The sequence below is a fragment of the Crassostrea angulata genome, chromosome 1 (genome assembly GCF_025612915.1).
Source record: "Crassostrea angulata isolate pt1a10 chromosome 1, ASM2561291v2, whole genome shotgun sequence".
NCBI classification, from domain to species: Eukaryota; Metazoa; Mollusca; class Bivalvia; order Ostreida; family Ostreidae; genus Magallana; species Magallana angulata.
This window is the reverse complement of record NC_069111.1, coordinates 42,240,687-42,312,775: the sequence shown is the minus strand read 5'-3', so window position 1 is coordinate 42,312,775 and position 72,089 is coordinate 42,240,687. Positions and strand designations below refer to the sequence as shown.

At 30.9% G+C, this 72,089-nt stretch overlaps 3 protein-coding genes across 7 annotated transcripts in view; all 3 read right to left on the bottom strand.

The window, feature by feature from the left end:
• The window catches only part of LOC128176557 (uncharacterized), a 12,284-nt gene extending 3,601 nt beyond the window's left edge, over positions 1-8,683 (bottom strand). Inside the window, exons 1-13 of the mRNA XM_052843007.1 lie at positions 8,620-8,683; positions 5,615-5,644; positions 5,175-5,267; positions 4,934-4,981; positions 4,271-4,292; positions 4,071-4,120; positions 2,966-3,034; positions 2,722-2,769; positions 2,289-2,335; positions 2,034-2,100; positions 1,607-1,651; positions 502-549; positions 6-68 (exon numbers count right to left, since the gene is read on the bottom strand). Of these exons, the coding sequence (XP_052698967.1) occupies positions 6-68; positions 502-549; positions 1,607-1,651; positions 2,034-2,100; positions 2,289-2,335; positions 2,722-2,769; positions 2,966-3,034; positions 4,071-4,120; positions 4,271-4,292; positions 4,934-4,981; positions 5,175-5,267; positions 5,615-5,644; positions 8,620-8,622 (633 nt within the window). The 5' untranslated portion in view covers positions 8,623-8,683. The remainder of the gene's footprint in view (positions 1-5; positions 69-501; positions 550-1,606; positions 1,652-2,033; positions 2,101-2,288; positions 2,336-2,721; positions 2,770-2,965; positions 3,035-4,070; positions 4,121-4,270; positions 4,293-4,933; positions 4,982-5,174; positions 5,268-5,614; positions 5,645-8,619) is intronic.
• A 7,305-nt stretch (positions 8,684-15,988) lies between these two features.
• LOC128176472 (uncharacterized) lies at positions 15,989-38,943 on the bottom strand. Its single transcript, XM_052842893.1, has 14 exons — positions 36,547-38,943; positions 29,543-29,673; positions 25,181-25,255; positions 24,410-24,484; positions 24,181-24,234; positions 24,028-24,054; positions 23,747-23,809; positions 23,317-23,364; positions 23,028-23,096; positions 22,421-22,468; positions 21,747-21,800; positions 21,505-21,640; positions 19,121-19,351; positions 15,989-18,971 (listed from the first exon to the last, which is right to left on the bottom strand). The coding sequence occupies exons 2-14, from the start codon at positions 29,591-29,593 to the stop codon at positions 18,730-18,732; spliced, it is 1,173 nt and encodes a 390-aa protein (XP_052698853.1). The 5' UTR covers positions 29,594-29,673; positions 36,547-38,943; the 3' UTR covers positions 15,989-18,729.
• A 7,005-nt stretch (positions 38,944-45,948) lies between these two features.
• LOC128176227 (uncharacterized) lies at positions 45,949-63,576 on the bottom strand. 5 transcript variants are annotated; one of them, XM_052842442.1, is made up of 16 exons: positions 63,485-63,572; positions 59,731-59,766; positions 58,344-58,418; positions 58,108-58,161; positions 57,955-57,981; positions 57,677-57,739; positions 53,356-53,439; positions 52,693-52,719; positions 52,487-52,531; positions 52,159-52,206; positions 51,045-51,113; positions 50,889-50,942; positions 49,788-49,871; positions 49,539-49,686; positions 46,956-47,078; positions 45,949-46,784 (listed from the first exon to the last, which is right to left on the bottom strand). In XM_052842442.1, exons 1-16 carry the CDS (start codon positions 63,518-63,520, stop codon positions 46,522-46,524), a joined length of 1,236 nt encoding a protein of 411 aa, XP_052698402.1. In that variant the 5' UTR covers positions 63,521-63,572; the 3' UTR covers positions 45,949-46,521. The 5 variants fall into 5 exon arrangements, with proteins under 5 accessions (XP_052698402.1, XP_052698487.1, XP_052698557.1 ...); XM_052842527.1 differs by having other exon boundaries at positions 49,539-49,668; positions 63,485-63,569; XM_052842597.1 differs by lacking the exons at positions 52,159-52,206; positions 52,487-52,531 and having other exon boundaries at positions 63,485-63,576.
• Between the last annotated feature and the right edge of the window lie 8,513 nt (positions 63,577-72,089).

Here is a 72,089-nt window from a genome sequence, read left to right as displayed (position 1 = left end):
ATTACCGGTGTGGTGTTGGAGCCTCCAGATTGATTGGACAAACGCAAACCTCCTATTCCAGATACATTCTGATAATATACAAACAAATTGAATATTAGCATGCATGAGAATATGACCTATCACAAGTCAAGTTTCCAATATTTTTGTAGCTTCAATATTTCCTCTTTTTAATTAATTAAAAGGTTAAACTGTTTTGTCAATACAACCAAACTGATAGGATGTTTTGTAAATACTATGCTTTACATGCGCTGCATTTGACCACGTCAAAATATTTGACAATGTTTTTTTTTAATCTAATTTTAAAATTTTGCAATAATTTTTGACGTGCGTTTGTTTGTTAGGTACATAACACAATAAATTATAAATCTACAATAAGACTCAACTTTTTAGATTACTGTAATATCCATAACCATTGGATAATGACGTGTTGTAATTTAGATTTTCAAACGCAGTGTGTCTTGGCTTATAACTTTAATAAACAAAAATTTGTGTAAAACCTACCGGGGCATTGTCATATTGGGCATATCGATCTCTTCGTTGGTATCGTGACTGCAAAATTAAGAAAAACCAGACTTCAATAATTTGTTACCTCTCATTATATTAGCATCTGATAGAGCTGAAACATTTCATAAGCTTTTTGCTTAATGTGCAATTTTTAATTGATTTTAATCAACTCTCCTGTGCAGTTACTCTGGCAAACCGGAAGTGAAACAGTGTTTGAACCTTAGCACAAATCATCACCGCTGACAAGACTGAGATCATGAAAATAGTAGATAAATCCAGTGTAATGTATGCTGAAACATTTTTTTTAAAAAGGAATTTATAAATACCTTGAAAATAGTCAGATTTTAAATAGTACGAACAATTTAGATAATTTTGTAGTCGTATGAATTCCTTGCCACAGTTAAATATACTCTCGTTCAACCAGAAGCTCGGCCATCTCCTTTAATCTCCGACAAGCATAGAGTCTCTCTTTGTTGTCGGAGATTAAGGGAGACAGCCGAGCGTTTGGTTGAACGAGAGAAGAGTTCAATATTAGTTGTATCCAGACATGTGTACAATTTTTAGAAACATTTCAATTACTGATACATAATTTGATGGAATTAATACTTTAAATATTACACAGCGTGATTCATATGGGGTTTTCTTGAAATTCTTGTCGGAAAAGTTCGAGAACTCATATTATCAAAATGTGCATATTCAAATACAGATTAGAAACTACTTGCCATGTAAAATAACATATCGTTGTTTTCAAAGTTAATAATAATCGATAAAATCAACTCCCTGCAGTACTTCAGTACTTTCCGTTTATAACCATACAATTTTATATAAACGATGTTACCGATAGTTATAATTTACACCCTTTTTCCACAATGTTAAGATTTTCATAATTTGTAATATTTATATTCCTCGCGTTCGTTAACAAACTTATATAGTTCTATCATAGAGCATGTAAACGAGTTGCTTTATTACATGCACTCCTTTGAATCCATGACTCCACCAGTCTCTCTAACACGTTTCTGCTGTTGTTCAACGGCGAAACTGATGGCATATAACAGTTATAATAGCTACTTTAAGGGAAAGGATAAAATACTTGTAAACCTACCCGTGAATTGTCATAGTATTCACATTGTCTTCTATTGTAGTGTAGCTGCAAAATTAAGAAAAATCAAAATATATTTTTTTTACATCTATTAATAATAACATTTCTATTAGCTTGTAAAAGCTACAACATCTTGCAAATACCTGGTTAATGGGCAAACCGTCGTAGTACAGCTGCTGTTGAAATAATTTGCTATGCATTGATAAATTGTTATCAAATGCAATGAATCTTGCGGATAGGTACTTAAAATTATTATTTTAATCAGAAAAACTGCCATTTAGAACAATCTTATGAAAGAGGTTACAAATAGTTTTTATAATTTTAAAAATATTTCTTATTTACTACAATAAAGTAGATGCTGTATTTTGTTTATTTTGTGTTCTAGATATTTTATTGTCTTCGGACCTTTTTGTTTAATTTGTTTACTTACCCCGACTCTATCAGTTTCTCTAACATTTTGCGGTTGCAGATTTAAGGGCGATATTGGTACATGTATTTAAAATCAGTTTATACAAATATTATGATACTTTGACAATGCAATTTGCAAATAGTACGTACGCATGAGTACATGAATATATGAATAATTAGATTTCAATCAAATCTAAAATTATTAAGCTATTACTTCTTAGAGTTAAAGTTCTTTAATTGCAAATTGGTGTTTTTTTTAGTAAACATCAAACATACCAAGCGAGTTCCTCGAGGACAGTATGATAATTGTTGTATTCCCGTTGCCTTTTTAAATAAAAAAAATGATAATACTAATGAATCAAAACAGATAATAACACAATGCATAAAAAAATATTGGTATCAGTAGAACATTTTTGTAATTTGTTAGATAATTATTCCTTGTCTATCAATTAATTACGTAACGTTTGAAGAAATTCCATGCAACATTTGTTTTTATTATTACCTTATTTTCTTCTTATATTTGTACTCCACGTATTGCCTGGTTAAATTCTGTTTGCCAACTGTTTAAACTTTATTTATGGGCAAACGTTGATCCTTTTTATATTATTTTACATGCTGTTTATAATGTGTATATATGATAAAGTTTATCGTCGTTTTGATTTAACTGATTTAACTCGTTGATGAATTAAATCAAAATAAAAAGGGTTTACCTGTCCGTCTCTGTTTTGTACACCTTGAACTTCACCGTATGAAGAACCCTACCACAAGAAAAGGCAATTAAAATAAAATATTGAATTATTGTAAATTATGAATTATATAACGGTAACTTTGTTAGGAGAAAGTACGGAAACGTATAACTGCCTCTTGTTGTTGTATTAGAACAGAATATTTTCTGCTAATAATATGGTTAAATGTACTTATTCCGAAGTTTGGGAATCTAATTAACACATTTACCGATTGCTTGGTGATGTTGGAGCCTCGAGAATGATTGGAGAATCGAAAATGTTCTGTTCCATGTACATTCTGCTCATATAATAAAAAGAAGAGCATTTGTAATATGGCTTTTATGAAAATGTTACATGTCATTTTCTTTTCAAAGAATTCTGCAGCCTCATTATTTTTATAACGTTTGTTTTGATTTTTAAAAAAATCTGAAGTTGCTCTGTCAAATTAACCAAAATGTGTATGATGTCGTTTAATTCTATAGTTTACATAAGATGCGTATTAACACTTTAAAATTATTGATATATACTATTTAATTTCAATCTCATTGTGAAAAAACGACAGGAAATGTATTTTCTTTCTTGTTTATCTATCTTGAAAAGTATAATAAATATTTTGCAAAACTATTTCTCGCATTGGCTTTAAATGTTGAGATTTCTCCCGTATTCGTCACCATTTGATATGAACGCATTTAAATCATGATTCACGATGGAACTTTAAAAAACAATTTACCACCACGTGTAAGATTTATACATGCATTGTTGTACTTTAAACTATGTCTTCTTCCTTAGCATTGTAAAAAATTAAGAAATATAAACTTTTATCTTTCTATAAACATTTCTTTATAATAACACTTATTCAGTGTCAGTTTTCCCATTTATTTTCAAGGTATAAATTGTGATATTTGAATATTAGATTTCGTAAACATTTCATTAGATTCATAAAACATTTTATTGTATTAGATTTATAAAAGATGTAAATTTGTAATTTAAGATTGAGTTGTGGTATTTGTATTATTGCTAATTTTTTTTTTTTAGATCTTGTGTTATAGTCTTATATGCAAAATTTTTTATTATACACTTTTTGGTAAAACACCAAATAAACAAAGCGACATGATTAGGGAATGTAACAATATCATTATAGATAACTAGTAATGTACTCCAGATGCATTAATATAATAAAACAGCAACTATTAATCAAAACAAAAGATAAGATTATGTTGGTAATACATAAGTGATAATTTAGATGATTTGTGACAGAAATTTTTGTCTTAATTGTCTTGTTCCTTTTGTCCTCATCTGAATAAATTTCCACGTAACATTTATACTATTGTTACCTCATTCTCTTCAATGTCGTCATCATAATCTATTGGAAATTCATTGAACTCTAAACAAACAGACAAAATTGGAAGTTAAAGTATTTTACCCAGAAATGCTTATATAAGTTAGAATTAAAGTTTACTTAAACACATTTAATACGAGATGTAATATTTTATCATATTGAAACTACATATATATGTATATACATAAGTCATACCTACTATATCCTGCAGGCGTCCCTAAAAATAAATATAATGTAAATTCAGTTTGGCATTACATCCTTTTTCTTGTGAAAATATAAGGCAAATGAAATGGATTGATACTGCAAAAGGAGAGACACATTTTAGGGGCATGGTCATGATTTTGGCCGAATTCTATTTTTCGTTTTTATTTTTTACAATGCTTTAGGAATGCATTTCTAATGATCATATGAAACTTGAGATTCAGTTTTAGAGTTATAAACAAGATACAGGCTCGCAATTCTTTGTCAAGCAAACAAGGCTCGTGTCCTGTCTTTGTTTACATAGGTTCAATATAGCAGTAATTTTTTAAGCTGATTTGTCTATCTTTTTATTCATTTAAAGCATAAATAAACAGTTCCTAACTTTTAACATATTCATTTGAGGTCTAAAACAGGAATTTTAACTTCAACATTTAAAATGTAAACAAAACCTCTATTTGCAAAGCAATGTATTGTTAGCTCTGTCACTCGCTTATAATTCAACGAATGACACTTAAATTATGGTTGACAATGTAAACTGCCTCACTGAGGCATTGTAAACATGAAAGTCAGAAAAATAATTTTAACAAAAATCGTGACCATGCGTTCTTGATAATTGAACAATTGATTGATTTCGTTCAAATGACGTTGAAGATTTACCTGACCGTCTCTGTTTTGCACATGCTGAACGTCATCGTATGAAGAACCCTTCCGGAATATAAAAAAAACAACAACTAAGTAAAGATTAATTACGAATGATATATAACATTATTCCTTGGAACTTGTTATAATCATTTTTAAGAACAATCGTGCAAAAATATGTGAATAACACTATCAGTGCAATGTTTAAATGTTTATAAAACTTGAAATTGTTATAATTGCAGTTTTGAATAATAATTACCGATTTTATTGTTCTGTTGGATGTTTCCGACCTTTCAGAATTAGTGGAATTCCCAGAAAATCTCAGGTGCGTGTCTTGAACGATTTGCTTGTTCTATTGGTAATTATTTTGAAACAATTGTAATATATAATTTTGATGGATATCCTATGGTCGGAACAATTTATTTCATGCAAAATTATGACTTTTGGGGGGAAATTTCCTGTTTATGTGAACAATCTTTTAGATTCCATTTATTGATAGTTTTACTCATATATACCATTATCAACAGTTTTTAAATAACAATATGTAATGATATGTATCGAAAGATTTTGGCATTTTTTAGAAATGTGAATCATTTCGAAAAATATGATTTAAATATAGATTGAATTATAATTGATATTATATTGAAAAAGAGCCGAGATTGAAATATAATTGAAAACTTAAATCCTGTGAAAACTTACTCTAATATTCCTTTCCATATAAGATCGTGGCTGAAAAAGATAACAAATATATCACAATAGTACACCAATGTACTGGTGTCCAAATATAATGAAGAAATCAAATTATTTTTTCCATAAACTACAAAATAGTCTAACACGTCCGGTAAATTTGGGATGTTCATTTAAGTATTGAATCATTATTTTTTGAAAGATATAGTCTCATAACTACAGCGGCGTGTGCATACAAATTGAGTAACGTGCGTAAAAGCCGTTAGCGGGTAATGAAAATTTGTATGCACACACTGCTGCAGTTATGAGACTATATTTTTCCAAAAATACTAGTAATGATTCAATGCTTATATTTACATTCTTTTAACCTCTTTCCTTGTCTGCAAATATGATTTATACGTTTGTATTTACATTTGCAAATATGTATTCTTATAGAACCTATAGAATAGCAAAAACGTTCAATTCTGTGTGAACTTTTTCATGACGTCACAATGATCATATGATTGGTACGTGATCAAATCTACTGAGAAACCCTTCGGGCTTCACGGGATTTGATCACGTGACCAACCAACTTCATAATAATGTGAACTTTTTAAATAGCTGTTTATTTTTTTAAAATGTTATTTTACTTTAAGAGTTAAGTTCATATAAATGGAAGAGTCACTGTAACTATGATATTCGCATGTGACGTTGCATTTTACAGCGTTCAATGTTTGTTAAGTCAAATTAAAACCCGACATTTTAACCTTTCAGTACACTGCGCGTGTTACAGTGTTATAACTGCAGTAGTTTTCCACACACACTTTACATGCAAAAAATACATGGAATGTAAATATTTATTTTTATTTTATAATATAATGACTTTTTATTAGTTTCATCATTGGAATAATTAAATGCTCATTGTAAAATTCAAGTAATATTTAATTTGTTTAATTTTAAGATAAACAAAAACTGCGATTGTTAGTTTAGCTTGGGCTTGTTCTCGTTCGGGCATGTCAAATGTGCCATTTTATATCCAATTTCTATTAAACTTTATTCAAAATATAGTTTGGGTAATTAATCGATAGATAAAAGAAGGCGGCTACCGTCCTGATACTTAAAGTAAATAGCTGACAATTTTCCAAGAGAATTTTCATGGAGAAAAACTGTAGTTTCTACCGGTACAATTAGGATGGATGGATTTAATGAGCCAAAAACTTTGGAGCTCAAGGACCATAGATAGAAAATGTCAATCAGCGAAATGCCTATATTCTAAAAAATTAACTGCATTAAGTACTTTTCTCAGCATTATGACAATTAAGATCGACGGCAAGTTTATAACACGTTTAACATTTTTAAAGCCTAGGGTATAATATTGTAATGCGATGTCTTTTTTAATATGCAAGAAATCAAACCATTTTAAATGATAAGAAACTATTCTCTTTTTATCTTATTCACGAAGATACTAGTATTTTTCGTGCTGCGCTGCTAAAATTTCGGACTAAAAACTGTGTTTACATGTTAATATATTTTATTGACATGTCAACCATTTCAAAATTGCGATTTTTATTGAAGTATTTGCTTTCGAAACGTTGTCCAAAATTTTGGTTATTCCATATGTTATATATAAAATGAACCAGTGTCTTTTTAAAAACACGTCAAATGTTTATAAAAACAGCTGTCTCGTAATAGAAATTGACAAATTCAATATTGCCTTCCTGGTTTAAATTTAAAATCAGATCTGAATTAAAAAATCCTTTTAATAGAGATTAATTTTGTCATGTTTATCATTTAAATAGTGAAACCAACTTCAGGTCTATTTTCATTAAAATTCACAAATAAAGGCTTCCCTTTGTCTAACAATTTCTTGAATTTAATTGGCAAACAGAAGACTTCCTTTGTCAAATATTAGTAAATTGAAAGTTAATCAACATTAGAAAAGACATTTTTATGTTTGTAGCAGCTGAATGAAGCCAGTCATAGCAATACTTATCATGCATCGGATCTAGATAGGGTCGATAGGGATTCAAATTTAGTAAATTTATTTAAGATAGGTCTTCGAGCTCCCGCATGAGTATGTTTTTCAACTAAAGACACACCCTTTCCCCGTTTAACTAAAATCAAAGAGTCTGCTTTTCGAGTGGGAAAGTGTCAGTTCCCAGAAATAGCTTGTCCTCAATGTAATATACGTGTATATTTCAACATTGTATTGTCTACGTATTGCTCGAATATGCTATGCGCAACTTGCATATTAACTATATGTAAACTTTAACAAAAGTGTATTTTTATTGCCTGCTAGGTATCGTTTTCTCTCTAAAGAAACAAAAGAAATGCCTTATCATCGCAAATACTTCTGATTAGTTCATTCAATACTATAAATACATGTTTACTTGATTTTTAACCACTTTATCAGAAAGGTTATATCATTGTTAAAGATCCATAGTAGATTTTTCCACATGAAATCTTATTGTAAACAGCAGAAATCCTACTATAAAGGAAATCATATCATTTAACACCAGTACTAAAAGTACTATTCAATAAAATTTTCTTAAAAGACGTTAAAACAATGCAGGAAAACTAAAATATCTAAATCATATAAGTTCAAAAGTGTTTCTAAAGCACTAAGATATTTCATTTTTCGGACCAGATCAGGAATGTTTAGACGTAATACAGATTAATTCTTCAAAAGACCTTGAAATAAGGACTTACGATATCATTTAATAACTTTGAGAAGTTTGCTGGAATTATGTAATCACAACCTTTAAAATGTTCATATATTTGATTTTTTTTCTAAATAAAGTGGTACTTCAACTGCAAGTAAACTGAAGGAAGATAAATCAAAACAAATTATATACTAATATCAATATTAATATAAAAATGAAACGCTAAGCTACTTTAGTGTATTTAATTAATACTTTTTTTCATATCTGAACACATCCTATTATCCTTTTAAATATTGAACTCGCTCTAACTGTCTAACTCCCATTTTCTCCACCTTTCAAACACAACAAATCAAAAGCAGAACGTTACACTCTTACCATGTTTAAAGGTTCCCATGAAATGGGACCGTTTCCTCTGCGAATACATTTAAATATCTGTTGGGGAGGCTTATTGTTGGTCGGTTGTTTTATGTTGGATATTTTAGGATATTCTTTGAATTTGATACTAGACTTTGACCCGTGCGTGCATTGTATATGATATCGGACATTTACGAAATAGATGCATAGACACACCGTATTGTTGCCATTTACATAATAAAGCTTTAAGCATACAATAATGCTATTATTTTCACCACACTCTGCTTAGTTAGAATAATCTAACTGTGTCTCGGGATAGGCCTATACCACAGTTAAAATGCCTCCCATATACCAGTAATGTAGCAAAAAAATGCAGAATCGCTGCGAAACGATTTTGGAAAAAATTAATAAAGCTGCATTGAAAATAACAGTCAAATTATTCACAATACTGTAAACTATTTTGAGACTGTAAATACCTTTCATCTAAAAATTTAGTTCATATTAATGAAGAATTCACCACTTTCTTACAACAACGTTTTTCACTCGCTTCGAGTTGACATTCGGAACTATCTGGATTTTTCATATAAAATGCACTGAGTTAGAGTTATCCCCGTATTTCCTTTGATGAACAGAATATATATATGACAATTTTTCAATGAAAATTTACACGTATTTGTGATATCGTTTCCAAGTTTATCCATGCAAATGTGATATTGTGGAAACAAAAACTAAAGAGTCTCCCGTGATTTAGCGGGAATGTAATGTGCATGCGCAAGATTGTAAAATGCGAAAAATCCATATGATTTCCGGATTTTTCAAAAGAATTTTCGTTGATTTTTAATAGGCGAAGCTTGATTGAGAAAAAATAAAAACAAATTGGTAATCTTCAAGTGCCAATATTGTTTAGAATATATAAAACAAATAACAGTGCTCTTCCGATTTCTCGGTATTAAAGCCCAAAAATTTGAGTCTATTTAAGAAATAAAGTACGAGTTTTCGTGAATGTTGCAGAATAACCTCCGATGTTAAGAAATGTTGTTTTGAAATATAAAAGCCGAGGCTTTTATATTTCAAACAACATTTCGAGACCGAGGAGGTTATCCTGCAACATTTACGAAAACAAGAACTTTATTTCTATTCTACTAACAGCCCAGTATTTCTACAGATCGTTTCTCCTATAGAGAGACGATCTAGGTCATTTTGACGGCTGTACCGTGTAATCCCAACGGTTTTGTTAGTAATGTTTACATGTGTATTGATCAAAGGAATCACATGCAGACGACATAATTTTTTTTTTTGATCTTTGATACTCTTCACTTATTTATAAACTATCTTTGAGTTATATTCCTAATATTTTAAGGGCAATTTAATACGATTATTATTACTACACGTTATATATTTTATGTAAAAACACGCAGTGAAAATGTGCTGGGGAGGTCCTAGAAACGGCCGCATTGATCTCTTAAAAATAAACATTTGAGGCAATACACATCGTTTTGACTGGAACTAACACGTGATACTGACATGGTTTTAAAACTGTTTACGGTTTGAAGTTGTACTTTCATGATCAGTGCGAGACAAATAGGTATTTCTGATTTGATAATTTACTGATGACGTTCGTGGTATATTAGAGAATAATGTCCGCGGCATCTCTTTGATCTTTGCAATAAATGTAGTAGAATATTTAATAAAGTAGTATAGATATAAATATGCTCTGCATTGAATCACTTTAACATTATTAATTTTCCAATTCAGTAAAATAAATAAAGCAAAAAAAAATTCTTTTTATATTTACAATACACGACAAATAAGTACACAAGCGTTTATTATATAATTCATGAATGTATGAAAGATTCTTAATTCAAATAAAAATAAAATAATATAATAATTTAATGAATAGTGAATAAATTGACACGATCTTCTTAAATGTACACGTTTTTTCAAGTAAATATAGATTATTTAAACATGGTTTGGTTTTACATATATTGAACTGTATTCATATAACATGTGGATAGATAAAAAGAATGTTGTTCTTGAGATTTTCGGCGTATTATATTTCTTTTCAAATGGAGTTAATACATATATCATTTTCTTTAACAATACTGCAGTTCGTTACATACACAATTAAGACAGCTCATTTTCTAGCTTCTCACATTCGTTTAATTTTCAAAAGATGAATATCTTTATTCTCTAGCTGAATAATAACTATTTCAGTTTATGTATATATATATTTTTTTGAGAGAGAGAGAGAGATAAAGGTTTTACGCACAATTTACTGCTTTAAGGATTTGTTTCCATATAAGCATTTATCTACGCGGATAAAAAAAAATGTGGTATAATATTGTTGCGTCACAGAATTTGTTTTTACAGTGCTACCATTACATGTAATTTGAGAGAATAACATGAGTCTGCGAATTTCTCCTCTATCAGATAAACGAAAAAGATATCTAAATTATACATTCAAATAATGATTTGAAGGTCTTTAAAATTAGTTTTTAAGTAGTTTTAGTTTTGTGCGTTCTTCCTGGTTCATATATATGTTCCTTTTTTAAACGTCATTTTCAATGCAAACACTTTATAAGATTAAATCTCAAAACTTTAAATTTTTTCTTATTATGTTTCCTATTATGAGTTTACCTCAGAAAAATTCATTGATTGGATGAACATTGACAATTTAAATTGCTCCAACTATTGATTGCCTCCTTCACATATGTTCTTTTCGACATATCGTCAAAATAATCAAGTAAGTTTTTCTCATGATAAAACTTGCTGGCTGACGTTGTTGACGCTGTAATCAACGGTTTTACATGGCAAAAGTATTCTTATGTAAATTACGTTCAGGTTTTGTAATGGGAAGATAATGAAAATAAAAGAATGAAATTTGATGTGCTTTAAATATATCAGATTTTTCTTACGATTTCAATCATCTGGCTTCATTAACTCATTAAGTGATTGATCAATCTTTACTTCGTTAAATTAGTCTAGATACATTCGGTCTATGTATCTAGTTTCAGTTTTAACATTATATGAACTTTATAGTGATTTTCTTATTATCTCTTTTTTAAGGGTGGGAGAAGGGGTGATTTATATCACATATTTTAAATTCAATTTTGAAATCAAATGCATTTACAATAAAACAAAAACATATAGAACCATTTTAACAAGAGCTTGGACTTTGGGTAGTTGTGTCAAACAGCACAGTGACGTAGGCTTGTTTATTTCATTGTTGGCCACTCAGCCATGGCTCTTTGAAATTAACAAGATCTGTCTTGCTTTTGAGCTAAGACTACGCAATCAGTGCATATTTCGCTTGCAACCGCGTCATTTTTAACTGATTTTGACAGAAGAAATATATAGCTACGCCCTACTGAAAGTCCAAGGTCTTGTTGAAAGGGTTCTACTTCAGCAATTTCCTTAATTATCAATTAACTTAATTTTTGAAATAAAAATGCAAATGAAACTCATATTTAATGCGTGCAACTTAGACACGATAAATCAATGGATTATACTCATGATATTTTGGATATGATCCTGTTACATATGACAATGTACATGCATTGTTAACATAAAAGTAAATAACATAAAGGTATCGGTGACAGTGAACCAGCGATGAATCAAATGAAATATCTTTGAAAATACCGGTATACAATGTCACTCTAGTTTTTAAGGAAAATTTCTTGACTCAAGGCTTCCCACAGCATTAAATTCCTTTAAGATCTGTATTCAAACGACGCTTGTGAGCTTTTAAAAAAACGTAATTAAAGTTCTCTTTTGTTAAGACGCTTACATGTAGGTTCAATGCTTTCGCAAACTTCCGGGTGCAGAATTTTGATAAATCAGATGATTATTTTTTTTCAACATTTTAAGCAATATGAGCTATATAGTTAGGATTTTATTTTTATTTTAAATGTTCGAGAATAATAACTTTTGATTTTCTTAAATATATCTCTAATTACTACATGTATAATTAAAACAAATCTTCAATCTTGGTCAGAAAATTAATTTCTGAACTATACAAAGTAAACAAAGCAAACCATTTATTGTATACAGTGACCATGCACATTGTAATATTTCTTTTAAAAACTGCACCACACATTGCTTTAATGATTCTGTAAAAATCCTCTCAGCTGCAAAATGTTGATATCTGATCATCTTTGCTAGCCAAGGGATCATTCCACTCCCCATAAACCCTTGGCATATCTTATTACGAAAATTTCGTAAATGTTGTGGCGCCATCTAGTGATCAATTAGAGTTGCGCCCCTTGCATATTTACATTATTTAAGTTATCTGGTTAGACCATCGTTGAAGAACCATTGTACTCGAGCATTTGTGCCTCAATTTGTTAAAATCACCAAATGATTTATCAAAGACCACACAAAGTGTTTTTACAAGCGCCTGTTGAAACGCTGAGATTAATATTGGATCAGCTACTCGCAGCTGCAGCCAGCAGCCAATCATGAAACGGAGCTTGCCGCTGAGTAACCTTAATGGGATCTGCCAAGCATGCTTAAAGCTCAGATGCCTTTTTTATCCAAGGTTTTAGATCTCAAAGAACAAATCAAATCAAAATTAGCATATTTTCTCTGTCTTACTATAATTATTTTGGTATTCCTAATTATTATTATCCCAATAAATGAAAAAAAAAACTTTTGAACGGCAAAAATTAGCATTTTGTCTAGTATTATAACATAAAGTACATTGAGGCAAAAATATGACAAAAGAAATAAGAAATATAAGAAACCTGAACATACATAAGCTTTTACGCATTTTATGTCATCACATATCCGAAGAAAAAATTCGGAATGGTAGTTGCAGCTCTGTAGCTCCCGATTAGAAAATTTGGACGGACTATCTGGGAGCTACATTTCCTTACGTGTTAAAAAGTTGCAATTTACGGCGCATGATAAATCACTCTAGTTTTGACTGATAAATCTTACTTCCATTATGTATACTTTATTTTCCGAGGTTGGTTAGTGTGTTTAAGAGAGAGTCTAAGGCGAGTAAAGTCACGATATTAGTAGTAAACAATGCCTAACAATTTAATGGTAGAATTTTCAACGATATTTGTGTGAATTTAAGTTTAATAAATCCAAAACTAGCACATTGAATTACAAGTTTTTCTTTCGTACAAAACTGTAGCTCTCAAGTAGTCTATATGATTTATTCAAACCGGGAGGTACAGACCTAAAGTACATGGAATTGCACATGTACAAGAAAAACTTGTTTTTGGACATTGATTTAAGTGTCACGTGATTACTTCCAAAATAGTTACAGTTGGAAGAACGCACTTAGGAAAGAATCGGAATAATTCGTACATTCATCTAGTACGCTTTCTTGACTTTGAAACGGAAAGTAAAATGTTTTACTTTTAATACCATTATTAAATTTTGAGTACCAAAAATATGCTTGCCTTCACAAAATAGCGTTAACAAGGTCAAAATGATGCTTAAAAATGACAGAAAGTTTTTTTATTTGATAATATCTAAAGTGTGCTGAGCTAAGACAATTTTTTTAATTAGAAAAGCCAAAATTAATAAAAAAAAAATTCTTACAGCTTTTATAATTGAGTTATTTTGAATAACTTTTACAAACAGGTAAAAAAAACCTTTAGTTACTGCAAAATATGGAAATGTGTTCAGCGTTATTTATCTAGCTGTATTTGTTATTTTTTTCATTCTAAACGTTAAAAAAAGTCATGTTTTTTAGTAGACATTACATGTCGATTTTTGAGACTTGCCTTAAAAAGGGAAGTTGTGAGACATCCAAGGCGCAAAATTCTACTTAATGCTTACAAAAGTTGAGAGGGCCGGGGAAAGGGCCGAGGAGAGAATTTTTCTAAACAACAGTATAGAAGGATATGTTTTAACGCTTTAAAAGGTTCCAACAGCCATCTTATCAGCCTGATTATCAGTTTGTAATGCTACAAGCTGCTGTAAAAATTGGTATCACAATCTTGTATGATAACAGAGGTTCAAGCGAATACTTTTGAACAGTGATGACTTTAGGAACTCTTCTACTGTTTGTCTCTTCCTGTAATACTTCAAGAGTTCATGTTACAAAACTTTCCACAAATCAACTTAAAGGTATATGCGGCGTATTTTTCATGCTAAGAAATATTTGATTGATTTATTTAATTATTGAAAGGGACTTGGACACGATTTGACTTAAAATGTTCAAATTTTATTTTTCCATTTTCAATGTTTATACTGATGTATATAGAAGTTTTTAATGCTATGTCAACTTTGAAAGTCAAATATCAAGTTAAGCAAAATACAGAGTTCATAGTTCTTTGTTTTGTAAACAAAGCTCGAATATTGTCCTTTTTACATATGTGTTGTAATGGTGTAAGTTTCAATCAAATGTCTCTTTTTTTTTTTTATAATAGTATTTATTAAGATATTGATTTAGTTTAAATTGTTTTTTTAAGGTTCATGGTCATGATTTTGGTCAAAAATTATTTTTTCGATATTAATGTTTACAATGCTTTAGTAAGGCATTTTTAATAGGCAACAAAAATTTGAGTGCCATTTGATGAGTTATAAGCGAGTTACAGAGCTTACAATTCTTCGCAATGAAAACAAAGCGTTTGTTTACATTTCGAATGTTGAAGTGAAAATTCCAGTTTTAGACCTACATGTAAAATAAATGTGTAAATCGTTAGAAACTGTTTATTTATGCTTTAAATGAATAATAAGATAGACCAACCAGCTGTAAAAAGATTTTTTACTGGTATATTGAACCTATGTAAACAAAAACAGGGCACGAGCCTTGTTTACATGACGAAGAATTGTGAGCCCTGTATCTTGCTTAAAACTCAACGACTGGCACCAAAATTTCATTTGATCATTAGAAATGCATTTCTAAAGCATTGCAAATAATAAAAACAGAAAAATGAAATTTGACCAAAATCGTGACCATGACCCTTAAAATGTCTTTTTGTCTAAGAAATGGTAATTCTCTACATTACATTTTTTGTAAACAACTATAAGACTCGAGCTTTGTTTACATAACAACCAATTCTTACCTCTGTATCTCGCTTGTAACTGACTTTAACATTCAAGATTTTGGTCAATCATTTAAAATGCTCCAATAAATCATTTGTTCCATGTCTTTACTTTAAAAGTTATGAACCACAAGTGGATTTTCTTTTAGAGAAATTTTTTAATAAAGAATAAATAACACTCTCAGTACATGCATCCCTCAGAAGAGGGGGTATTCTGACTATTCACTCGTTTTACCGTGTCTTTGATGCTTAAATAGTGTTTTGTCTTTATTACACATAATAAGCAATTTATATCGTTCTACATTAATGAATACCGGATTAATAATGCGTCAGGTATCATCTGATATAAGAATTATCAAATTTAAGACATGAAAAAGCGTGATTCTAATTTGTAAACAAACTGTTCTTCCATCGTGTTTTCAATATTAGTTTTTTCTGCACTCATGCACAAAGGCGTTACAAATGGCCGATCACATTAATATTCATCAGACATGTAGCAAAGTTTAGAGACAAATAACTAAAGAGAGAACATGATTTATGGGCCTAGAATTTGTGAAACGTCTAATTATAAGAAGCATAATGTTTATTTTTACTTAAACTCATGTCAAAAATTTTACTCCAAATACGCCACATATACCTTTAAGTCTATGTATAACAAATAATACTTCAATAAATAATACGAAATGCGGCACTCCAAATGAAATGATTGAACTGTTTACTCTCAGCGCTTTTAGCCATCCCGGCTCTTCGGAAAGTTATACAAAATATAAAAAAAAATATGTAACACTTAATATTAAACAGCCTATAGGTTATTGCTTTTAAATACCGAAACTTGTTTTAAAAACCATGCATTAAAATGAAATGCATTTTCTGAAGTTCCTGGTTTTAAACGGGAATTCCCCTGCTTACGCACTATTTCAGAGAATTACAAAGAATAATGAATAGACAAGAACCTTTCTGGTTAACCCAGTTACCTACATTTTCTAACGATGATTGGATATTTCTATCAAAATATTTTATTTTGAGGATTAAACTTCGTCGGCCCAATCATATTTTGTTGACAAATATAAAAGAAAATTTTGATAAAGTAAAAGAAAGGTCCAAGCCGAATAATGTAATGCAGAAGGGTTCATGAAAAGCCCATGTATATATTATTTGATAAAAACAATAAGAATTTGAGTCAAAAACAGATATTTAACATTTCATACACACTGCATCAAAATTCAAATTCAACGTCCGTTTTAATCTACTTTAATCTGGGTTGTTTATCTTATGCTGAATCAAATTCGAATTTAAATATATCTTGTTCTCTAAATACAAATTACGTCATTAATATTGGTATAACATATCGTTTAAAGAAACACACCAAAAAACCCGATTTATCATAAAAGGTTTAAATGAATAATACAAATATTTCCTAGATCAAATGCAAACAGATTAAAACATTAATAATTGCTTTACAATTATAGAAGTTTAAACAAGAACTTCAAGATATGTGAGATAAATTATATAAGCAAACAAAGAAAACAAATAATCATTTCCATATGTAAATTAGGACATTTAAACTACTGGGCCAGAGTTTACAAATATCTATTTAACTGAATTTGAATAAATTTTATTTTAGATTTGTTGAATTTAAAGTTGCATTTTTACTTAGGTTATCAATTTGACAACAGTACAAACGCAGTGACAACGGTAGCAGCATTGTTTTACTTTTTACTAATTTTACTTTTACTTACATCTGATGTAAGATAATAACAATCATAAACATACATCACAATAACTTAAACAATACATTTTAAATGTATGCACCTGAAAACGAAAAAACTATAAGTATACACAATAATGTGAGCACAATTGTCATAACTAGAATAGCTATGAATCATGATGAGCTGAATAGACACGTACAAAAAGACAGATGAATGGAACAGTACATATAAAATGAAGGATCAAGTACTAAATATTTTGTTTGCCTCATTACACACATTACATACATGTATAATGATTAAAACTAATATATTTTCTTATGATAAAAATCAAGAGACAAAACTCCTTCACAAACAATGAGCAACAATAACAAAATTATAACCGATTAACAATTAACCTCAACTTACTTTAAAATTAGATTTAATTAACTGAATAAGTGAAAAATATGAAGATGTACATGCAATCGTGTACATATTTTCTTAAATAATTGAATTTTCTGATTACCCATTTGTATAAAGATTGAGAAACTGTGTTGAAATTTTCGTTGAGAAACGTTATAACATTTGAAATTGGATATGAGTACATGCAAGGTTATTTAGAACTTTTATCCATTTAAAAATATTATAAACTGATCGCGTAAGGTTCTATGCCTTTTCAGTATGAAAACAAGCAGTCGACGCAAAATTTTGCTTGGCATATTAAGCTAACGCATTCCGATCGAAAAAGAAACAACACCACAGTCGAGGGGTTGTAATTTATATAGTCTCTAATTAAGTATGAAAATGGTAGTCTATATGTTAATTAATATTGTTAACATTTTATCTTTGATAAACATTTTATGAATTAATTTTTTGTCAATGTCAAAATAATTTTTTTTACCAATTTTGCAAACAAACTTGCTGTCATGCATCTAATTCCCAATGCTGTTTTTCTGTAAAAAGTGTTAAATGTAGTATTTATAGCTTTACATTGTACATTCAATAGGTGCAAACACATACAAACACATACACACACATTACTGAGTACTTAACGTCATTTCCTTACAGTATTAAAACAAATACTTAAACCGACTGAGTATCACATTGATTTTGATTGTCACTGTAATAATGTAAAATAATCATTGCACAGCATGCAACACTTGCTTGGGTCATTGAATTATCTGGAAAGTGAAAAAGCGGACTACAGTCGAATCTTGCACAATTCTTTGTTTCCAATCAGCGGTACTAAAAGCTGTGATTAAACTAAAAGATAATAGATGCCAAAAGAGATATCTATGAAATGTTAACAGCATTAAGATACTGTAACAGATGTTGCTGAGAATATTTTCCCTTTATAAAATCGACACAAGCCATTAAGTTAAATGCTCCTCTAATTTTTTCATTATTTTAATACATGTATACAAGTTCAATTATGTTTATTCCTATGGACAAGTATTGCTTACACTTTCACATCTTTTAGTATGATCGTCCCAAACGAGGTGGCTATCTGAACAGTTTCGTTGATGTAATATCCGATTTGCGCAAGTGATGTAACCTTTACAAGTCCAACAGGACTGGTAGTCCCCATCACAAATGTTATAGCACTGATCTATACAGCCGTTAGTTGTACTGTTGTAGCAATGTCCTCCTGAATCTGTTCCAGATCCTAATCCAGATCCACCACCTGCAATACAATTGTCATACTGATAAGTTTCATTCATAACTTAGGAGTAACCGAATGATGAAAGTCGTTTCTCTCTCTTTCTCTCTCTCTCTCTCTCTCTCTCTCTCTCTTAATGATGTAGATGAAATATAATAATAAACTAAACTAACCTCTTTTTACTTGGCTATTCCAATAAGATGTGATGTTTCTTTCAAGTTCTTCAAATAACGTCAACAACATTGTTTTCATATCACGTATTTGCGCTTCAGTTTTATTACTATGAGAACTTGATTCATTACTAACTGTTTGTGAACCATTTCTTGCAGACACTATTACTTCTTTTAATGAATTATCAACCATCTTCAATGAGCGGGCGAGTGTCTTGTTAATTTCATCATTACCTAGAGAAAAAATGTTTAAACTTAACAACAGTATATATCAAATATTATATTATATAAATAGTGCCTGTTTGGGAGGGTAACAGTTGAAATTGACACCCCGAGAAAACCATTGTCAACCGACGCGAAGCGGAGGTTGACAATGGTTTTCGAGGGGTGTCAATTTCAACTGTTATCCTCCCAAACAGGCACTATTTATTTTGTTATACTGAATGTCTTTTTTAAAATTTTTAAGAAAATTTTACTGCTTTTATATAGGAATAACGTGAATTCTACAGCGAACCGTACGCGCATAATTTTCGCGCATGTAACATTTTTTAATGTTACCCGTTGCCAAGTGCGTTGCTAACGCTGAGGGTTATAGTAAATATTATTAACTGCGTCTTAACCAATCAGATTTCAGTATTTAACATGAAAGTATAACAAATAATTATATGTAATTTCGCTTATGCAGATTATGCATTGTTATTCATTAATAGAACGTTCGACTTCCTATTAATACACTTTGGTAATTCATGCGCTATGAACATGGATGTAAACGTCATCACATGTTTTAAATATATTTATTTTCGTAAGATTAAATGAAAGTTCAACTTTTTTCAGAACCAAGTTGATATGTACTTTTGAAAAATAATCATTAAATTATATCCACTCCTTAACAAAATATTTTTTTCTTTTCAAAGTTTCCGGCACTATATTTTTAGTCGCGTCAGCGAACTTAATTACATGTTAATATGACTGTTTCATGTATGGTTCCATACCTGACTTAGAGCGTATATAATGGCTTTACAGCGACGATACACATATATTTCATACAAATAAACATCAGTATAAATATAAATATTAGCATTGAATGCCTAATTTTTTTATTTTATGTCGTCGGCTCTATAACACTCATGCCAAGCGCGGTATTCAATTTGTCTGCATGGCTGGGTGTAATAGGACCGATGACATCCAAAAATAAGCATTCCATGCTTAAATAGTGCATAAAATATGAAAAATATTACTGTACAGATGTTAACCTTAATTAATGTTTTTAAGTAATTTAAAAAAAATTGAAATAAAAGTTCAAATTACTAAGAAACACGATCTCGGCGCTGGGAATGATAATGCAAGGCTTGAAAATTCAGTTTTGTTGCAACAAATCATTAAATCGAATCAATAGTTACTTTATATAAAATTATACCACAAAAAATTGAACTCAAAAGCAATAGAATACATCTTTGTTTAAAAAGAAATTGTTTTGTCATTATTAGAAATATTGATGTAATTGCTTAAATCTCAGATCGCTTGCAATTAACGCAGCATCATAAGTAAAAAGGAAATTATTTTGAGTTTCGAATTGTTGAACAAGTTGAATGATAAACTCTCACGTTTAAGGTAGAATATAATCGTGTTTTCATTCATATTCGAAGTTGATCAATGTGGATTTCGTTGGCATCTCTAAACCACTAATTAACATCATCAACAAGTAATAAAATGTAGTCTTTTTTCAATGAACACATTAGCAAATCCAAGAATTTAGATCCCAACGCATTTTAAGAAATTGACGAAAAAAATCCACAAAAATTGTTTACCTCTATACTCTGTCCCTAGTTTTTGCTTCCACAACTTTTCTCTTGATATTTCGATAATAATAAATACCTTTGTACTAAAACTTTTAATAATATGAAAAATGTCCATTAAAACGCCCCTCTACCGCTTCCGGTTTCAATACACATCCCAAAATAGAAAGTCTACGGGGATTTTACATTGCATCAGCCATTAATAAGCCCGGTTGATAACGTTTGAAAATTGCGCGAGGTGCCCCGAGTACTTCCGAATGGAGAGAGATGTAAACATCTCTCATTATAAATCTCCGTAAGAAATTTGTTTTCGTTCCTTTAAACTTTTATGAGTGAAAAGGGATAATTTGTCAATGAAGATATCTTGGATATTTTCCATTTCATCGATTTCAACTATACTTCTTTCACAGGTATGTGTATTTTTATTAAAAATCATCAAAAAGTGGTGGAAGCAATAACTTGGGACAGAGTATAATTTGATTCCCAGTAAGTTTTCGTATCACAATTTAGAAAATTTAGAAAACTTGTTTTTTTATTAATTGTAAAATGGAATATTTTTTCTTAAATTATTAAAAATTAACATTTCCTCACCCTGTAACATCTGTCTCTCCAAATCACTGGTGTTTACATTATTAAGAGTGGAAAGCGCAACTCCGAAAGAAATACCAAGAAAAATAGCGGTCCAGACGACGCACTTGCAAATTTTCTTTATGGAACAACCTTTATGCTTTAAAAAAAGAGAAAGTTTTTAACATTCAACCTGTGCTTCTTTTAAAAACGACCAAAATTATGTTTCAGTGTTTTACTTTAATTTATTAAGAAACAAGACTTACTTTTTGGATGGACTGATCAGTTTCCGTAGCTCTATGATTGCCATCAGGTGTTGCCTGAAACCAAAGCAAATATTTATGGTTTGAACATTTTCCTATGCATCGAGAACAACAAATCCAATTCACGTTGAACCTACAAATAAGTTCAACGCAACGCAGAGATCTCGTTTCATCAATTTACATGTAGAAATTTATTACAAGAACGAAAAGCAACATACATTTAACAAAACTTATTAATGATCACTTTGATAAACGTTACAATTCTATCATAAAATAAATATATAAACATACAAAATATACACTTTTTAACATTTTGTAACCGATATGACTTCTCAACGATTGAACAGAAAAAATTAAGGATTGAAATCAGATAGATGTGACGAAACCACAAAACTTGAATTTTGTATTTTTTAGCACGTGCTTCACAATAATTGCAACTTTTTTGCGACTTGGTTTTAATAATAGTCTTAAATAAAAATCAGTTAAAAAGTGCGGAATGACTATGGGGGGGAAAACCAGAGCCGTTCTAATGTCTGTGTCTCAATTGTTCTCACGATAGGCTGTACTCAATTGAAATCTACAGTTCATTTCGGCCTTCATATTGTTTTAATATTTGGCAATTCGAATAAAAATCCAGCAGAACATGTGAATGATATTTGAAAAAAAAAAATCCATACCTCTGTGTATCTGGGTGAACTTTGTGCACTCTGGACTTGTTCATAACTCTAAGACAAAAAATGATTATGCAGATAAACAATGGATCAGAAGGATAAAACTCTCAAACATGGAAATACATAAATCAATATTTTTTATTCATATAATTTATTTTTAAAAAACCGACCTGTCATTATAACCAACTGAGGAGCCAAAAAACTAATCACACATTTTTGTGAATTTTAAAACACTAGAAAGCATTTATACCGATATGTTTTATATAATGTAACCTACACACTTCTAAGTTTACATTTGTACTCCTAAAATACTTTGATACTTAACAGAAAATTTTGTAAAATATTTCATTTAAAATAATAATTCTTCAGAAAAAGATATACAGTAACTCATTTACATAACTTTTTATTGCCTTGTATTCATATTTTACAGTTCATTTTTTTTTCTAAAACTAGCAGAAGACAGCAGACAATTTCATTTATTTTTTTAAGATATGATCTAATAAAAAATTTAAAATCATTTGACTTCCTTTATAGTACATAAATTTTTCTGACAAAGACATAAAAGTCAAGTCTGATAGTATATATCTTTGATAGTTATCATAAGCTTAATTACCGATGAATTTGTGCTGTCGGAGCCCCTGGATATGTTAGATGAACGAAAACCTCCTATTCCAGGTACATTCTGTTGATATTCAAAGGATTTAAATATAAGCTTTTATACTTTTGTCTTTAATGAAATTGTTGAAAGTCAAGTTTTTAGTATTTTTACAGCTTTACTATTTTCATTTCTTTCTTTTTTGTTCGATATTAAAAAGGGGAAGTTGGAGTGTAATTATTACAAAATTATATAAGATTTTTAACTTAAAACTCTCGAGAAGCAACACAAATGTGGTAACTCCTACCCGTGCATTGTCATAGAAGACACACTGTCCTCGTCTATTGTACTGTGACTGCAAATCAAGGGAAACTTTTTTATTTCTTTACATCTCAATATAATAACACTTCACGTGGTGTGTAAAAAATGCTACATTTTATAAGCTTCTGGTGAATAAACACATCTTCGTATTGCCGTTAAATAAAATTGTGTTTCATATTAATCTTTTTTTTTACTTTCGGTGAATATGTTGCAGGTAAGTATTTCAATATAGCAATTCAGTCCAAAAATATTGCAATTTTTTAACTATATAATTTGATGAATATCATACTAGCAGTAATAATTTCAAACAATTACTTTTTTACTACAATAAAGTGTGCTTATTTAACTTAGGACCAATTGTATATTAACACATTAATAACTGGTACATGGACTCCGTTTAAAATCTGAATACTTACTATGACTCCAACAGTCCCTCTAACATTTGGCTGTTGTTGATCTAAGGGCGATAATGGTGGTATCTAAAATTAGTTTTGATATCTACTTACAGTTATAAGATATGTTAAATGTACATTAATTTTACATTAACTCCTTTGTAAATTTCTAATCGCAGTATGGACTTGTGTTGTAATGAGTTTTATTGGCATTTTTTAATGTGTATTTATAGTTATAATAATTTTAAGATTTACTCTAATTTTGCTTTAAAGGTTTTATAAAATGTAACCTAGATAATACTTACCGGTTGTTCTCGAAAGGTTCTGTGGTTCTATAATATATAATTGTGCATATGCATATGTGGTCAATATTTGCTGAATTGAATTTAAATTTATTAAAAGGACATTCCAGGTTTTTTGGTTGCAAAAAGATGTTTTTAATAGAAGAGTTAACCTACTAAGCGATATCCTCGGGGAATGTACCAGTCTGTGGATTGTGGAATTCCAGGTGCCTTAAACAAACAAGAACAGGTACTTTATCAAAACAATAAAAATTGGCTTATATCTTATACGATAATTTTACTATCATTTTAGAATTGGGGTGAGTTATCGTATTATTTTCTCTTGCTTGTTTATCAATGATGTGACAACAATAAATCAAAGTCTCAAGCACTCTTTAAGCATTACCTCATTCTCGTTAGTATCGTCTTCATAATCTATTTCAGGTTCTTGAACACCCTGAAAACTGCTGTACGATGAACCCTACCGCAAGGAAAATAAGTTTTAAAAGATAATTCAAAATTTAAAATGAATATAAATTCAACTATTATACAATTGATAAAAATACAGAAGAGGGTCTAAATCGAATTGTACAATTAAATTACAGCGGTAGAGAAGTAAATTAAAGATACTTATGAAGAAAAAATCATTTGTACTGCTTTATTCATAATCTTTAAAGTAAATATTACAATGACTGTCCTCTATTCCGACATGTTTATGACAATTTCACTTATTTACGATCCCTACCCTGGGGTCTGGAATTTACATTCTGTTTTATGTTCTCTCTGAATATGCAACAAATTTCAATTCAGTTTCAGTAGAAATAAAGAAGAAAATATAATATGCATTAACATTATATTACCATTTGGTCTCGCCCCCCAACCCCACTGGTAATAAAATTTACAGCTTTGATGGAGCTTGGTTTCAATTTGCATAAAAAGTTATATGTAAATAGTGAATCTAAATTAAAATTTATCATGAATAAAATGATTTTAAATGTATGTCGATTATTTGAAAATTAAACACGCGTTTTTTTTTATATAAAAAAAACAGTATTAACTAATATAACGAGCGACTGCAAAATGCATACAAACAACATGATATGTATAATGGCACGGTCTTGCGTTAAGCGTCTTATTGAAATTGTCCGTGATCATTGATGTAATGGAATATAATTACCGAATTGTTCGACCCGTCAGAACCAGCAGAATTCCCAGAGACTCTTCGGTGCGTGTCTTGAATGTGCTGTTGATTCTATTAGTGATAAAATAGAAGCACACTGTTATATGAAATATCTTCAAGTCACAACAATACTTTCTCTTAAATAAATTAAAACTGCTATCTTTTTAAGATATGTTGTTCATGTAAATAGTCTACAACATGTAACATAGAATTAATTAATTGATAGTTTTACCCATTTATTTATTTTAAAAAGAGAGAGTAAATAAGATTTTTTCAGCAACAATAAAAATGTATAGAAAATGACAAGCGTTAACAATTCAAAATGTTACAAATCGACTCCACATACATTGTGTAAATTTTTTGTCGCATATATTTCCTTACACATATTGGATTTTGTAAAAATTCTTCTATTACTTCAAACTGAGATCATGATCGAATTCAGTTCCTTTACCCACCTAAATGGAACTAGAGTATTTATTTATAACATACACAGAGAAAGTGTTTTGCCATTGGTGATTGCGATCGTATAAAAACTATGATTTAAATGAATGCAATGTACTTGAAGCGATCTGATATGAAATTATATTCAATACACTGAATCTTATAAAATTACCCTATTCTCTTCTTTCATTAGAAATGAATATAATAATTTGTCTATTGATCGACGGATCAAAGGAAAAACTGACCGAAAAACTTCATCAAAGCGCGTAGAGCATTAATGGCAAATTTCGTTTCTTATCATTTAATAAAACATTTTCAAATTATAAAATGTGAAGTTCCATGAACAAAAATGTAAAAAATTTAAACGAAGCGGGGCGTATGAATACAAAACAACAACAGCAACAATATTCAAAATGGATGCGCATTCAGCTGATGCAGAGCTATTGAGCTGACTTTAATGGATTAAACACAAGTGGATAGTTCAAAATCTAAACCGACTGAATTGAAAACGAAAGGGAAATACATGCGATTGCGTGTGATGTTATTCATTTTGCAGCATGATTCGTTAAAACTGGTTTTAATGCTAGTTTGATCGCTGGAATGCACCTGGGCATAACCATGCAAGGAGACGTGATCGTGGACGGAAAAAATTGGATATGTCGACAAATAATATTGTGTATGCGCGACTTTTGTAAATGTTATGGTAACTAGATAGTCAGTGAGGTACTGATCATCTGCCGCTTGGAATACGCCGAAGGAGTTGATGCACTACTTATAGCTTTGCTTTAAGATGCTTATTTTGATGACCGATCATGTACGTGTGTTCGTTACCAAATTTGAACAGCAGTGTTACCGCGAAAGTGTATGTGCCTATATGTTCGTTATGATTTATTCCTGTAGTTGGAATAGCCAGCCTCTCCGTGTTGGTGTTGATCGTTGATCCCAAGCAGACGAAATAGTGAGAAGACGCTTTATTTTCTATTTAGTGAATTAAATAATTCGTATTGTTTATTTTTGAATGTAGAACTTTCAATTTTTCATATTCAATAAGTTGTATTTTGTTTGCTTACAATTAAACAGACACAACTTTACATTTGTTGCCAGTGTTTATCTTGGAAATTCCAGTTTTTAAAAAAGTGTTAAATCAGAACAGAGGAGAAAAGTAGATCCAGTAAATTTTATTGATGCAGGTTTCAAATAAATTTTTCGACCATACAGGAACGCCAATATCGTATCAAACTAATAGATATTAAATGGTTCAAATTTCACTAAACTCTATTTGGAATGTCATTGGATAAAACAAAGATTAGAGAAAAAAGTAACAGCCCTGATACTTAAATCTGCAAAGCATACAGACTCGCGGTTTATTCAAGTGCACTCATTGCTAAGAACTGTTGCCTCCATTATTACAATATGAAGTTCTGATCTAAAGAACAGAAATATTTTGAAACACAAGGGCCTAAGATAGAAAAATGTCATCTGTGGAAAGGTCGAAATTGGATAAATTACTTGTTATTTAAAGGGGCATGGTCACGATTTTGGTCAAAAATTATTCTTCCGATTTTAATGTTTACAATGCTTCAGAAAGGCTTTTTAAATAGGTAGCCAAAATTTGAGTGTCATTCGTTGATTTATAAGCAAGTTACAGAGCTTGCATATTCTTTCCTACGTAAACAAAGCTTTTGTTTACATTTTGAATGTTGAAGTGAAAATACCAATTTTAGACCTGAAATGAATGCGTTAAACGTTAGGAACTGTTTATTTATGCTTAAAATGAATACGAAGATAGACAAATAAGCTTGAAAAGATTTTTTACTGGTATATTGAACCTATGTAAACAAACAATGGGCACGAGCCTTGTTTATGACAAAGAATTGTGAGCTCTGTATTTTGCTTATAACTTTACAGCTGACTCTCAAATTTCATTTGATCATTAGAAATATTGTCCTAATGCATTGTAAATAATGAAAACAGGAAAACAGAATTTGACCTAAATCGTGACCATGCCCCTTTAAAGAGTTAAGCAGGAAAATTATCAACTATTTTCTGTTTAAATCTGCATGGTCGACTTTTTCGCTGTTACAGTATCAAATAATTTTCGAAAAAAAACAATTATCTTAAAAAGTTATTGACTTTTACATTTTTACACCAGCAGAATCTGTCTCCTTTCAAAGTTATAAATATTCAAAGTAAATAAATAATTTCTATATGGGCATACAAAGAAACCAAATCTAACTGCATCATATGAATGTTTAGAAAGGGGAACCGTTTGGTTTCGTCCCCCAAATATGTATCGACGGTAATCAAAGTACTCTTTAGAAATATTAGTGAACAAAATGAAAACAGGTTTATTTCTGATTTGCCAAAACATTATAAGCTTTATATATAGCGATGCTTTAGTCGTGATACTATCGTGGCTGCCTCGACATCGGTGGCAAATTTTGTCATGAGGCGAAATAACGAGTACCTCTTGATGTCCTTTGTTTTTTAAGAAATTTTGTACATCATTTTATTCAATAAAATATAGTTTAATTGACTGGCAAAACTACATGAATATCTTTTATTATGCACATACACAGCATAACCATCGTATAAAAAGGTTCACAAAATTTGATGTAATATCGGACCAAGCAACTTTACTTAAACCCTTATGTAGTCAAAAGATTCCACATAAAGAAACATTATTCTGTAAATAACGCATTAATTTACAGTTACCTCGTACTGAATATGTAAAATTGTAAAATTGAATTTCTGAATAATTTATAAAAACGTCCAACTTATTCAACATTACGTTTTCTGATTACGTCTTTGATTTAAGCACGGTGTACAGGAAGTAGATTATTCCATATGCAATAAATATATTGAATGAACTTAGTCAAAGTCGTCATACACGTCAGATTCTCTTAATGAAAGCTGTAGTATTTTAAAAATTGACTTATTTTATTATTAACTTCCTGGTTTATATTCAAAAATGATGTCCGGGTCACACTAAAAAATCTTTTTAAATAGAGTTGAATTGGGATAAATGGTGTAACAAAAATCAGGTTCATTCCTTTTGAAATGCACCATTAAAGTCTTCCCTTTGTCTTAACAATTTTAGAATTTTAGCTGCAAACCAAAGATAAACGCCTTCGTCCATTTCTCGTTAATTCATATGACATTGGAAAACCCATTCTATAGTTCAAGCAGCTGTATCAAACTATAGGATTGAACATCGTCCTACCTAATTGTTGTCAGTCGAAATGAAGACCCTATCTTTAAAGAAAATAGCTTTTATCTTATAAAAAAAACCCGGAAAAATGACTCCAGAATGGAATTTCCCCACAGAAATCACATTCATAAGTCAGCTTTCCAAGAGGGACTCAGCTCTTTTGTCAGTTGAAATCCATCAATATAACACTGGTACCGATAATATCAAGCATACAAAGTGAAACGATCTGAACGGACCTGAAAATAATTATGGGGAAAAATATTTAGGTCATAGTTTCTTAAAGAATTTTAAAGTACTAGGATCCTTCCTCTTTTGGGGCCAGATTAGAAATGTTGGAACGTGATCGACTCTGCAAAAGTCCTTGAAATAGGGGATTACAATAACATTTGACGACCTTGAAAAGAAATTGCTTGAATCATATTATCAAAACTCATAGGATATTTCTATTTTTATGAACAAAAAAGTAATTGTAATATATATAACAAAACAAATTACACATGAATCTCAGTGTCTTGATTTTATAAAATGACTTGAAGTGTATTCAAGTAATCCTTTTTTAAGATATGTAAAAACATCCTATTCCTTGAAAATACATTAGTGAACACGGTCTTACCCCCTCCCCCTTTCCTCCCTGATCCCCTATATCCATCTTTCAAATAAACAAAAATAGAAGATTGTGATTTCTACTTAGGAAACCTCCCTCTTACCATGTTGTCTAAATGTTCCCATGAAATGAGACCATGGCTTTGCGAAGACATTTAAATATCTATTGAGGAGGCCCATATGTTTGGCTAGTTGTTCCATGCGTAACTGAATATGTTAGGTCTTTTGGAAAATCCTTTAAAAATGATATATATTTATTTTTAATTTACACGTAACATATGATCAAATATTTCTGTTCAGATTTGAAAATAAAATCAAAGCAAAAAAATCTATTTATTTACATGTTCTAAGTGATCTAAGACAATCAAACATTTTTTATACTAAAATACTTTTCTGCAGCATTCATTATTTCTTAAATCAAAATAAGATAATTATAATAAATAATGGATAAAAAAACTACAAGTATAGCCCTAAGTTTTCAGTGAATAGAACAATAAAGAAATATCGAAAAAGCCTTTTTTACTAAGCGCTCCTAATCAATTTTTGACAGTATATCCATATGGCAGAAATGTAGATAGCTCAAAAATACTGTTTTTGTAATTGTCGGGGTATTGTTTGTGTTTTAAATTGAGCTAATGAGTAATACATATTCCGTTTACGTAGAAGATACTGCAAATATGTTGAAATTCGCTATCATACAAATCATCAAAAATATACTCCATTCAAGAATTTTAAATATATAAGAAACAATATATAAAATATAAACAACCAGGACCGTCTGTTTTAAGTATGGATAAAGTATGAATAGTTAATTTAAAAGCAAGAAAACAAATTCCAAAACAAGACAGTCTGAATGGGTTGTGTTTGATTTTTAAAAGATAAATTACGTTGCGTACATAAGTAACTAATAATTCATTTATCATACTTTCCGAGATTTCGAGGTTTTAAACACAATTTAATGTTTGAAGGTTAAAATTCAAACTTTGCAGTAGAACTATTCTAATAGAAAAGGGAATCTTTGTGACGTAATAGAATAACAAAAGTTTGATAAAAAAAAAATCTGTGTCGGGGATAAAAGAACGGCTATAAAGGAAATCAGATATCACAATTATGCATTTCAATAGCGATTAAAAGGTGTTTCGTTTCTAGGTGGTTTGTTTATTTTTCCTTCCTGGTACTTTTTCACCCAGAACCTCTTTTCAACTGCAATTTTTTAAAAGAAAACTTTCGTCGATCTTCATGCAATTTTAAAGATTTTTTCTTTTCTATTAGATTTCACTTGAAAAAAAAACCCAATCAATTCGTCGTGTGTCATCTGACAGTCAAATATTTTCGACTGCTTCCTAAATTTGTATTCCATTTGACAATTTATAATTACTAATTCAAACCAAGAAGACAATTATGCTGCTATGACAAATAGAGTATAAAAATACTTGAATATTAGTACACATATCTGATGATAGCTCGTTCACTTGGCAAGTATTTACATATACATTGAAGTAATAACACTGTTGCGGATAATAATGCTAGTGCCAAGGTGGCATTTTGCATCTGCTTCAGATGCAGTTTCGTAAATATTCATTCATACCAAATGATGGACAATTGTCTAGAGAGTATATAACCACTTTTGTTTTAGTATGCCTTACAGAAGAGATATTTAACTTTAATTAAGAATTAGTACCCTGTAGGAAAATAATAATTCCCATTAGAGAAATAATTTTCCTACAGGAAATATTGAGAATCCTGTAGGAATTATATTTTCTATTGAAAGAAAGTATTTCCAGTCGGTATTTGATTCAGACAGGTAGTTTTCCTGTAGGATATTAAGATTTCCCATCGGATTTTACAATCCTATAGGAGTTTTGTTCAAATCCTATCAGAATTTAAATTCCCCAACGAAGTTCTTTTATTCCGGTAGGAAATTTCAAACATCCTAAAGTAAAATTCTTTCTCCAATGGAAAATATTATTTTCCTGTAAAAATTATTTTATTATGGTAAAATTATACCTTGACAGGTGAGATGCATTAAAAACAAAGTTGAGTTGGTTGTTTACTCCTTTAGCAATGGTCTATTAAATGGCATTTTAGAATTAGAATGAGATTTTGTCGATATATGCAGCTTAGACAGAAGCAAATCTGCCATCTTGTTACTTTCATTATTATCTGGCACAGTGTTTAATTTTCATTTATGCCATCAAAGGGGATATACCTTTGTTTATGTATCCAGAAATGTTCTTTATTCGTGCTCACCAATTTTTAGTCACTTCGAGTCGTAATCGGTAAGAACTACCACCATTCTCTCCTATTTGTGGCTAATTACGTTGATCAAGTACTATAATTGTCTATATTTACATTTTCCAGTGTCTTTGGCTGTGATAACACTACATATCGATTTTGTACTATAAAACCCATAATACAAATGACGCCAAATTGAGGCGCCAGCGGGGTTTGCTTATTTATATTTTTATATTTAATCGTACGATGGCTGCTTAAAATTATATAAATATAAGTAATAAGGAATCATTCTTTTAATGTTATGAGGTGATAATTTCGGTCGGGGTGTGATCAAATCAATCATAAAGCCCTTCGGGCCTTATTGGATTTGATCACGCCCCGACCGAAATTATCGATATCACCTCATAATACTCAAAGAATGATTCCTTATTCCTTATTAACTTTGATAGTAGAACGATGGTTACTGGTGAGTCTGTGGAAATCACTTGTTTAGCCTACTTATTCATTATGAGTAAAATTTGGATTATATTAATGAATATATTATTATAATGCAAATTTTGTTTGAATTAAGATATATATTTCAAGACTGAAACCTATATTATTTATTATATATATACAGTTGTCACTGGGGCATAATTCTGCATGTTCGTGCATTGATAAAATTATAGTCTGTCTCAAAGGGTTCTTTCTTTCAAACCGTTCCCTATATGATCAGGTTAATTAATGCTGCTAAAAATAAAAACACGGGGAATTTCCATAGCAAACATGAAACTATCCAAATAATAAAGTTGAAAAATTGTACAATGTATTCGAGGACTTCCAGATTGTTCGTGAAAAAATACAGGTATATTGATTATATATATATATTCTTCCTGTTTATCTGTGTGAGATTCTTAAATAAGGACAAAGTTTGAGGAATTTTGGCTGGATTGAATCATTGTACCGACATTGGCCCCACATTTAAACTATGAAACTACCGATAATGGGCCAACATCACACCAATGTGTTGGTGCAATGTTGTGCCGATGATCAAAATAACATTAGACCGATGTTATTTTCCGACATTGGGCCAACATAAATGATAAAATCGTACCAACGCTGGGCCAATATAAGCTTGTTATCTGGGAGAGGACTACCACATCAGGAAGGAACCGTGGTATTCAGTGTACTCCCAGTGAGGTACAGGACAAAAAAAAGGATTGTGACTTGATAAAACAAATCAAGACCACTGTCCTATGACCAGTCACAATTTGTGATGGGCTCATCAGAGAAGTTAAGTCCTTCGTCTCCCTGGGGTTGTGTTGGACAGACAGAGTGGCACAGACCGTGATGTGAAGTCAAGAAACGGCAAGAAAACAGCTTGATAAAATCTGGGCATCTAAGATTAGCTTAATTACTTTGAAATCCCTCTTACTGTATGGAGCAATAACATTGAAAACGACCATAATTACCCTGCAGAAGATTAAAACATTTTACAACACCTGTCTCATTCATGCGCATCTGCAACATCCGATGGCCTGGAAGGGTCACGAATTAGGAGCTATGAAATAGAGCATGGCAACCATCACTACACATGACTCAATCGGAGGAAGTAGGTTAGATTAAATCACCTTAAGAAAGCCAATATCCAGCATCACATACAAATTACAGACTAGAACACGCAGAGAGAGAGAGAGAGAGAGAGAGAGAGAGAGAGAGAGAGAGATGGGGCGTCGGCAGGATACTGTGGTAAAATTTAAGGCGCGACATGACCTTGAACGACACTGCAAAAGCAGCTCAGAACCTTGTGTGCTGAAGGACTGTCATTGATGGCCTATGTGCCGAACGGAACGACAGGTCTAAGTACTTTTTACTGATATTGAGTAAATGATACGCTTTTGCTTTTTATCTACCGGTATTTATATCATTTTATATACGTGACGAAAAAGCGGGAATAGCCTTAAATCATATCAATTCAATTCAATTTATTCTCTCAAACCATTATCATACAATGGTAAATGAGGTACAATAACATATTTGCATTAAGGTATCCGATCCATAATAGTTTCAGATTCAATGAATCTGGGTGCATAACATATAATTATGGGCTTAAAATACTTAGTTTACTTGGACACAATTTTCCTATTTAAGTATTAATATGTAAGTGTGGAATGTGTCCTAATTAATGACCTTTTCCTTTTTTGAAGAGTTGTCCCCCTTTGTTTTTATTCTATAAAAATTAATTCTAAAAAAAAATCTACGTGGTATAAAATTTATTTTCAACAGTTTTTGTATTCTTAATGATAAAATACATCTTTCCACCAAATCATTTTTTGATATTCCTAGTAATCACTTTTTTATCTTTAAAAATGTGCTTGTCTCCATAGACCTTAATGCAATCTTCATTAATTAATTACTGCTTAGTTGATAATATTTTTAGAAATTTCTCTCGGTAAATCTTTTTATACTCTTAAATACTTTAAATAAATATCAAAGTATTAAATACATGATGGATATTCAAGGTTGGAAAAATTTGATTCAATATGGATCGGATACCTTAAATTGTGATGTCAAGGGTCTAATAAATCATATATAAATTATAATACAACACAGTATTACATGTGTTAGTAAGATCATAAACACTTGTTTAAACATCCTATTGCAGGCGTAACTAATCATAGAATATTGTAAAACAAAAGAGCTACATATAATTACAGATAATGGGTTCTCAAAATGCTTTTGAAAATAAACTTTAATTCAAATTTCATGAAAAGAATTAAACAGTTTTACGTTTTGCAAGTTCTGACAGAGGAAAAACATTCTGGCTTGAATGGCAAGAACTAATCGCCCACTGCCTTGGATTTAAAAATAAAACCATGTCATGTTAAATACAAGGGGATTTTTCAAACGATTCCAAATATTTGACTTCATTATTTAATTAAGTTCGAATGAAGCTAGATGGTTTGGTCGACCTTTACCTCATTTAGTCATTTATTTCAAAATCTTTCTAATCGATTGTCTATCCATTATTGATCTACCAGTCTATCTATCTGGGCTTTTTTCTTTGTACATTGTAGTAATTTTCTCATATTTTTGAAAAGACTTTACCAATATAAAAGGCTGAATATAAGCATTATTTAAGTGTGAATGCAAAAAAAAAAAATGATAAGGTAAGTGATTTTTTTTAATTTTAATATAGTATATCAAATGCAAATAAAAACTCCTTTTACAAAAAAATGTAAAGCATAATTCATTTTTGTTCAATTTCACGAACTGATATAAATAATGCAAAGCAAAATTCAAATAACCTACTTGAAATTTAAACACACTAAATCACAGACGAGTATTCACATTCGATTTAGATCTATTGCTGTTTAATGTGATACGATGCAGGTATTGTTAAAGAAAATTCTCTAAACATTATACCTCGATGCATGAAAATGGATCCTGTACAAATACTAGTAAATCAAACCTTTAAAAAAATGCATACAATTACATTCTCGTAAATAAAGCAAAACCCACGAGGCTTAACAAAGCATTAAAATATTTTAAAAGATCTTATCTTTGAGAATCTGAATGGCGCTTGCGTAATTCTTACAGAATGTAATTGAAGCTTTCTTTTGTTGAAACGCTTTGGTTGAATGCTTACGGAAACTTCCGGGTGCAAAACATTTTGCAGAGTCAGATAATTTCTCTCAATATTTGAAGAGCTGTATTTTGAAGGATATTTTGTTTATTTTAATTCTAAGTTTTACAAAAAAAACCTTTTTTATAAATGTGATTAAAACAAGTTTTATTTCTATATCAGAAAATGGAATACATTTATAAAACAAATTTTTAGTACAGGGCGAAAATTATGAAATGTTTCTTAAAACTGGGCCTCAAATAGCAAAATTTTTACTAACAGGTGTTTGTAAATCGTAAATCATGTTTGTTTTTTATTTTAGTAGAAAATTACAATTTTACAATCAAAAATAATTTCAAAGAGATGTTGCTCACATTGCTTAGTTGATTCTGTCAACAGGGGTTTTTAGCTACAAGATTTTGATATCTGGTTGAATTCATCTATTTTAAATTTTTCTGCAGATTTAGGGTCCCGAGGATTTTGTCTTAGTATATATTCGATAACACTCTTTTTCCTTGAGTCATGATATCAAATCTTAATTTGAAAAACGACAAATTCTATTTTTTAAATAAGTAAATAAACCACCACGCGTGGACCAAGGATTTTGAGACAAAAGAGGTGGGTCCGAGTGAGAATATTTTTTTTATTTTTGGGGTTGGGGTCTTACGTGTAGGTATATTTTGATAAATGTTTTGAGCCATATTTCAGGATTCACTACCCCACACACAACATTAGATCCGCGCATAATCTACGAGTCTATATGTCTTCGGAACAAAGAAACGAGAATAATTTCTATCGAATGACAGGCCAGTTGTTATCGTCATGTAGTATGGGGGCAAACGGGGAAAATAAACTGTATACTCACATGAAAACAGACCAAAACCTAGCTTTTACAATGCCATCATTTGATTGAATGATATTTACATCATTCAAAACTTTTAGTCGATAGCAATACTAATACCAGCAACTGACCCTGTGATAGACGGATGGGTTAATCTCTATTCAATTAAACAAATACATGTTCATTAGTGTATTCAAATTGTTGACCTGTGAAAATCAAGAAGTATGAAGAATACAAAAGTAAACTGAAACTAAGCAAAAATATAAGGATTGCATATTACATTAATGTTTTTTGTATTATTTTGTGTTCAGTGTGTAAAATCATTTGTAAACATTTCTAATTCAAAAATTCAATAAATATCAGGGAAAAAAAGATGAAAAATAAAGATGTATATGAAATTTATAATAATAACAATAATAATAGCATACCATTCCGTTTCAGTTGATAAACGTGCATATGTTTCAATATTGCCAGACAAGATGAGATGTTAAACTCTGAGTTAGAACTGCATGCCTGTGTAAAGGAGTTGTTTTTTCCAATCCAAAGGTTTTAAATGTTTTTTTCCAATCCAAATGTTTTAAATTCTCAAAGACATTGCAGTATCACATTAAGCATTTCTTTCTTTTTTAAAGTTTTCAAACTAGTCATTTTGGGTATTCCGAATGACTCCTGTGAAAATTTTTTTTCAGATATTTGAGATTATTGCTAAATCTTTGCACATGTTAACGAAACGGAAGTAATTGATACCATCCAATATCCATTTGAAATTGGCAATTATTAATTAAGTTCAATACATGTAGATATAAAGTTTTAGAAGAAACAACTCGTTTCCTGTGTGAGAGTACCCTCTTACCCTATCCACTATCACACAAATGTTAAAATATATTTCATAGTTCACATCAACGTTTTGTCTTAACATCGACAAAGCATGACATATTCCTACAATATACTCGATCTGTACCAGATTACCGATTCCGTGACTTTTTGCTTCACATTTTGAAATATTTAAAAATATCTTTATGCCTAAACTTCAATAATACTATAGTTTTCTCCTTTTAAACTAATCCTCATTCATGTCAGGTTAGAAGACGATACAAAAATCTCTTAAAACTGGAAAAGTATGTCCCGAGCACTTCCCAATGTATCAAAGATGCCAGGAGTTTTCCACCATAAATACTGTAGACGTATTTTTTTCCACGGGGTCATAATTCCGCGGAATCACAATATCAATTTAATCTGCGGGTAAAAATTTACGCGGATTATTTGAATGAAAAAAAATCATTTGAATAGATATTAAATTTGGTTCTGAGCGATTTTCATTACCTAGAATTTGTCCAACTTTGGACTTAAATTGTAAGAACTGTTCACACTGTGAACAGTAATTATCGGTTGTGCACTGGTCGGTAGTAACATCTTGACGCTGGCTAAAATCGTCTTGTGAAACACCACATCTTCAATTAATAGTAACTGTCAATTTATGGGTTCACATGTAGTTTAAATTATGAGTTGATCAGTTTTATCACTTAAAAGTCACAACACAAAGGGATCTAAACATTGCAGTAAAAACACGGGTCTTAGCGTGTAGTTAATTGGGTCATTGAAAGACACACCCGCTTGGGGCTATTTGTCGTCTGACACGTGCTGTTATCTCAAGCTGGGAGAAGTTTAAATTCCATGCAAGTAAATTTACAGAAAATTCAAATCTTTAGGAGATTAAATTATTGATTAAGTGAATTCTCAATACAAATTTGTTTGACAGTTTGCATAGATAAAAACGATATACGTATATGCAAGTGTTACATGTATAGAATGTAGTAACTTCCAATTATCCTTATTCATGTAATGCAATTTTAAAATTTCATTCCAAAATGCACTTTAAGTACACTGGGAAAAAATTCCGCGGAAAATGTGTGCCCGCGTTCATAGTGTAAATTAATACCACGCGGCCAAAAGTACGTCTACAGTATCTATATTTCGAATCTTCTTCAATATGGTTATTTTTCCGTGAACAAAGAGGGCACCTATACATGTCAAATGGGAAATAATTGACGGCTTCCTTAGTTCAATGGAGTGGTGTTCTTGTGTTTCTTCATCACAATATAGTCTGGTTCTCGCATCCGCCATTTACTTCGTTTTTTAGGTTCTTATTGGGAAAGCGCTAATAGAGATTTACTGGATTTGGAACACTAGCTATACTTTTGTCTGGTATCTCGGATATAGTCGTTCTCTTTATTTAGCCCTCTAGTTTGGTTATGCTCCACGATAAAATTGAGCAGGAAGATTTTTTATGCACTTTTAACGCAAAGCTAACTTATCTAAAATAATTTACCTTCCAAATTCCCTTTGATGTTCTGCATTTTTCAAATTAATGTGATTACCTAAATCAAGCTCATTTTCAATCAGCACTTTACGTACAGTGGGTATTTTTAATTCCCATATCTTATCTATCCCTTTTCATGCATTTTCAAGCCTTATGTCATACATTGTGAAAACTAAACTTTGGATAAATCCAACTAAAATTATTTTGTGTTGTCTTGCAATTGACGAGATGTTCCGACACTGTAACAGTCAATTCAGACGAGTTTTCAGTAGTCATACGCTATTCGACTGCATTCACGTTAATCCATCACCCATATTTACATTATTCTTTGTCTCCACTTGTAATAACACTACGTATCGATTTTGTAATATTCAGTTCAATAAATTCAAATGACATATGACGGGGGTGCACGTGTGGTTTGCTTATTCATATTCAAATATTAAATCGTACAATTGCTAAAAATTATATAAATTAGAGTAAAAGGAATCATTCTTTGAATATTTTAAGTTGATAATTTTGGTCTGGGCAGGATCAAACCCATCAAAAAAGCCATCGGGCTTTATTGAATGTGATCACGCCCCGACCAACATTATCAATTCATAATACTCAAAGAATGATATTCTCTCTCTCTCTCTCTCTCTCTCTTTCTCTCTCTCTCTCTCATATAACTCAAGTACCGTAATTTCTCCACTGAAAAGTAATTGATGCACTATTTTTTATAGTGACCTTGAACTCACTCAAACAATCTGTCTGTCAAGTTTTACTTTAGATATGCTACCAAGACAGGAGTCCTTAATTAACTCCAAAAGCTCATCGATAATCACGACTTTTATGTATACATGAAGGTTCACTCCTAAAACGTAGAAATATCTGATGTATTGATAGTAAGGTGGTATTAGATACTTCCATATTATACTTATTTGAAAGAAAAAAAAAACCCCAAAATTGTGTTATTTTACTTGATTCACTGACAGTTTTTTAAATCCTGTATTAAACACTTCTTCCAAACACTTCAGAAAAGGTGAAGCGTGAAACACCCACAAAACAAAAACGGTAAGAAAGATAACGTGACATCTAGCAATAGAAACTCATTCTTTGAACATGCACCATGTCATTTGTCGAGTTTGTCTTGAAATATTCATACATTTCCCACAGCATAGATTTTTATTCATGTAATTTAGTTTTTGTTCTATTCTTCAGATCCAAAAATGACTTATCAGTTAGTGTTTTTGATTCATTTTTGATGGACGTAATAGCCATTGTTATTGCATCGTCCATCAATATCTTCCTTTTTTGTTGTCTTTAACAATTTTCATATGCATCTTCATCCGACATTATTGTACAACATTGCAGTTTTTAAAAAAAAATGCAGGTATTTGAAATCTGTAATAAATAAATGACATTGTTAGACAATTTATGTATTTTGCATATGAATATCTAATTAAAGTTGATTCGCCCTCGTTTATCTTGATTTGTTAACCAATTTTAATTTGGTCGTTTTAAATGCCTTGTTAGACATAAAATGTCAATATATTTTTGCGACTTTTTGTCTTAAAACTTTTTGTCGTCTGACAAGATTTTGTTGAGGCCTTTCGATTTGCAAAACACAGTAAACAAATATTTTCAAATTAAATTACACCGACACGAATGCAAAACGGCAAAATCAATTGCAAGACTCTTTGAAATGAAGCTTTGATAAATATATGTACCTGATCATTTTGATACATATAGACATGTACTTAGAAATAGATAAGATTTTATGATAGGGTGTCAAACATTTTTTTAAGGACCAGTTTTTTTTTTATAATTTGAGCGTGCTATCTTCTTTTCGTAGGAAATCATCCAATATTCACAATGATATTCCTTTTCAGATTAAAAATAAATATATGATTTATAAGTTTTTTCTTGTCTTACCCTTTTAAATCTGTGCGTCCAGGCTATTGGTCTTTGTGTTGTAAACAATAAACATTGCCAATACGCCCTAAGATCACGAGAAAAATAAAGATTTATAGGATGCCTTGGCATATCATTTTTGTTAAGCAATTTTTCGGCTTTGAATAAGAAAAAAAAACAAAATTAAACTCTTAAATCATTCAATAAAATTATGTATAAAATTGTATCATACCTGATGCTTGATAGTTTCGTAATCATAATTTGGTGGGGGTCCAATCACGTCGAAAAAAGAAACTGTTACAAATCAAACCGATTTTAAATACTCGTGCATATACCGGGTTTTCTTTTTGTTTTTCTTTTTTTTCAGCTATTCGTTTCGTTCAATTCGAGTTGGATTTTCAGATTGCAATTTTTTAATAGAAGACGAAGACTTGTTTTAATGGGAAAATTATATTATAAATTAAAACATGAATGTCAACCTTTTTCCTTTATATAAACAAATGTTTGACAATGCCACAATGTAAAAGAGAATCGAAGAGACTCTACTAGCAAAAGCAACCACTTTGTGTTCAAACACTGGTAAAGTAAACTAAGCTGAATGATACATAAAATGTGCGTCTTTTTATTAATTGGTCTCAAATGTGCACTGAACATAAAATATTTAGTCCAGAAAAGCTTTTGAATTCCAACAATTATATCTTTTCATATTCTCTTAAATAACAAGTTATAAATTAAAAAAGGCTACAGTGTATGTCTTTTGTTTTATTAGTTTAGTATGTAAAATGTAAAATGTAAAATATTTGATGTGATGGGTAAGATAGTATAACATACTTTTGTTTTTAAGATAACATTGCTTAATCAGTTTTATATCAAAATATTAGAAAATATTAGGTAGACATTTTTATTGTTTGATTAAAAACGAAAACAGGATGCTTGGGGTCAAGTTATCGCTCTGCAATGAAAAATAAATATATTTCCTTTATAAATGGTAAAGTAAGACAAGAGGCCCATCGGCCACATCGCTCACCTGAACAGCAGTTCCTTGTGACATTCTATTTCGTAGCATATGCTTTTTTCTATTTTAAACATTGAACACCTTTATGGGGCCCCAGTATTGGTCCGAGGTTTATAATTGGCTTTAACAACATAAATAGTATCATAGGAATGAAAATGTGTAGCACTGCGGCGGGACCGCACGTACAAAGCCTGAAAAATGAACGTAGAAGAGTTCCACATGAAGAGGAATAACTCTCAGACTGTACAGAACATCAAGAAAGAAAACTCTTAGTTCCACTACATTAGAGTTTACACAATTTGAGGATCCTTGCATAGTAATCTCACAAACTGTAGCATTATAGTTCTCGAGAAAAACTTTTTAAAAAAAAGTTCAATATAACTTTCTACGTTAAACTTTGAACCCCTCTTCGGGCCCCAGTATTAGTCCAGTGCCAAATCTGTATTTATTTGGAATCTACATTTTTTTAGGATGCTTGCATAGTTATCTCAGAATCTGAAGCATTATAGTTCCCTAGAAAAAGATTTTTAAACGTTTTCCCTCTATATTTCTATGCTAAACTTTGAACACCTCTTGGGGCCCAGTATTAGATCGAGGGTCATGGCTTTTATAATTTCGAATCTATACTATTTGAGAATGCTTACTTAGTTATCTGACAAATTGAAGCACTGTAGTTCTTGAGAAGAAGATTCTAAAACATTTTCCATATATACTTCTACATTTAACTTTTAATCCAGCTTGGGTCCCCAGTATTAGTCCAGGGGTCACTATTTTAAAACTATCAAACCTACATTATCCAAGGTTTTATGCATGCTAGTAATCTCACAAACTGTGAAGCATTGTAATCTTGAGAAGAAGATTTTTTAACATGTTACCTTTATATTTCTATAATAAACTTTGACCGCCTCTTGGGGCCCCAGTATCGGTCCGGGGGTCATGATTTTACCAATTAAGAATCTACATACGCCAGGGATGCATAGTAATTCAACAAACTATAAAATTGTAGTTCTTGAGAAGAACATTTTTAACATTTTTACCCTTTATATTTTTTAAAATGTTTAAATTTTGAACCCCTCTTGGTGCCCCATTATTTGTCAGGGAGTCACGATTTTTACAAATTAGAATATACATTATTTAAGGATGTACATGTATGCATAGTTATATCCCAAACTGTTGCATTATAGTTCTTGAGAAGAAGATTTTAAAACATTTTCCTGTATATGTTAAAATTTAAACCCCTCCTGGGGCCCCACTTTTTGTCCGGGGGTCACGATTTATACAATTTAGAATCTTCACTATATATACAACCTTTTGTGTAAATATTGGCATTTTTGGTGCAGTAGTTCTTGAGAAGAAATTTTTTTAAACATTTTCCTATGTATTTCTATGTTGAACTTTGAACCCCGCCTGGGGCTCCAGTTTTGGTCCGAGGGTCACAATTTAGAGTCTTCACTATACATATCAAAGGCCGTAACGCCCACAAAGGCCTCGAGCTGACATTTTCTTTACGATAGGTATCATTAATTTAAATTTCTGTACCAATAGTCGTATATCATATAATATCAGAAAAAAACATTTTGTGTAACTAAATTCGTACATATTATAGTATTATTGCCAAGCAGACAACATACAAATACACATAAAACATGGGTTCATCAACAAGAGTTCACAATAGCCCTCGCCGTGCACCGGGACACATCCGTCCTCGACCAGGGAGCCCGCGGAGATCCGTGCAGGTGTCACTACAGTATTAAATTTTACTATATATTCTTACCAAAGTTGCACAACTTGACATACAGATTAAAAGTTCAAAACGAACTTCTGGAAAAAATCCTCTTGACATATTTTTAAACAACGCTTCATTTACAATTTTCTATTAAAATACAAACGTGCATCCAGCAAGGCGTGAGACTTTGTTTACCTCCAAGTTACACATGTGTTTGAAAATCAAGCCCGGGCCTTTAACCCCCCCCCCCCCCTTCCGGAAACAAGAATAATCAAAAATTCAAGTGACCTCGCATTATTACAAAACTGGGATAGTTAGACCTCTTACACATTGTTTTTCATCTTATAAAAAAATCAGCTCCTGTCGCGTGTGGAAACGCCCCGAATTCAAAGGAAAATTCGGGAATTATTTTGCCTCAGCCATGTCAGTGAAATACTGTTATGACACCTGCACGGTAACTTGGTATTTCCTATTCAGCATTTAAAATGGAAAAAAGAATGGCCTAAGATTTTCAATTCTTTTATTCACTCAAGACCAGTTCACTGGTATTTGAGGTTCAAAATCAGTTTATACAAATGTACACAAACACATTTAAGGATCACATGTACAGTAGGAGTAATAATGACGAAAAAAGGTTAAGTTTACAATACAATAAGTTGTTAAAGTTGGTGTCTGGAAGAACAGACTTTGAAAATTTTCTTAATAAATATTGACAATTTTTTTACTTTTTTAATCTTTAGTTTTTAAGATCTGCGTACAAACATAGAATTGTGAGCAAATCTCTGTATCTTGCTTATAATTCGAAGCTTAACACTCAAATATGGTTAGTAAATAGAAATTGTAAACAATTAAACACAAGAAACATGCACTATAACAAATAAAGAACACAATTCATTTTTTCGAAATGAATCATAAATATACATGTATATACCTACATATTTCCATCAGCGATATCAAATTCTATTTAAACTGAATAAACTCGAGAAAATGCCGAGCATCTCAACAAAACCTATTGCATTAATCTACCATTACGCAAAAGATAATGCCGACTTACCGATAGAATGAATTGTATTTCAGTACTTTATTGATACATCAGATTTTGCTTAATTTGCGCAGCCAGGTAAACGGTTAACTGTTTGATTTACCGAAGTCTCTTTTTGATTTGATACATAAAAATCACGAAATACAGGCGATGGTTCCCAGGTTACAAAGCATAAATAATTAAAACGAAACGAAAATCAGAACAAGCTAACACCAACGTCATGTGTGAAAACTGTCAACGCATTAAAATATTTACCCTCAATTTACTTCACAAAATCGGCACCAATATATTCGTATATATATATATATATATATATATATGTATATATATATATATATATATATATATATATATATATATGTTTCAAAAATTTCCCTTCATACGCGAACTGTTGCATAACAAGCAAATTCATCATAGTTAGATCGACCTTTTTTCGTTGAATGTCATGGCTGCTTTAAACAAAGAATCTCGTTTTAGAAGTATGGAATAATTGGTAAAATGGGTATGCAAACCCGGGCCGTGGCAAAATAAAAGCTGGGGCAGATCGGCAATCTTCAATTCCAAATACGCATTATTTTACGTTATATTTACAGCGAAAACAAATATACTGGTCCATCAAATATCCTGAAATTTTAATGAGATTGGCAGATTAATAACTGCCAATCTTTTGTTTTGCCCAGGCCAAGTCTTGCCTATCCATTTTACCGGATGCCGAACCCGAAGCTGAAACACGCCTTTCCTTTATTTTTATTTTCGTAATAACTCAGATTTGAAACAGAAATGGCCCTTAATTTTTGCACTTCATATTTTACTTCCCATAAGGATAATTTATGCTAAACTACGTTGAATTGGACTAGGTAGTTCTTGAGAAGAAGATTTTTAAAAATGCACCCCCTTTTTCTACAGTTTCACGGTTTTCTCCGCTTTGAATACCGATCAGACTTTTATTTCTGCAATTTATATTTGCTCTCCTATGAGGATGCTTTGTGCCAAATTTGGTTGAAATTGGATAAGCGGTTTTAGAGAAGAAGTTCAAAATGTAAAAAGTTTACAGACGGACGGACAGACGGACGACGGTCAAAATGTGATCAGAATAGCTCACTTGAGCTTTCAGCTCAAGTGAGCTAAAAACGAAACTGTTTTCGATATCAGTTATTCAATCCCTGATTTTTAACAAATAACTTTATGTGAAGTTATTTATCTTTATGTAAAGAATGTAATTTAAACCTACGGAAATCGGAAGACCCTTTAAAAATTAATAGTACAGAAAGAGCAAATTCCGAAATAGAATACCAGTATTAATATCATATAATAATAATAAATATGACAGTAGAAATGTCACACACGTTTTTTAACTGGAAGGGGGGGGGGGGGGGCTCATTCAAAATATACTGACCAAAAAAAATCTTCCAAAAATCATGAAAATCGTAATTCTAATTCGTGAGATGTGGGGTAAGGATAGCGTAGTATAACTTCAATTTTTCTGTTAATTTCCTTCCTTTACATGCTCCCAAAATTGGGGAGGCAACTTCGTGATAATTTACTTTTTGACAAGTTTTAATTGAAGGTTATTGACAATCAGTAACTGTTTAAGTTATAATAACTTTTTGTTTATGGTTTTAAAAAAATGGAATAAAGAGTTGAAAAGGAGTATCCATTTTTCATTATATGTTTTGTTAAAACACATATGTAAAGTGTTTGGTAATTACTGAAAAAATAAAATAAAACATCGTATTAGCAATACGTTGCCGACATACAAATTACTGATTTATATGTACCATTTTCGATGTAACTTACACGAATTTTGATATCAAAAAATAATACAAAACAAATATTAAACATCATATGAATATTTGACTGAAAGAAGACATGTTTCAAAATCAAGGATTCGCTAATTCTCATATTGTTCCTAGTGTGTTAAATACGAGCCTACAACAAGTTGCATATATACAAATTCATATTAGAAATGCACAAAACATATAGCGTATTCTTTGGAGACACAAATTTACGAACAGAAACATTAAAAACAACTCATTTGTATGATTAAATACATCTACACTGTTCACATTGTATTATTATCTGGTCACTTTAACATCTCCTATTATTTAAAGTTTACTTATGAAAAAAAAGAATTGTGTATTTATGAATATACTGCAGAAGAAAGAATGTTCGACCAACAAGAAACCACCGTCTCAACTAGGACAGGAAGCTTCTTTTAGTTTAAAATATCAATAATTTATGATTAGATAGAAAAATCTTCAGTTGCAAAAAAGATATTAAATTATATAATTATATGATATCTACAGCGTGAAACTTTTTAATACATGAAGTTATTACAACAGTTCTATTGTTTAAAATACACAAGTATCATCGACTACTGAACATCTTAATAAAATTTCGTATTTTGTCACTTATAGTAACACGTACTGCTTTTAAATTCACATGCTTTGAGTTTGTCATCCCAAAAAAGAGTTATATTGAATCTGGGATTAACACAGATTCTTTTAAATATTTTTCCATGATCACAAGTGACATAACCTATACATGTCTCACAGGACTGATAGTCCCCACGACACATGAAAGTACAGTCCTTTACACATTCACCATTTGTATCGTTCCGACACTGTCCTGAATTCGATGAATCCGATAAAGAGTCACTACTTGTGTAAGCTAAAGAAGTTAATATTTATTATTACAACTGATTAAAATGAACGCTAAGGATAAAACAAAAAGTTCACACACACACACACACACACACGCACACACACACACACACACACACACATCCTCTCTCTCTTGTTCTCTCTCTCTCTCTCTCTCTCTCTCTCTCAATGAACATACCTGGGGCCCTGTTTAGTGGTTTGTTGATTTCTTTCACAAGTGACTTCATGGACTCTATCGACTGTTTGATTGAACTAAACTTGTCTAATACAATACCGAGGGTTTTGTTAATTTCATTGGTACCTGAAAAAAATTTATATATATATATATATATATATATATATATATATATATATATATATATATATATATATATATATATTAATATATATATATTAATATATATATATTAATATATATATATATATATATATATATATATATATATATATATATATATATATATACACACAATGTAAACATTCAAATTTGAATACACATGATTTCCTAAATTTTTGATTAACCATTATTTTCAGATTAAAATCGGGGATAAAAGTCACTATGTCAGTTTTTATTCACCGTTTAAATTAAACTAAAACTAAAATTAAGGTACCTCACAACACCTGCACTTATATTTTTAAGACACTACATCATAAGATAGAGATTTAAATGTTTTGTTACACTGTTTATATCGTTCGATTGGGGTTTATATCGTCGTAGCTCAGTGGTTAAAGTATTTGGCTTCTGAACCGCAGATCATGAGTTCGAATCTGCATGGAGCATTTGTTCATTAAATTTTTGAAAATGTAAATTTCACCCAAAATTAAACATGTTTTGCCTATTAGACTTAAATACTTTTTATCCATTATGATATCTATCATAATCAAATAATTTTCTGCTGATATGAGAAAATATTTCATGCTGTAGTGAGCCACCTTAATTCAAAATTAATTGGTCGTTTATTTTCAAAATAAGATATAATCGTTTCAAGAGGGATGGTCATGATTTTTGTAAAAATTTATTGGGAGTTGATTTTAATCAACTCTTCTATGCACTTACTCGGGCAAAGCGAAAGTGAAACAGTGTTTGGACCTAAGCACAAATCAATACCGCTGACAACACTTAGTTCTTGAAAAATAATCGATAAATTCGATGCTATGTATTCTGAGGCATTGTTTTTCAAAAAAACGTATTTATTAATACCATGGAAATAATAAGATTTTAAATTGTACAAACAGTTTAGATATTTTTTAAAGTTGTATGTATTCCTACGCTTAAGTTCAATGTAGTCTCGTTCAACCAGACGCTTGGCTGTTGAATAATATCCGACAAAACAGTCTCTCTTGCTTGTCGGAGATAAACGGAGACAGCCGAGCGTTTGGTTGAACAAGACAAGAGTTCAATGTTGCCTGGATCCATACAATTTTTCAGAAATATTTCGATTACTGATACTACTTGCCATGCAAAATCACATATCGTTGATTTTGAATAAATGATAATCGATAAATTCAACTCCCGTCAGTACTTCAGTACTTTGATTTTTTTTTATTTTAATGTGTCCAATGCTTCAGTAACGTATTTCTAATAGTCAATCAAAATTTGAAGGTCAGTTGTTAAGTTATTGTTGGATGCAGAGCTCACAATTCTTTGTTATGCAAAAAAGCCTAAATTGTGTTATTTCTTTACATTTTGAATTTTCTAGGCTTAGACCTAAGATGAATGTGACAATTGCAAGGAACGGTTTATTGAACGAATTAAAACAAAAGCATGGCACGAGCCGTGTTTACATAACAAAGAATGGTGATTTCTGTATCCAACTTATAACTCGACAACTGACGTTCAGATTTTGGTTGAGGATTAAAAATGGCTTTCTGAAGCATTGAAAAAATATCAAAACCGGAAAAATACATTTTTATCAAAATCGTGATCATGCCCCTTTAATATGGTAATACACTAAAAACGGTACAATGTAGGCTAGTATTTAAAATTTGGGGGATTTTTCAAATACAATTTAGGAGGGGATTGTTCTTAGATATGACTGTTCTGAGTTATATATATGAATATCAATTGTTGCATGAAAATTTATGTTGGTGTTAATTTATTTCTAAAACACAAGTCCTTGTAGGAGTTCACCGGGTTGTTCTTCTTCCCCCGCCGCTATAACTACAAACTTCTGATAAGAACCACTGTCTTTTTAACAGTTTGAAGTATTTCACTGTACAAGTCTCAATTGTGTAAAAGTACTGCTTACATGGTCATGTTACACATTAATGATTCAATTCTTTATTTTAAGGATTTTTTAAGCTAGGAGAAAAGAAACATCAAATATGTAAGTCAAATTTTTGCAAACAACGAAAATGCACTTAAAAAAGCGAAATATATGAACGTAAGGCACTGGTCATAATTTCAAGGTGTGCAATTCGATATAAAGAATCTGAAGGGATTTTATACCCGTGTGTTGGTGCCTATTTATGAATGCTATTCAGCTTTGATAAAAAAAAAAAAAATACGAAAAAAAAAATATTCCATTAAATCATATTGTGGGTCAATTACAAAAATCTCTTAATGCTGCCTTGAATTGTGTTATATTTTTATCTATTTTTATAAAAAGATTTTGATGTTCATCAATGTTAAATATATCACAATGTATATACGCACTATGTTAGACCTGCAACTCTTCTTTACATGTTTCATTGTGTATGAATATATGTTAAAGATGGAAATCGAGACATTGTACGATAATTAAAGTAAATATGTTTTTACCATCTATCTGTGCCTCCATACTATTGGTAATCTGGTTAGGCTGGCTATTTTGGTAATAAACAGTGGATATCGCTACGACAGCCGAGATACCGAGAATTATGAGTATCCAGAGAAGGTACTTGCATATTTTCTTCAAAAAACAAGGTTTCTATTTTAGAAAGGAAGAAATATATTCATCCTTTCTTTTTTACCGTTGACATTCCAAAAAGAACCTTTTGAAAACTATTCTATAAGCGAGAAAAAAATTACTTTTGATCTGGGCTTATAATCCTTTGTGTCCAAAGAATATTGGCTAGTGTCATCTGTCAGACCCGAGGAAGGTGTGGGGGGTAACTGTAATAAATGTAAATACTCATTTCAAAAGTGAAAGTTGTCGGTATTTTTATTCATTTTGTTTACGACCATAATGTTCATTAAATGGATGTACTTTTTAATTTTTTTCATGCTTATTTAGAACCACATTTGAGAAAAGTTTGAAGTTACAGAACGAAAATTTAAGTTACATATATAAAACAATAAGTTATGATATTAATTAAGAAAAGTTTACAAATGTAAATCTAAAATTGAAGTTATAATTAAAGATAAATCGAATCAGGTACAGTGTATTTAATTTAGAATGTTAATTAATTAAAATAAACAGTTTGTAAATTAATTGTCCAATGTAGACCTACTTGTATCACTGACACATACATATGTCTGATGAAAACATCCCAGAAAAAGAGGTTGAAAAACTTAAATTCAAAGTTATTGGAGAAATTTTGTCTCAATTTTAACTAAATGGTTCAAAATCAAACAAGATTAAGAAACTCGCCCCCTTTTTGAGGCACGTTGCATCGGAAGGGGGCATAGTTTAAAAAACAGACATTAATTACATCAACGTAAAGAAAATTAAATGTTTTAAGACTTCCAGATTTAGTACTTATATATATAAAGGCGTGTTAGAATTTCGGGTAGGTCAGCCCTTGGCGCCCCCACCCCATACTTTATAAAAAGTGCTACGAGTATATATTTCTAATATGCCTAGAAAAAAATCACTATAATAAAAGTTATAGGTCCCACACCTTCTCTCTCCAACGGCTAGGAGTTTCAAGTTTACAGATGAAAAACTTTCTTTTAATATTTGTGCATTCGGTCATCACTTTCCACGCTTCATACCTTCTCCTTATGGATTAAAATTTTGAAGATTAGGGGATTTGGCGGGTTTCTTTTATAGAAATTACTAAGGGCAAGTCTGTGTTAGTCCCCTCCCTAAACTCAAAAACGAAGATGCGTGTCTATATTTCTTATATGCAGAGTAAAAGAAATATCGTTACGTATAATTCAGCCTATCATGAATGAAAAGGACCTCACCTTGACTTCTCGTGATGTTTCTTGCACGCTCCCTACAAAAACGTATGAAGTATTCTACAAGGAACAAATTTTCGGAGTTATCAGCAAATTAACTGCAAGATACATCATCAATTATCAGTACTTATAACTATAATAAGTGTAATAAAAAAACATTACCAACTGCTTTGTGGTTACGGAAGGTCCGTAATGATTGGATAACCTAGAGTCTCCTTTTCCTAAAATATTCTACAAAAAGGAAAATATAAGTATTTATTACGATAAGAATATAACATAAACTCACATGAATCTACATTGATTATCCTGTTCTATTTTTCCGTTTTCCAGATGTTGATCACGTTGCATTTTCAATTTTGATTATCCGATCTACAAAAAGTAGCAATATTTGGCCAGCTATATTTTAATAACTTTTTACTAATATCATACATCTCTGATATGCTTTAATGATTTTATTTATTACATTAAGTCAATCTATCGAATGAAATAAAAGGAAACGTTTTTTTTTTCAATATAGGCACGTTTCAGTCCTGTAACCGCCTTTTTTTGTATCCGAATGCGACTGCAACAATTAAAAAAAATCATAACATTTTTATTTTTTTAAATCAGCTGACCATGACAACAAATATAGCATATAAAAATGTGATCACCTTTGAATCATAATCAACATACTCGAGCTCGATTCTTTATTAGCAAGCAGTTATTGTGTTTAAAGACTGTAACATTTAGAAAATTTCATATTATGTCAAATATTTGATGCATAAAAAACACAACAACGAAACTGTTATGATATACGTACTTCCACCCTGATTTAATTCAGATTACTTATCAAAATATTTTTTTGTATCAAAAGGTTTAAATTTCTATCAAGACTTAAGGCCACTGAACATCGCAATATTTTAGAGGATAAAGTGTATCTATAGCTGATAGTAATTTACATAATGAACCGACAAGTACGAAATCTATAAAAAGTGAATTGAATGCAAAAAACATCGGAATGGTTGTCAAACCATTCATCTTTAATAAAATATCCGTATTAGAATGGACATATATTATATTGTGATAAGCGAAAAGAAAATCACATAAATTATTGTAATGATGATTTTAAAATATTTTGAAAACTTGCCCTCCTTTTTAACATAACATGTTTGTAAAGCAGCTATTAAAAGTATAAATGCCATGTTCGTACAAGTTTTTTTATAATTATGATAACATAAATAACTTAAAGAATTATGTATATAGGTAAAAAGTATAAAATATCAAGATGAAAACCTACCCATGCATTATCATACTGTAACCGCCTTTTTTCTGTATCAGAATGCGACTGCAACATTTAAAAAAACCATAACATTTTTATTTTTTTTAATTGGCTGACCATGACAACAAATATAGCGTATAAAAAGTTGATCACCTTTGAATCATAATCAACATTCTCGATTCTTTATTATCAAGCAGTTATTGTGTTTAAAGACTGTATAATTTAAAAATTTATCATATTATTTCAAATATTTATCCTAATATATCATTAAGTTAGATACTAAAACACAACAACGAAGCTGTTATGATATACGTACTTCCACCCTGATTTAATTCAGATTACTTACCAAAATATTTTTTTGTATTTGAGATAAAGATAATAAAGGTGTAACCTACGAACAGAAAATAATCAAACATTCAGTTTGCAAACTGATAAAATAATTTGATGATATCGACAGTTTTCGATATTTGAACAATAAAAAAATATTCGCTTCATATCAGATTTATTTATAACATATCATACACTTCAAGGTAAAAGCTTGAATATACTTACTGGTTGTGGAAGAAAGGTACTGCTGTGCTACAATGTAAAATGACATTAAGAAATGCACGAATGAAGTTAAGAAATTAAAAGAGGAATTACTTTGTAAATAGTTTTTTGTTAAATTAAAGTTAAAATTGAATTATATTTTTATTAAAATGGAATCTTGCCAATCGATTTTCACGAGGGACAAAACAGCTTGGCTGTCCTATAGATTCTTTAAGCTATAGTTATTGAGAAATATTGTAAATCGTTTCTAAATCTTAAATTAAAGGTTTAATTTTTAAAAACTACATTTAATCAAAAACTAAATTGTATAAATCGTTTATGGAATGGTTTCCAAACCAAATATTGATATAAAAGAAATTTTGTCTTTAAACAAGTTGATATACTGCCCATGTAATTGATTCCAATGTGTTTTTGGTTGAAATAAATATTTTTTCTAAATAATACGTTAACAAGGTAAATTCTTGTATCAAAATTCAAAAAAATTAATGTGGCTTAAAATTTTAAGCCTTATATGAACGCCACTGCCTTGCATTTTCTAAACATTACCATACCAAGAACCCTACTGCAATAAAAAGCATATGCATATAACAAAAAAGTCGTTCAATAAAAGATGGAAATATTCTGAACTGCCAAAGTGAATTTTTAAAAATGCTTGCTATAAAGTACCGATTTCTGCACTCGGTCAGAATTTCCAGGGTTGTCACATTCATTAGAATTCTGAGAAACACCGGTGATCGTTCCTTGTGTATTCTGTCAACATGAAAGCAAACACCATTGTTAATACCTTAAGGATAATATTACACGTTGGCCTTATATTGAATTGAGTTTGTGAGTACTCTGGTTCGTCTGCACCAGTTACAAAGTGTGTATAGGTCTCCATAACAATATTATTAGTTACATGGTTTATAGTTGACCTAATATAGTTTATACATGGTCAGTAAATTCCATGTGGAATTTACTGACCATGCATTAACCATATTAGGTCAACTTCAAACCATCTTACGATTATATCTTACCGACTATCTTCTTTAATGATAAAAAGTAAATAAAACAATGGGAATCAAGCTTTAATAATGATATTACAAGTTTCAATTTGAGTACAAAACCTCCATAAAACGTCATAATGCTCCAAAATGACGTCATAATGCTCGAAGGGGGTAATATTTTCTAATGACTATGTATGGAATATATATAGTCTCCACGTGACAGTTGTTAGCCAATGATTTTCTTTCAATTTAGCAGGAGGTAAGATATATTATTATGCACCTGTCAAATTGAATCAATGGCTAAACGTGTGAAGATCTCCAAGGTTCTTTCTTACACTGAGCTTTGCATTATAAAAAGAAAACAAAACATCTTTTAGACAATGCTTTAAGATAGTCCAAAGATTTTTCTCAATAAACGTAAAACAAAAGAAACGACGGAAAAAATAAACTGTTGTTTCAGCCTGCCTAGTGGGTCAAGCATAGGGTCTCATTTTGGATTTCGTGCGACTGTGATGTTGGTGATGACATTGAAAAGCAATATATCAAAACGATACACTTTGTTTGAAATCTTTTAAGAGAGAATATTCGACATATTGAAATGAACATTCAGGTACGTCAAACACGAACGATGGTTCTATATCAAGATTTTTTGGCTTGAAGCGTAAATTTCTATATTTACTTTTTCTAGTGTCTTTGTCTGTGATAACACAACGTATTGTTTTTGTACTATATAACCCATAACTTCAAATAACGCCAAATTGAGGCGCCAGCGGGTTTTGCTTAATTATTTTTTTAAAATTTAATCGTACGATAGCTTGAAATTATTTAAATATAAGTAATAAGGAATCATTCTTTGAATATTATGAAGTGATAATATTTAATTTCGGTCGGGGAGTAATCAAATCTATCATAAAGCCCTTTGGGCTTTATTTGTTTAATCATGCCCCGACCAAAATTATCACCTCATTATACTCAAAGAATGAATTCTTATTTTCTTCAATATTTGCCTTAACTACTGATTTTGTCTGTAATAAAAATACATGTCAAATTTTGTTTTCATATTTAAATGAATTTTCGATGGAATATTTATCAAAAAAACGTTATATTCATGCTGTTAACACTGAAAAAAATTGATGTGTCTTATGACGTACATTGTCCGGGCACAATCCGTGTTTGCATGATAAAAATAATGTACATTGTAATAACATTATAACAATAACAATTTCATTTATTGTAATGTTGATATAAGCAATGCAATGTTTAATCTTTTATGGGTGACATTACATTCGATATGTGAATATATCATAAAGTCTTTGGGGTTTTATAGGGTATTGATATCTCTCTGACCGTCATGATCACCTTATAAAAGTCAAAGAAATCCTTATATGAAGCATTTGTTATTTATGAAAAGAAGTTGGAATACATACTCCTACACTTTGTTTTTCACATTTTTGCTACATACGTAGCTTCCCTACCAACTCTAACAAATTGAAGATCAAAGAAACGAGAAATATCTCACAATAAAATGAAATTAATTTATCCATTACGAATTTCCATACAATTTATTAGTTTTTTTTAAATTTATAATCGATTCTTCAGTGAAGTTTATTTCAAAATTTTTGGTAAGATAAGGTTTATAAACACTTACCCGGAATGCAACATAAAGCAGAATTTAACAGTAAAGCAATGTTTTTCTTACATACAATCAACAACCTTAAAAGCAGCCGATTGTGATTAACCCAATGTTAAGAAAATACAAAAGTCTTACCATGTTGCAGGATTTCCTTAAAGTGTGTCGATTTTTTCGACTAGACATTTAAATACATCTTGAGAGTTATTTTTAGCTGCTTATTTTTTGTATCATAACTAGGTTTGGTGTGTCTTAAGGTTAACCTTAAAAATTTGACATAATTACCGTATGGATCAAAAACACTCAGTGTGCATCAATCTAATTCATTATGTCTGTCTGTCTGTCCGTCTGTCTGTCCGTCTGTCCGTGTGTCTGTCTGTCTGTCTGTCTGTCTTTCTGTCCCCTGACCGCCTGTTTGTCTGTCTGTGGACATAATTCAGTTCAAAATGTAAATTCAAAATGTATATTTCAATCAATTGGAAATAAAGCAATCTCAGATATAACTGTTCGATTTGAGAATTATTCTGACATTTTTATTTACATTATCTATTATATTTCTTCATTGACTAAAAGAGGGAAAAAAAGAAATTACTTAAAATAGCTTTAAATTACTGCAATTAAAGGGGGCAGTGTTTTTTTCTCTATTAGAACCCAGTAACTTTGTTGTCACTAAAGGGGAAACTGATTTGCTCCTGGTAGATTCAAACAGGAAATTCCCTAAAGCCACAACTTCAGAGAATTGCAAATAATACTGACTAAACAAGATCCTTTTTTCATCCATTTTCTAACGATGATGGGACAAATCTATCAACACATTCAAAAGCTTTTATTTTGGTGACACATTTAAGGATTGAATTTCGCCGACACATTAAAATGTTATTGTCGACTGACTTTTAAATAAATACCGATATTGTTGAAGGAATAATGAGTTCAAGCTAAATAGTGTAATGTATCAGTGCTATTATGTTGGATTTCATGAGCAGAAAAAAATGCAGCTCAAGATAAATAGATTGAAAAGGTAACAAGCGATATATCCAAATTAGAAAAAATGAAAGCACTTATTAGTTCTTTCAATAACTAAGCATTATAAAAATCAAGATCAAAGATAATTTATAATCAACATTTTGAAAGGTCATAATATTGTAATGCGATATGTCATTCAATCAAATACGTAAGTCCATAGATTCTAAATGAAAAGAAACTATATATCTTATTCTTGAACTTGTACTTCATACTGTACTGGTAAAATTTCGGACTCAAAACTGTGCTTAAACATATTTTATTGAAATGTCCAACCAATTCAAAATTGCATCTTTTTTTAAGAGTTTGCTTTCAGTACGCTTTACAAGAAACAGGTTATTCCATATGTTATAAATAAATTGAATCAATGTATTTATAGACGCCAAATTTTTATAATGAGAACTCTCTTATTTTAGAAATTGACAAATTTTGCCTTCCTTGTTTTGATAAAGAACTAGGTCTGAGTTAAAATAAAATTGTTGTTTAAATAGAGATGAACTTTGTCATATTATTTCATTTGAAAAGTGAAACACATTCTTCAGGTCTATTCCCTTTTAATTTCACAAGTTACGTAAAATTGGTGGTAAACAGAAAAATTTCTTTGTAAAAGTTAGGTAAGTATATCGAAGATACATTGGATATGAAATTAAAAATCATTTGACTCCTTTAAAGTACATAAATTTGAATATTTTCTTACAAAAAAAATAAAAGTCAAGTCTGATAGGATATATCTTAGAGAGTTATCATAAGCTAAATTACCGATGGATTTGTGCTGTCGGAGCCCCCGGATATGTTGGGTGAACGAAAACCTCTTATTCCAGGTACATTCTGTTGATATTTAAAGGATTTAAATATAAGCTTTAATGCTATTGTCTTTAATAAAATTGTTGCAAGTCAAGTTTTTAATATTTTTACAGCTTTACTGTTTTCGTTTTTTGTTTGTTTTTGTTTTTTTTTTGGGGGGGGGGGTGGGGGGGGGGGGTTGATATTAAAAAGGGGAGGTTGGCGTGTAATTATTACAAAATTATGTCGGATTTTTAACTTAAAACTCTCGAGGAGCAACATAATTGTGGTAACTCCTACCCATGCATTGTCATAAAAGGCACATGGCCTCTTCTATCGTACTGTGACTGCAAATCAAGGGAAACTTTTATATTTCTTTACATCTCAATATAATAACACTTCATGTAGTGTGTAAAAAATGCTACATTTTATAAGCTTCTGGTGAATATACAAATCGTCGTAATGCGGTTACGTAAAACTGTGCTTCATATTAATCATTTATATACTTTCGGTGAATATTTACACACAAAAATGGTACATGAGCTCCGTTTAAAATCTGATTACTTACCATAACTCCACCGGTCCCTCTAACATTTTGCTGTTGTTGATCTAGGGGCGATAATGGTGGTATCTAAAATTAGTTTTGATATTTACTTACAGTTGAAAGATTATGTTAAATGGACCATTTTACATTAAATCCAAGATGTTAATCTCTAATCGCAATAAGAACTTGTGTTGTAATGAGTTTTATTGGCGTTTTTTTAAATGTGTATTTATAATTATCTTTAAGATTTACTCTAATTTTGCTTTAAAGGTTTCATTAAATGTAACCTAGATAATACTTACCGGTTGTTCTCGAAAGGTTCTGTGGTTCTATAATATATAATTGTGCATATGAATATGTGGTCAATATTTGCTGAATTGAATTTTAATTTATTAAAAAAACGTTCCAGGTTTTTTGATTGCAAAAAGATGCTTTTAATACAACAGTTAACCTACAAAGCGATATCCTCGGGGAATGTAACAGTCTGTGGATTGATGAATTCCAGGTACCTTAAACAAACAAGAACAGGTACTTTATCAAAACAATAAAAAAATTGACTTATAACTTATACGATAGTTTTAATAATATTTTAGAATTGGGGAGAGTTATCGTATTTTTTTTCTCTTGCTTGTTTATCAATGATGTGACAACAATAAATCAAAGTCTAAAGTACCATATCTTTTAGCATTACCTCATTCTCTTTTGTATTGTCTTTATAATCTATTTCAGGTTCTTGCACACCCTGAAAACTGCTGTATGCTGAACCCTACCGCAAGGAAAATAAGTTTTAACAGTTAATTCAAAATTTAAAATGAATATAAATTTAACTATTATACAATTGATAAAAATAAAGAAGAGAGGACTTAATCGAATTGTACAATTAAATTACAGCGGTAAAGATCTAAATTAAAGATATTTATGAAGAAAAAAATCATTTGTACTGCTTTATTCATAATTTTTAAGTAAATATTACAATGACTGTCCTCTACTCCGGCATGTTTATTTCACTTATTTACGACCCCTACCCTGGGGTCTGGAATTCACAATTCTCTTTTATGTTATCTCTGTATATGCAACAAGTTTCAATTCAGTTTCAATAAAAGCAAAGAAGAAAATATATGCATTAACAATATATTACTATTTTGTCTCGCCCTACAGCCAAAACCCCTACCCCGCTGGTTATAAAATTTACCGCTTTGATGGAGATGTTCTTTTTAATATGCAGTCAGTTTTAATTCAGTATCAGCACAAGTAAAGAAATAAACATACAGTAATATACATTAACACAATATGACCACTTTAGCCCTGCCCTAGGCTCAACACACCTACCCTGGGGGTCATGAAATTAACAATTTTGGCAGAGAGATTCATTGTTTTAAAAAGTATACAGTCGGCTTTGATTTTATTTGAGTAGAAGTACAGAAGAAAATGTTTAAACATTATACACATTAACAGTATATGGCCATTTTGGCCAGCCCTAGAATCAAAACCCCTATCCGAGGAGACGTGAAATTTTAGTATAGGGCTTACGAATATTTCAAAATATGCAGTTAGTTTTAATCAAGTAATCTTATTCCAATTTAGTTTATATGACCATTTTGGCCTCGGCCAGAAGTCAAATCATCTATCGCAGGGGACATGAAATTTACTATTTTGAAAGAGAACTTCCTGCTCAACATAACTATGAAATTAATTTTATTCTTCAGATGTACAGAATTAGAATGGGAGAATATGTTTATGGTCATATTTTGGTAGTTTTGCCTTGCCACTAGGGCCACTGTAAAGCAATATCCCTTAAATTTAGAACTGATACATTGTATGTTTCTCTTCCTGCAAAGATGCATTACGCCACATTTAAAAAAAATGGTCCTGTATTTTTCAAGAAGTTAAACATGTTCAATCATTAACATTCGACGCACGGCGATCAACAAAAACAGATGAAATTGTGTTGTATGTTGTTTACAACATACACAGAGAAAGTGTTTTGCAATTGGTGATTGCGATCGTATAAAAACTATGATTTAAATGGATGGAATGTACTTTAAGCGATCTGATATGAAATTATATTCAAAAATTACCCTATAACTCCGTTCTCGCCTTTCATTAGATCGTGGCTGAAAAGTAAAAAAAGATTGTTGGAATAATGATAAAAAATGGTAGAAATATATATATGATTCTCATATTTCTTTCTATAAATTACAGAATCTTGATACAGTCAGATTTAAACTTTGGTTTGGCATCACATTAATTGTCTTATATTGCTTCTCAATAAGACATGTCTCTTTTTTAAAAACAAATTATCTATAAATTTGAAATAAAACGATCAAAAGATGGGTTTTTTCAAAAATATTTTTTTCATTTAAAAAGTAAAACGTGTTATTGACTCAAATGGACATGATTTATCAAATACTAATGTCAAAATTTATTCACACTAAATTTCAAATTCTAGAGTATGTTACTTGCTGTCAAAACGTATTTTCCCCATTATCAAAAAAAAAAATTTTAAACAAAAAAATTGTATTTGGTATTTGTCCTCCTTTAAACAACGATATCGCGTTTTAGAAATGATACTAACGATCCATAAAATGAAATATTGATGTTGCATTCCATCTTAAAAGAATAATATACTCATTTTATAATGCATATTGAATAGAACATTGTACGTTTTAAGATGAACGCAGTGATTGTTAATCTTTGTGATGTTTTACTTCAAATACGTTAAATGTATTTAATATTTAAGAAATGAATTTAATATTTTTTTTATTGATCGACGTATCAAAGGAAAAATTGACCGGAAAACTTCATCATTGCGCCTAGCGCATTAATGAAAAAAATAATTTCTTATCATTTTATAAAATATTTTCAAATTATAAAATGTAAAGTTCCATTGATCAAAAATGTAAAAAATTTAACAAAGCGGTCGTATGAATACAAACCAACAGCAACAATATTCAAAATGGATGTGCCCTCATCTGATGCAGAGCTTTTGAGCTGAATTCAATGGATGAAACACAAGTAGAGAGTTAATATCTGAACCGACTGAATCGAAAACGAAAGGGAAAAACATGCGATTGCGTGTGATGTTATTCACTATGCAGCAAGATTCGTTAAAACTGGTTTTAATGCGAGTTTGATCGCTGGAATGCACCTGGGCATAACCATGCAAGGAGACGTGATCGTGTACGAAAAACGTTGGATATGTCGACAAATAATAGTATGTTTGTGCGACTTTTATAAATGTTGTGGTAACTAGATAGTCAGTGCGGTACTGATTATCTGCCGCTTTGAATACGCCGAAAGAGTTGATGCACTACTCATAGCTTTGCTTTACGATGCTGATAACCAATTATGTACGTGTGTTAATTTAAAACTCATCGTTACCAAATTTGAATAGTGGTGTTACCGTGAAAGTTTATGTGCCTATATTTCGTTATGAATAATTCCTGGAATTGGAATAGCCAGCCTCTCTGTAATTGTTGATCGTTGATCTCAAGCAGACGAAATTGTGAGAAGACGCTTTATTTTCTATTTAGTGATTTAAATAATGTGTATTGTTTATTTTTGAAGGTAAAACTTTCAATTTTTTATATTCATAAAGTTGTATTTTGTTTGCTTACAATTAAACAGACACAACTTTACATTTTGTTGTCCGCGTTTATCTTGGAAATTCCAGTTTTAAAAATAGTGTTAAATCAGAACAGATGAAAAAAGTAGATCCGGCAAATTTTAGTGATGCAGGTATCAAAACAGACACGCGGTTTATCCAAAGTGCACTCATTGCTAAGAACTGTTGCCTCCATTAGTAAAACATGAAATTCTGATCTAAAGAAGTGAAATATTTTGAAACACAAGGGCCGGAGATAGAAAAACTCATCTGTCGAAGGGTCAAAAATGGATAAATTACTTGTTCTTCAAAGAGTTAAGCATGAAAACTATCAACTATTTCCTGTTTAAAGCTGCATGGTCCGATTTTTTTCGCTCTTATAGTATCAAATTATGTTCTATATAAACCAATTATTTTAGAAAGTTATAGACTTTCGCATTTTTACATCAGCAGAATCAGTCTCCTTTAAAAGTTATGAATATTCGAGTAAATAAATAATTTCTTTATGGGCATATAAAAAAAAAACCGAACTGCATCATGTGAATGTTTAGAAAGGGGAACCGTTTGGTTTCGTTCCCCAAATAATTGGGTTTATTCAACCCGCATGTTTTGTATCGACGGTAATCAAAGTACTCTTTAGAAATATTAGTGAACAAAATGAACACAGGTTTATTTCTGATTTGCCAAAACATTATAACCTTTATATATAGCGATGCTTTAGCCGTGGCTGCCTCGACATCGGTGGCAAATTTTGTTATGAGGCGAAATAACGCAGTACCTCTTTATGTCCTTTGTTTTGTTAACAAATTTTGTAGATCATTTTATTCAATAAAATATAGTTTAATTGACTGGCAAAACTACATGAATAGCTTTTATTATGCACATACACGGCATAAACATCGTTTAAAAGCGTTCACAAAATTTGATATAATATCGGACCAAGCAGCTTTAATCAAACCTTTATGTAGTCAAATGATTCCACAGGAAGAAACATTATTCAGTAAATGACGAATTAATTAACAGTTACTTCGTACTGAATAAGTAAAATTTCTGAATAATATATAAAAACGTCCAACTAATTCAACATTACGGTTTATGTTTACGTCTTTGTTTTAAGCACGGTGTACAGGAAGTAGAATATTCCATATGCAATAAATACATTGAATGAACTTAGTCATAGTCTTTACACACGTCAGATTCTCATAATGAATGCTGTACTATTTTTATAATTGACTGACTTTATTATTAACTTCCTGGTTTATATTTTAAAAAAAATAATGTCTGAGTCACAATAAAAAACCGTTCTTATTAGAGATGAATGGGATATTTAAATGGTGTAACAAATATAAGGTTCATTCCTTTTGAAATGCACCATTAAAGTCTTCCCTTTGTCTTAACAATTTTAGAATTTCAGGTGCAAACCAAGGATTAACGCCTTCGTTCATTTCTCATAAAATTTATATGACATTGGAAAACCCATTCTATAGTTCAAGCAACTGTATCAAACTTTAGGATGAAACATCATCCTACCTAATTGTTGTCAGTCTTTAGGAGTCGAAAGGAAGACCCCATCTTCAAAGGAAATAGCTTTAATCTTATAACAAACCGGAAAAATGACTCCAGAATGGAATTTCCCAACAGAAATCTCATTCATAAGTCAGCTTTCCGAGGGGGACTCGGCGACTTTTTAGTCAGTTGAAATCCATCAATATAACACTGGTACCGATAATATCAAACATACAAAGTGAAACGATCTGAACGGACCTGAAAATAATTCGGGGGAGGGGGGGGGGAAATATTTAGGTCATAGATTCTTAAAAAAATTTAAAGTACTAGGATACTTCCTCTTTTGGGGCCAGATTAGAAATGTTGGAACGTGATCGATTCTGCAAAAGTCCTTGAAATAGGGGAATAACATTTGACGACCTTGAAAAAAAATTGCTTGAATCATATTATCAAGACTCTTAGGATTTTTTCTATTTCTATGAACAAAAAAGTAATTTAAATATATATAACAAAACAAATCACACATGAATCTCAGTGTCTTGATTTTATAAAATGACTTGAAGTGTATTCAAGTAATCCTTTTTTAAGATATATAAAAATTTCACTTGAAAATACATTAGTGAACACAGTCTTACCCCCTCCCCTCCCCTCCCCCCTTAATCCATCTTTCAAATTAAAAAAAAAGAATATTGTTATTTTTACTTAGAAAACTTCCCTCTTACCATGTTGTCTAAATGTTCCCCATGAAATGAGGCCATCGCTTTGCGAAGACATTTAAATATCTATTGAGGAGGCCCATATGTTTGGTTAGTTGTTCCATGCATAACTGAATACGTTTGGTCTTTTGGAAAATCCTTTAAAAATGATATATATTTATTTTTTGCATTGAGTCATTTTAATTTATACATGTAACATATGATCAAATATTCCTGTTTATGTTTGAAAATTAAATCAGAACAAAAAAAAATATTTATTTACATGTTCTTAATAGGTGATCTAAGACAATCAAACATTTTTTATACTAAATACTTTTCTGCAGCATTCATTATTTTTTAAATCAAAATAAGATAATTGTAATAAATAATGAATAAAAAAACTAAAAAAAAAACCCTAAAGTATTGCTCTAAGTTTTCAGTGAATAGAGCAATAAAGAAATATCAAAAAAGCCTATTTTAATAAGCGCCCCTAATCCATTTTTTGACAGTATATTCATATGGCAAAAATTAGATAGCTAAAAAAATACTGTTTTTGCAATTGTAGGGTATTTTTTTTTTAATTGAGCTTATGAGTAATACATATTTCGTTTACGTAGACGATACTGCAAATATGTTAATATTTGCTATCATACAAATCATATACTTTATTCAAGAATTTTAAATATATAAGAAACATTTTGTTTTTATATAAAATATAAACAACCAGGGCCGTCTGTTTTAAGTTTGCAGTAGAACTATTCTAATAGAAAAGGGAATTTTTTGTGACGTAATAAAATAACAAAAGTTTGATAAAAAAAAATCTGTGTCGGGGATAAAAGTACGGCTATAAAGGAAATCAGATATCACAATTATGCATTTAAATAGCGATTAAAAGGCGTTTCGTTTCGAGGTGGTTTGGGTTTGTTTTTTCCTGGTACTTCTTCATCCAGAATGACTATTCAACTGCAATTTTTTAAAAGAAAAATTTCGTCGATCCTCATGCAATTTTAAAGATTTTTTCTTTTCTATTTTCTCACTAAGATTTCACTTGAAAAAACAATCAATTCATCGTATATCATCTGACAGTCAAATATGTTCGACTGCGTCCTAAATTTGTATTTCATTTGATAATTTATATTTACTTAAAAAATCAAGAAGACAATTATGCTGAGTATAAAAATTACTTAAAACTTGAATATCAGCACACAGAATGAAGATCTGATGAGAGTTCGTTCACTTAGCAAGTATTTACATATACATTGAAGTAATATAATAACACTGTTGCAGATAATAATGCTAGTGCCAAGGTGGCATTTTTGCATCTGCTTAAGATGCAGTTTCGTAATTATCCATTCATACCAAATGATGGACCGTTGTCTAGATAGTATATAACCACTTTTGTTTTAGTATGCATTACAGACGAGATATTTACCTTTAAGAATTAATACCCTGTAGGAAAATAATAATTTCCATTCGAGAAATAATTTTCCTACATTAAATATTGAGAATCGTATAGGAATTATATTTTCTATTGGAAAAAAGTATTTCCTGTCAGCATGTGATTCAGACAGGTAGTTTTCCTGTAGGATATCAAGGAGTTTTGTTCAAATCCTATCGGAATTTAAATCCCCCTCTCTCTGTATGAAATCTGTGTTCCTTTTAAATTTTAATTTAAAATGCTTCAGTAAGAAATAGAGTCTACCAAAATTTGAGTGTCAGTCGTCAAGTGATAGAAAGATACAGAGCTCACATTTCTTTGTTAAAAAGGTATGTCAACAAAACCAAGGCCATTGGTTTGTTTTTACATTTTCAACATTGACAAGAAAGTTTCAGGTTAAGACCTAAAATCAATGTGACAAGTAGTAGATGTAGTCTTCAATATAGCTTTAACAAACACTTATGTCATATTTTTGTATGGTAGATCGTCAGCATAATATGTTGATAATATTATATCAATAGCTATTAAATCTTTATGGGCCTTGTATAAATCTATTATAACAAAAAGGTTGGATAGATCCAGACCCCCCCCCCTTCCCCTCCCTAACGTCCTGGCCCCTCAAGCTTCCCCGGGAAATTCAAATTGACTTATTCACAGTAAAATAAAATAGTAAAATTTCCGAAAAAATAGTTTTCTATTACACATTGCAGTAAAATACCCCCCCCCCCTTCCCCGAAAAATCTTTATGGATCCGCGCATGGACTTTTACAGGTAAAACCTGCGCTTGGTGAATTGAAGGAAGAAATTAGACTCTCACTTCTAACATTTTTAAATGAAATTAAGCTCCTTCTATTACCACTGATGATAATGTTGGATTGAGAACTAAATTAAATAAGACACAATAATATATTACATTTTTATAAGAATTAATCTTTTAAATCGTATATTGAGTGTTTTTCCTGCATAAGTTTTTTTTTATAAAGTAAACCAAATGTAATTCTATTTCATTCAATTTTTTCAGCTATTATTATACATTTTTTTTTCAGCAGCAGTATGTGAAAACAGGCTTTTGACGTTATCGACGATGTCAAAACAGAACTAGAATTGAACTAAATAGTGACCAAACGCATAGCCTATATAGTGATTCCTTATTCATCTGATCAGAGACATTATGTCTCTGATCTGACTCGGAAGATGGATGAAAATAGGAGAAAAGCAAACAATTGAAGAAGATTCAAAGGATACAGAGGTATATAGATCGACATTTGAAAATTTAATATTATTATTTAAGTGTGCATTTTATAAAAGGTCGTGAATATTTAAGTTACCGGTATATTGATTACTGTTAATCTTTGTGAGATTCTTTAATAAGGACAAAGTTTGAAGAATATTGGTTGGATTAAATCATTGGCCAGACATTGGGCCCACATTAAAACTACAAAACTACTGACAATGGGCCAACATCACATCAATGTGTTGGTGCAATGTTGCGCCGATGATCAAAATAACATTAGCCCGATGGTATTTTCAGACATTGGATCAACGCTGGGCCATTATAAGCTTGCTATCTGGGAGAGGACTACCACATCAGGAAGGAACCGTGGTATTCAGTGTACTCCCAGTGAGATACATGACAAAAAACTCACCATGCAACATCATCAGAAGGAATGTGACTTAAAATAAACAAATCAAGACCATTGCCCAATAACCAGTAACAATTGGTGGTAGATTCATCAGAGAAGTTAAATCCTTCGTCTCCCTGGGGTGTGGTGGACAGACCGTGATGTGAAGTCAATAAACGGCAGGAAAACACCTTGATAAAATCTGAGCATCTAAGATTGTCTTAATTACTTTTAAATCTCTCTTACTGTATGAAGCAATAACGTTGAAAACGACCATAGTTACCCTGGAGAAGATTAAGACAATTTACAACACCTGTCTCTTTCAAGCGCATCTGCAACATCCGATGGCCTGAAATAGAGCATGGCAACCATCACTACACATGAAACTCAATCGGAGGAAGTAGGTAAGATTAAATCACCTTAAGAAAGCCAACATCCAGCACCACACACAAAGTCCAGACTAGAACACGCAGAGAGAGAGAGAGAGAGAGAGAGAGAGAGAGAGAGAGAGAGATGGGGCGTCGGCAGGATACAGTGGTAAAATTAAAAGCACGACATGACCTTGTACGACACTGCAAAAGCAGCCCAGAACCTTGTGTGCTGAAGGTCTGTCATTGATGGCCTATGTGCCGAACGGAACGACAGGCCTAAGTAATTTTTACTGATATTAGAATAAATGATATGCTTTTTATCTACCGGTATTTATATCATTTTATATCCGTGACGAAAAAGCGGGAATAGCCTTAAATCATATCAGAAACACTTGTTTAAAAATCCTATTGCAGGCGTAACTTATCATAGAATTTTGTCAAACAAAAGAACTACATATAATTACAGATAATGTGTTCTCAAAACTCTTTAATTCAAAATTTATGAAAAGAAATAGTTTTACGTTTCGCAAGTTAGGACAGAGGAAAAACATTTTGGCTTGAACGGCAAGAACTAATCGCCCACTGCTTTGGATTCAAAACTAAAACCATGCCATGTTAAATACAAGGGGATTTTTTCAAACGATTCCAAATTTAATAAGTTCGAATGAAGCTAGGTGGTTTGGTCGACCTTTACCTCATTTAGTCAGTTATTTCAAAATCTTTCTAATCGATAGTCTATTCATTATCTATCTATCAGTCTATCTATCTGGTCTTTTTTCATTGTACATTGTAGTAATTTTCTCATATTTTTAAAAAGATAGTATATGAGTTTACCAATATAAATCTCTGAATATAAGCATTATTTAGGTGTAAATGCAAAAAAAAAAAATGATAAGGTAAGTGATTTGTTTTAAATTTAATATAATATATCAAAAGCAATTAAAAACTCCTTTAACAAAAAAAGTGAAAGTATAATTCTTAAATTTGTGTTCAGTTTCACGAACTGATATAAATAATGCAAAACAAAATTCAAATAAACTACTTGAAATTTAAACACACTAAATCAAAGACGAGTATTCAGATTCGATTGAGATCTGTTGCTGTTTAATGTGATAGGGTGCAGGTATTGTTAAAGAAAATTCTATAAACATAATACCTCGATGCATGAAAATGGATCACAAATACTAGTAAATCAAACCTTTGAAAAAATGCATACAATTACATTCTCGTAAATAAAGAAAAACCCATGACGCTTAACAAAACATTAAATTATTTAAAAAGACACGTCCAGGGGTCATAAGCAATCTTTGTATGAAGTTAAAAATTTTAATATTTCTCCATAAGAAAGATATAGACCGGCTTTTTTCTCTCTTGTGACCTTCAACTTGCAAAAATGACCATGGATCAAAATAATGACTCACCTTCAGATCATAAGCAATCTCTTTGTGAATAAGAGCTTCCAATGTTTCTTCATAAGGAAGATATAGACTGGACGCAAATTTTGCACTTTTCCTTCCAATGACCTTGAACCTGTCAAATGACCTTGGATCAAAATCATGACACACCATAAGGTCATAAGCTTTCTTTGTGTGAAGTAAAAAACTACCAATGATTCTCCATAAGAATGATACAAATACGAGCTAATTGGGCTTAAGTATACTTTTGACTGACATCTTTAAAAACAAATTCGTAATGAAAAAATCACAAAATATAACATTTCTCATTTTTTAAACCTCCTCATTTGAAAGAATTAGGTACATATACACTCTGGGGATAGCTGGGGATAGCTTTTCCTTTTAAAATTACTATGGTTACAAAGAAGCCAACAAAGACAGAAAAGAACAGAAAAGCGGTTGGGTCTGGCAATATACCAGTGGAAGCTATCAAAACTGAACAGAGACAGCTGTTCACATTTTGCACCTCTTCAAGAAGATACGAGAGGAAGAAAACATTCCGGAGGAATGAAAAGAAGGCTTCCTTATTAAATTGTCAAAGAAGCATAATAATAAATAGTTTTTTTAATATATCTAAACAATTATGCATCTATTTCTGTGTTCAAAAAATCCAAATTTTAAAAAAAAAACGTAAGGAGACCTGATGGACTTCAGTTCCTACTGGGGAATAGTGCTCTTGTACTGTCAGTGCTTGACAAGGTCCTCAACAGGATCTTTTTCATGAGGATTAAAGAGGAATTGGGCCCAGAGCTCTGGAGCTCAGAGGTTTTAAACACAAAAATCAAGTGCTGACCAGATAGCCAGTCTGTGTTTCATCATTGAACAATCACTTGAGTTGAAGCCCCCCTCCCCCTTTTATATCTACTTCAATGACTACTAAACCGCATTTAACAACATTGCGTGACTGTTGAAGAAACTGAGGCACTATGGAGTTTCCTAGAAGCTCGTCTCCCCTATTCGTTATACATACCCAGGCAATACATGTAGGGTTCCCTTGCTAGTCAGACATCCGAGAGTTTTGAGGTCAAGATAAGAATTTGTCAAGGGTGTTTACTGTCACCAATCCTCTCTCTCTCTCTCTTGGTTATTGACAGGATTATGAAGACTACCACGTCAGGCAGGAACAATGGTATACAGTGGACACTACTGACACAACTCGGCAATATCGATTTTACAAATGACCTTACTCTCTTTTCCCAAAACCCCAGTCAGATGCAGGAAAAATGAAAAAATTTCACCTTGCAACCACATCAGCAGGAATGGAATTTAAACAAAAACAAAGAATTGGAATCCTTTATTTACCTCGAGAGTGTGGTGGACAGAGAGGGTGGCACAGAACGTAACGTGAAATCAAGAAACGGCAAGGCAACAGCTGCGTTTACCATACTATAGAACATCTGGGCATCAAAGGACATCCTAATTACTATTAAGTCCGCCTTGCTGTATGGAGCAAATACATAGAAAAGGACCAAAATAATCCTACAAAAGATCAAGATATTTTTCAACACCATCTCAAGCGCATCTGCAATATCCGATGGCCTGGAAAGATCACAAATCAGGAACTATGGATTAGTGCAGGGCAGTAATCACCACACATTTAAGTCAATCAGAAGCAATGGGCGTGATTTGAATCTTTCTAAGGCAGCCAACATCTAGCACCACACGCCAAGCCCTGTCCTGGAACAAGCAGGGCAAGAGAGAGAGGGGGGATGTCCAAGAACCACCTGTAGACGGGGGATACTGAGTAGAACTAAAGGCGCAAGACATGACCTGGCAAGACGCTGCAAACCTTGTTTGGTGGAGGATTGTCGTTGATAGCCTATGTTTCTTATGGAACGACACGTCTAAGTTATCAAGTAATTTGACCGATATTGGAGTGAATAAAAATGCCTTGGTTTTTACTATCAAATAACAAACTTGTCATTCCTTCTAAAGACTAAAACTTAAGATTTTATGTATGTGAAGAAACGAGTGAATAGCCTATATTGACATTCCATAGACATTAGTTTGAAAATCCTAGTTTGAGGCAAAACTTAGGATAGAATTGTAAAACAAAAGAGCTACATATAATTAAAGACATATACTTAATTCTCAAATGATTTTGAAAATGAAATCTTTCAAAATTTATGAAAAGAGATAACAAAAGAGAGATTTTTGAGAGTTCAAGTTATGATAAGCGGAAAAACTTTATCGCTTAAATGACAAGAATTTACTGCCCTGCTTTGAGTATAAAAATAAAACCATGTCATGAGTTTACATGTAATTACATGGGGATTTTTCTCACTATTCCAAATAATGTATATGACATCATCCTTTACTGAAGTTACAAATGCAGATGGTTTGGTCGACCTTCACCTCATTATATTATCAGTTCTCTTAAAATCTTTACGATCAATTTTCTATCACTGATCTATCGGTCTATTTATCTGGATTTATAATTGTAGTTATTTTTTATATTTTTAAAGTGGGGGTCAAAGCCGATAGAAAATCGGTTTACAAATATACAATTTTATACATGTGACATTCAGGTGTAGGCGAAACAGGACAAAAAACAAAATTATGGTGAGGTTGGTGAATTGTTTTAAATTCAATATATATTAATTTCATTTACAAAATTTTTTAAGCAAACTGATATTCTGCATAATTCATAACTTTTTATTCAATTTCACAAATTGATAAAGTAAATAATGCAAAACAAAATTCAAATAAAATACTTGAAATTTAAACAAACTAAATCAACGACAAATACTTAAAGCCTATTTAGATCTGCGGTTGTTAATATGATCGGGTGAAGGTATTGTTAAGAAAAATCCCAAAAACAAAGTTAAAACACCTTACTGCATGATAATGAATAACGTATACTAGTAGATTAAATCACGTTTCTTTGAAAATATATGTATACAATGACATTCTAGTTAATAAAGAAAACCCATGATACACCCAAAAGTATTAAATTCCCTGTCAGATCTCTATCTCTCAAGCATTTGAACGACGCTTGCGTTTTTGTTTTTGGGGGGATTTTGGGGTTGTTTTTTTTTTTACATTTAAAGTGCTGTATTTAAAGAATTTAATTTTGTTTAAACTGTGCTATAATAAAAATAATAATTTTTTATTTTTACTAAATAACATCCTCATTAATGTTGTTATAGCAAATCTAATTCTTTATCAGAAAATAATAATTTCTGCACTAAGGAATACAATTGTAAAGCAAACGAATGTTTGTACAAGACGACAACAACTAAATGTATCTTGAAACTGAACCTCAAAACAGCGTGCTTCACTAACATATAACTAAAGGGGTCGGGAAACAATAAATAATGGTCATTTTAGTGGGAAATCACAATTTTACAATCAAAAATATTTCTGAAATGAAAGATGCAGCTCACATTGAACTAATGATTCCGTCAACGAAGTTTTTTTTCTTAGAAACAAGTTATATATCTGGATTAAATTATGTATTTTAACGGGTTTTCCCCCTGCAGATTCAGTTTCCATAGGATTCAGTCTCAGTGTATTTAAATTATCACTACTGTGAATTCATTATAAATTCATTATAATTTGTGGGTTCCGATATCACATCTTCATTTATAAAATATAATTGACAAATTTTATTGAAAGATAAATACTTAGTAATCCACAACGCGCGGGATTGAGGGGAGGGAGGTTTATCGAAATAACTCAACTATTAAGCATATCAATCTAATTAAAATTAGACGTAGAGGAGCAGAATTACAAGTCTAATTTTAA

What these genes read in the sequence shown, in the direction of transcription:
- LOC128176472 (XM_052842893.1), bottom strand. Translation starts at nt 29,593, where the DNA reads ATGTCTTCGCAAAGCCATGGTCTCATTTCATGGGAACATTTAGACAAC. An exon ending in GAGGGACTGTTGGAGTCATA is followed by an intron (nt 23,365 to 23,746) that starts GTAAGTATTCAG and finishes CTTGATTTGCAG; the next exon opens with TCACAGTACAATAGACGAGG. An exon ending in CCGACAGCACAAATTCATCG is followed by an intron (nt 22,469 to 23,027) that starts GTAATTAAGCTT and finishes TTTTTGTCTTAG; the next exon opens with AGTTATGAACAAGTCCAGAG.
- LOC128176227 (XM_052842442.1), bottom strand. Translation starts at nt 63,520, where the DNA reads ATGGCCTCATTTCATGGGGAACATTTAGACAACATG. An exon ending in TTCCCCGAGGATATCGCTTT is followed by an intron (nt 57,982 to 58,107) that starts GTAGGTTAACTG and finishes TATATATTATAG; the next exon opens with AACCACAGAACCTTTCGAGA. An exon ending in AAATACAAAAAAATATTTTG is followed by an intron (nt 52,207 to 52,486) that starts GTAAGTAATCTG and finishes TAAATGTTGCAG; the next exon opens with TCGCATTCTGATACAGAAAA.